The 60,948-nt window shown below is 36.4% G+C and overlaps 4 protein-coding genes and 1 pseudogene across 4 annotated transcripts in view; 2 read left to right on the top strand and 3 right to left on the bottom strand.

The window, feature by feature from the left end:
- Positions 1 to 246: 246 nt before the first annotated feature.
- LOC137712824 (ribonuclease TUDOR 2-like) lies at positions 247 to 6,140 on the bottom strand. The gene is made up of 17 exons (XM_068451996.1): positions 5,987 to 6,140; positions 5,337 to 5,523; positions 5,029 to 5,103; positions 4,814 to 4,927; positions 4,617 to 4,727; positions 4,277 to 4,483; positions 3,917 to 4,135; positions 3,735 to 3,842; positions 3,356 to 3,526; positions 3,067 to 3,264; positions 2,603 to 2,968; positions 2,273 to 2,503; positions 2,012 to 2,197; positions 1,850 to 1,930; positions 1,568 to 1,762; positions 1,003 to 1,380; positions 247 to 663 (listed from the first exon to the last, which is right to left on the bottom strand). Exons 2-17 carry the CDS (start codon positions 5,490 to 5,492, stop codon positions 475 to 477), a joined length of 2,985 nt encoding a protein of 994 aa, XP_068308097.1. The 5' UTR covers positions 5,493 to 5,523; positions 5,987 to 6,140; the 3' UTR covers positions 247 to 474.
- Positions 6,141 to 8,975: 2,835 nt separating this feature from the next.
- On the bottom strand, positions 8,976 to 17,872 carry LOC137712307 (uncharacterized; annotated as a pseudogene).
- A 6,120-nt stretch (positions 17,873 to 23,992) lies between these two features.
- Positions 23,993 to 26,412, top strand: LOC137713305 (inositol polyphosphate multikinase beta). Its single transcript, XM_068452590.1, has 2 exons — positions 23,993 to 24,124; positions 25,360 to 26,412. Exon 2 carries the CDS (start codon positions 25,363 to 25,365, stop codon positions 26,209 to 26,211), a length of 849 nt encoding a protein of 282 aa, XP_068308691.1. The 5' UTR covers positions 23,993 to 24,124; positions 25,360 to 25,362; the 3' UTR covers positions 26,212 to 26,412.
- Positions 26,413 to 27,285: 873 nt separating this feature from the next.
- Positions 27,286 to 28,069, top strand: LOC137712097 (germin-like protein subfamily 3 member 4). Its single transcript, XM_068451241.1, has one exon. The coding sequence runs from the start codon at positions 27,291 to 27,293 to the stop codon at positions 27,966 to 27,968; it is 678 nt and encodes a 225-aa protein (XP_068307342.1). The 5' UTR covers positions 27,286 to 27,290; the 3' UTR covers positions 27,969 to 28,069.
- Positions 28,070 to 59,549: 31,480 nt separating this feature from the next.
- LOC137711963 (probable aquaporin NIP5-1) overlaps positions 59,550 to 60,948 on the bottom strand; it is a 7,611-nt gene continuing 6,212 nt past the window's right edge. The window contains exon 4 of the mRNA XM_068451113.1: positions 59,550 to 59,748. Coding sequence (XP_068307214.1) covers positions 59,550 to 59,748 — 199 coding nt within the window. The remainder of the gene's footprint in view (positions 59,749 to 60,948) is intronic.

The raw sequence follows: 60,948 nt of genomic DNA, 5'->3' as shown, positions 1-60,948 counted from the left end.
ACACTCCTTAACCTTCATTGTCGTAAACTTAACACACGTCGATCAATAATAAACAACCAATAATAAAGGCCACACACAAACAGCTCGAAACAGTTAATGTTTGCTGCAGGAAAGCTTTTTCGAAATGTATCGTTGTATACCCAAAAAAATTTATAAATACAAGACACTAATTAAAGGTTAAGCTTTTGGTGGACAGACAAAATTGTCTATGCTGGCCTCAAACGAGAGACTGAACAACACATGGGGTAGAGTTTTACCTTATTCGAATTTTGCAAAAAAATTGTTCCCTCTCATCCAAAAAAACAGACAATCCGCAGACCGGAAACAAAACTTAACTGCAACAACATAACGTTCCTTTTTTCTTCTTTCTTTTCCTCTCTTACTCTGAAAAGCATATGATATATGCTATAAATTAAACTCGTCTTACGTCGGAGTTGTTTTTGTAACTTATCTTCCGTCACTATTACTGTATATTCATCGCTTGCCAGCAGCGGCCTTCCTAACCGGAGGAACGTCCTCATCATCGGACTGGATGTCTCCATAGCGCCACATCCCCCGCCTATCGGACCTTGCTTCTTCCTGGAACTTTTCCAAATTCTCGATTGCCGTCTTCCTCTCCTTGGTTTCACGTTTCTTCATTTTCTCTAGCCTTGCAAGTCCTTCCTGAAAATTTCACAAATTTAAACAGATGACATTCAGAAAGACATTACGAAAAAAAAAGTTTAAAAAGATTCAGACAAGCATTACATATTTATATAACATGATGAGGGTTCTGTTTGACAGAAGCATGAATTCATCGATGTTTTATTGTATACTTGATCACAAATTAAACATTACTTATAAGTTCACAACAGATTGTTTCCGAGTAAAACTGATTATAGATGTCCTCGAGGGACAACATATATACGCAGATTTGGTGTGGGTAGGATTTGTGAAGGGCAGCAGGAAAGAATTTAAAAGATGAGATTCAAAATAAATAGAAAAAAGAGCTATAACTCAAACCTGAAGCATGGCGGCATTCAAGCTGATCTCAGCATCCACAGCGACAAGAGTCACAAGAAGCACTGGCCCGGTCCCCTGACCCTTAACTTTCCCCCCTGAAAGATCCCTTTCCTCAATCATGGCCCTAAATTCTTTGGCACTGTTTAATGCGTGCTCACTTAAATACTCTGCTGCTTCTTGACCAAAGTCCTCCTCCAAGCCCGGGACTTTAACGTATGCAAGGCTGCATAATTGAGCAAGACCAGGTGCGGAGGAAACCAAAGGGTCAAGAGGCCGTATCTGACTGTAAGGGACAACCTCTTGGTTACCATAATCTATGTAGAGAACTTCAAACTTGTCTTTAGGGGATTCCACAGCTCCTCGAGGTGCATTGACAATCTTTGCATGAAGAAATACACAAATTAAATAATTTGAAATTATGAAGACTCAGTGTACAAGTCACATAATCAGACTTGCCTTTTATGAAAATCGGGAAAAAATGTATGCTTATGGACTAAAATAACTCAAGAATAAAAATATTTATTACAATTGGAATATAAAACTGACGATTCAGGTTGAAACTCACCATTGCGCGGTTCCAAGAGTTATCAGCACTAAACTGAGCAAGGACAATGTCACCCTTCTTAGGATTATAAGCACCAATTACGGGAGCTTCTTGAAGATTCAAAGATGCAAGCTGTTGCTGAATAGAGGCAATTTTCTGATCCCCAACTGTCTGAACATAAAATTTACCGCTTCCCAAAATCTCTGTTACCACTACCTGAAAGTAAGGAACATGATAGATATTACTTAACATTTTATAACACGTAGAATGGGAAATAATAAAATGCAATTGCATTCCAAGTACCTTTAGCACTTCTTTCTGTTTGGTGTTGTCAACAGCTGAACCGTTGGGAACCTCCTCTCCTTCAACATAGTTCTCCCAGATCTGCGAAAGAAAAAAAGAATGTAAATTAGCATAGTTACCAGGAAGACAGCTGTAATAATGTAGGTATGTTGCTTCACATACTTTCAGTTTCTTCTTTTTTGCAGATTCCTCCGCTTTTTCAAGAAGGTGCCCATCAGGGATTTCACCGCCAAAAGAATTTTGAAATTTTGCAAGGCCAGCTTCAACAAGGGCAACCGCCACATTGGTCTTTGACTCCCATAAAGATCCCAAGAAGGTCCCGGTTCTATCAACAGTCTCAACTTCAATCTGTAAATGACATAATTTTATCAAAGCTAGAACATAACCAAGTGGCAACGAGAATTTAATGTTAAATGAGATTACCTCAACATCTCTCTGCATAATTCTTCGCCTCATGAGCGCAATTGCTTCGTCTGAATATGGCTCCTCACGACCAGGACATCTGACACCAGAGAATGCGAAGGCAATGCTGCATGTTTCCTTGGGAATCAATAATTTAAAACGATGCCCACTGAGGACATATTCCACAACAGCAGGAATTTTCCTCCTTTTCTGTAAGAATGGAAAGAAGTCCCTGGCTTTCTTTGCTGATGCCTGTTAAAGACAACATCAATTAAGGAATGAGTGAAATTGTATACCGACAGTTAGACACATCAATTAAGTAAAGAATGACTGAATAATTTTATTGCTCACCACTGTCAAGTCTGTAATGTGCATGACTGGAGGTTCCTTGGTAGAATGTATTCCTTTCTTTCCAGCAGTAGCACGTGTTTCTGCTGTCATAAGGGCATCATAATAGTTTGATCTCTCCTCAAAATCTCGATGTCTAATAACAGTGCCAAAGCCACGTGAAACCACCAACTCAGCAACATTCACACCAGCCTGCTGACTGGCAGGCGCAGATGAAGCAGGTGCTGGGGCGTCATCACCCTCAGCTTTAGTAGGAGATGCAAGGAAAACTGTTCCAAAATCCATTACCCTCGAATCGGCAGGTCCAGAAGTAGGTGCAGCTCCCTCTCCAGGGACGACCTTCCTTGAATACTCCATTTGAACATTTACCTACAGAACATGAGAAATGGAAATATATTGAAATTATTTGAAATTAAAAGAGAGACTTCTATGATGAAGAAAATAGTGAATCAAAACTACTCTCATACTTGACGTCCAATAAGGCGTGTTCTCAGGAACTCTTTGGCTTCACGGGCATATGGAGCTGGCTTTTCTTCCCTACGAGGATTGCCCATTTTCGGACACCTAATACTTGAAAGATTAACTCGCCTCTCTGCTAGTGGACTGCCAAATGGAACAGAATCATCAGCAACAATCACGCAGTCCCCGCTTACAACCTCCACAACCTGGAAGAAAGAAAAATCAATTACATAAGTACATATTATAGGACAAATCATTATGTTGTGATAAACATACATAACTAACATTCCATACTACCTTTCCTGTGAAATTCTGGTTATGAATTGCCTTTGAATTTGTAGGTGGGGGTGTGTAGTTTGTCCAAATCCTCAACTTGCTTTTTTTCGCTTGAAGCTCTGCAGTCTTCAGCCGCCGCTTCACATCGTCTTCCAACGTGGTTGCACTCCATTCAACGTACTTTGCATAACCCTAAACAAAAGGTTTGAATATTGTCAGTATGCCCTAGATATGGGCCTGAGAGAGGGGATAAGAGATTTACAATCTGACAATAGAGCATGCAAGAAGCTGCATGGAAAGATTGAAAGCATGCCATAAAATATTTCAACAGTCAGGGATAGGAAAACATTAGTCATCAATAATGTTACATTTGAAATAACTACAGAGTTTAAGCTCTTACATTTTCAACAAGCTCAAGGGCCAAGTCTTTTGCCGAGTCCCCATCGGAGTAATATACTGACCCAATCAAATTACTGAACTTGTCATTGCCTTCCAGAACGATGCGGACCTACATATCGATCACAATATTGATAAGATTGTAATAACAATGTCCAAGATAACCTGCAATAGAAAGTTGCTTACATCTCTATGCAACACACGAATTTCTGTAAAATGTTTAGCTTCCAATGCAAATGGATCAGCAGAAACTTCAACAGACGATGCTGTTGAAGCTAAAATCCTTTGAGCAGAAGTTAGAGGGGCTCGAGGTTCAGATGAAACATCTCCATTTGTTTTATTGGAAGTTGTTTCTGGTTCAGCAACAATGTCTGATGCAACAGGTCTCCTTCCCACCGATGGGGCCTAATTGGAAGAGAGAAATTATGTTATATATATATATATATATATATATATATATATATACATGTTATTACTTTCTGAGTAAAAATCAGATAAGAACAAAATCTTATACGTATGTGTCCAGATTGAAGAAAGAATGCATACCTGAATTCCTGCAACGAATACTTGGACAAACTGAAAATCCGGAAGCAAGTAGGCCCTAACTGTGCTTCCATCACGAACCTGCTCGACAATACATTCCATTGACCTGCCTTTATTTTCAGCCAACAGACTCACAGCATCTAAGTTGCTGGCATTCCCAATAGCAGAGGGAGGTAGATTCCTTTTGGATGCTTCACCAGCACCAGGAACCTGTAATTATCAACAAAATAATCATGCTTCATGTCCTCAAATACAGAACGAGTTTGACGTCAACTTTCAACATACTGCAACATGTTAGATGTACAATATAAGAAAAAAGGAGGGAAAGAATTTAAGTGCAAACCTTGCTATGAAGACCAAGGCCCTCAGTCCTAGCTTGCTCTTGGAGACGTAGCAGCTCTGCAATGTAAGGACTCGCTTCTGCTTTCTGTGGACCTTGCTTACCCTCCTTGACCTGCACAAACAGGTTTCAGCTTACAGCCATTAGAAATAAACATTAAATAAAAAATCAGCAACCAATAGAAATGAAAAGATAACTACCTTTGCCCAGCCTTCAGCAACAACCAGCATGGCAAGATTCTTGTCACCAAGGAAAACCGAGCCGAATTCCCGCCCTATCTGTTGTACAACATAGTCCACTCTGAAAGCCACCTCCTGTTTGAAAAATATAATGAGGTGGATGCATCATGCACATTATTATCAAAGATGACTAGTATTGAGATAATAAAGCACAAGAACGTATATAAAATAAGCACCTTTCCTATGCAGAGTTTCCTCAGAAACTCCCTGCTGCCCCATGCAAATGGTTCATCCTGGCCATCTCTACGAGCCTAGCAATAAAAACATCACAATAGCAAAAAAAAAAAAAACATTAAAAAATGTCAGCGATCAATCTACTCCGTGATCAATAGCAAAAAATTAAGCTAAAACAGAACCAAAATCTGTTATTATAAATTTATAATTCTCAAATGCTGGAAAAGACCAAGAATTTACGACAATTCAATGCAAAGACCAAATAAAAATACATAGGTAGATGAAAGACAACGGATGTTATTCATTTTACCAGTTTCGGAGCCATAAGTGACGACAGAGTGATGGTTCTTTCGGGTGGAGGTCCGGCCTTGTTGGCTGTGAGGGCCATGACGACCAAGGAGTCCCCTGAAGGCACAGCCTTCACTCTCCCTCTGTACCATCCTGTGGAAGCTGTTGATGAAGCCATCTCAACAGCCTTCTAAAATTTTGATCGAGATCTACACCACCAAAATCCAAATAAACCCATCAACAAAAAACCCAATTAAATTACAAACAACACAACCCAATTAATCTTCAAAAAAGCCACAACCCAATTAAATTTAATCACCAAATCTCTGTTAACACTAAATATCTCTCCAACCCAACATGCAAAGCCACAATCTTTACAAACACCAACAATCAAATCCGAACCAGAACGTCAACATTCAGATCCAAATCCCACACCAACAATGACATGCATCAATACGACAACGACATATCGAATACGACATGACAAAAAACAGCAGAATTAACCATTCGAGTCACAAGATCTATCAATCAATCGCAGATTGCAAAACCAAACAGTTTTCCCTCGAATCTTCTTAATTCCGCGTAATGCAAACAATAACAATCCGATTAAATGATCCGAAGCAAAAATTTCAAGCCAGAGAGATCTGCGAATGCGATGGAAAGAGAGATTACCAAGCTGGATCGGATCAGGCTATTCGGATCTATCCGGACTGACGCGTTTTATCGGATCCTTGGGGTCGTCGAAACGGCGTCGTCGAGCGGCGGGATCAAGATGAAAGCGAAACAGAGAGAAGATATTTCGCAATGGCTTTCAGAAGCGTTGCATATATAGGGGAACGATGGCGAGCTCTGCATCCACCAATACGTTTATATTTATACCCCGCGTTTTGTGTCGAAATTACCCAACATGCCACGGCGGTTTAAATTTCTTACCCTTTCCATGTCGGATTATTACTAATTAGGTAATTAGTTATTTTGAGAGGGGAAATGTGGAATTACAGAATCTATCTGGATGTAAATTCTAATCCCAAAAGGTTCTGACACGGATTAGGACAAATTAAACGGCCCACTTTTCTTATGTCATATTTTTGGCATCCCTTGTCTTCCTCTCCTCGATGGAATTTAATTTTAACTCATTATTCAATAAAAGATGTCACAACTTTCGTATATATACTCAACAAACACTAACATAGTTAGTAAATTCATGTATTATACTCGTATGAACATATTTTTTTAAATTATTTTTGTTTTTCGTACACATTTGAAAGATTCATTAAGTTGCACGTTTTATAACTTCAAAGTACTATACATGTATTATATGCAAACGTAAGTATTAATACACGTTCATTTTGATATTTTTTTAATAAAACATATAAAAATCACAGATTCTATGCTTATTATAACATATTAATGAAAAAAATAAATAAATTGAAATTTTAAGAAAAATGACCGATTTTCAAAATTATTTTTTTAACGAAGTTATATAATACACATGTATTTTTCACATAATATACCCGTTTTATTTTACTAACTATGAACGCAAGCAAGTAATAAAACGTAACGTAAAGCCAAAAACTACAAAAGGAAAAAAGCAAAGCACTAATAAGCAATACAAGAATTTTATTTTGGTTACATCATATAGAAACAAACTTTTATCTAAGTGATTGGTAATCATGATTCGTCTAAGAAATAATTTTTGACACGTTATCTCACCTTTTATTGTTATGTAGGTTTTTCTAAAGATTCGAGGATTTCCTTTTCTTTTACGAGATAGCTATCTTTTGTGTATTAACTTTACATAGCTTAGCCTTTTATCATGTAACTGATTACTTTTTGTTACGTCATCTATCACACTGTAATTCTCTCTAACACAACCCCGAGAAGAGTTACTTTAATTGACCCAAGTCTCTCTCATTTTATATGATCAACAACATCATTTGTCCCACTTTAGTCCCCATTGTCACACTCTGAGAAGAGTGAATTCAATTGAGCTCGGTTTCGATAATCATTTCCCTCTCAATTTTCATAGTCAACAATGTCATTTGTCACACGTCCAACTTTTTACCTACCATAATCCTGATCCATTTAAGAAATAAATTCTGACACAGTATCTCGCTTTTTGTTGCTAGCTATGCGAATCCCAAAGATATGAGATTTCCCCTTTCCTTTTAAAATATAACAATTGCATTTGTATTAAATTTACAAAACTTAAGATGTCTTTATCCTATAATGGGTTGCTCTTAAATACGTTATGTGTCCTACTTCAATCTTTTTATGTCAAATTTCGAGAGTAGTTAATTCAAGGAAAAATGTTGACAAAATTATTAAAATGAGACACAACGTTTGGAGGACCAAATTAAACGACAAGTATAAAATCCGATTACTTGTCGTAATTAACCATAAAACCGTAGATAAAGGACTTGCACTTTTCTAAAGAGAGATGATTTCAGCATTCTTTTTCAGCTTTTGTCATACTCATGTTAATTTATCTCCTTTGAAACTGAGTTCTAAACAATTTTCTTCTTGTATTAAATTAAAAATCGTTGTTGTCCTTATAAGTAAAAATCTTTCATTCGAAAAATCCAAGAAAAAAAAGGGGTAAACCTACAAATATTTGCAAATGAAAGTTTTACTTATGTAAAAAATGGAAAACCCCGTTTTTACCATTTTAATGCTGCAGGGCTAACAGAATTGCATACCCATTTAAACCTGGAAAATCTGCCTTTTTATAGTCTTCGACGATGGGACACACTGACAGACACTCGAAGTACAACTTTCTTACCACTCTCGGTTCAAATCTAGCGAACTACTACTTTTTGCCGCGGTAAAAGACAATTGGCGACAGTGGGCTGCTGCACAACTGAGTTTCGTTTGCTTTAAGTAACAAATAGCAACACATGCAAATCTGGTACTTCTTCTCTGAGACCTTTAATTTCCATTTTTCTTTTTTTTTGCTTAATTTTGATTAGGGGTCCATTTCTAAAATTAGGAAGCTGTTAAATTTTTGATAAATTTTAAAAAGATACACTTCTGTTTTTGTGTGAGCAAAAAGCACTGTAAAACTTTCCATTATTATTATTATCTGTAATGTTACCCATAATTCAGAGCAGGGTGGGAGGAAAAGCAAAGGTACAATTTTCAGCTTTTTGGTATTTATTTTCGAGAAGTATGCAAAAATACAAAGGTTTTTATTATTATTATTATTTTTTTTTTAATTTATATAAAGAACCACATTTTTTTGTCCAAAAGTATTCTCAAACAAAATTTGTATGTATCAGGTCCACTGCAGTTGTTACATCACTTATTAAAGACAATATCGTGTAAAGATATTTTACACGTGATATTGTGTTAATAACCAACCTAGTTGCCCAAAGAGGTGCATCATACATGTAAGTCCTTCCCCTCAAATATTGGAGCACATTAATATAAAACTTATCTTTATGATAATTAACATTAATTTTACATTGTGAACATGAATTAATTTTATCATAATTTAAAAGAAATTCCATTAGTATAAATTCAGCTTAAACCAGGGATTGTTTCATCGAGTATAAGATTAGACACATCAACCCATACTTTATGGACCTTTTTTTCCCCATCATATGAGTTGTAAAGTAGGAATGAAGATAAACGTGATCAAAAAATATGCAACAGTGGGAGATCATGCAACTTTGGGTGGAATCGAAATCGAGTCATTTGGTCCAAGATCATCGATCGGAGATCATTTTTTATGGTGGTCCGTCACAGGTTGGTGTGCCATTGCCAATGCTAGAGCCTACACACGAAAATATGTTACAAATAATTAAGGGTTCATTTGGATGTGCTTTTAAAATAATTATAGGTTGTTTCTAAAAACATTCCATTTGAAAGTTGGGACCCCAAGATAACTGGAAACACTCACAATGTGATCCTGATGAGGGGGAGGTAAATGCCAGTGGTCATTGCTGTTTTTCGAAGACAGTTGCTACAAGGGGAATCGGATATACTGGTAAATCATGCTGGAACAACAATTACAGGCATCCCTACTAGGTTTCCCATACAAACTCTCTCCCAATCGGTTGCATCGCCAATGAAGGCATCAACAGAAAAACTGTCTATCACTTCCCGAATCAGTCTTCCCCTTGCCCTATGTGCCCAGAAACAATCATTCAGCATTATGCATCAGTTAATTATCTCAAATCTATAAAGTGCTCTTTGTGTATAGAAACAATCATTATGTGGCAGTTAAATATCCCAAATCAACAAAATAAGATTATAAACAGATTAATTAATCTAACGTTGTAATTAAGTTTAACGATTGGAATTACACTAGAATGACCTTAAGCACAAACAACTATATATAAGTCATGACATGTAGACAAAATACCTGAACATGGTCAACTGCTGGAAATATGCGGGCACGATGCAGTTCAGGAGGCCATTGGCTTTGAGATTCGCAATCATCATCCTTCCTGGACCGCTGCCACTCATCAAAGTGAGCCAACATATCCACGTCCATAGTAAAATTTACAATGCCTTGTACAGAGTCAACGATATAGTTGAGTTTAAAAGGGACCATATTAACGCCTTTCGATTCAAGAACATGAACAACCTAGGGACACAATCAAACAATTTTACACAATGATCAAGTTAAATGAGTTAATCAAAACATAATGATACAATTTACAATTGGACCACAAACCTCCATTTCAGCATCGTCAACATATCTGACAGTAAGCTTTGTTATGTCCACTAAGAAATGATCCTCAAGGAGGATGTCTCTTGATGAGAGGTCATTCGGGTCCTTTCCTCAAATAGCATCCAAAACAACAGCACAATCTGCAGCACTTCTACAGACAAGACCAAGCTTATCCTGATAAAACAAATCCAAAATCAGATCTTATTACTCGGTTAAGTCTGTAACCCGGCAAAAGACTAAGGTTTTGAATATATTATTACTTCAAAATTTCAAATTAAAGAAGAAAATCTTGGTCAAATGTTTTATTATTGTTGCAAACCAAGCTTTTGGATAAGCTTATGATGCCGGTTCGACCAACAAAACCAAATGTTAGATGCAAGGCTGCCACACCACAACAAGATGCAGGTAAAGTCATGGAACCAACTGTTTCGGATCCAATTGCAAACGACACCATACCTGTAAAAGGTTCTTGTTTGAAGCAACAGATATTCCAAAAAAGTTTATTCAAAACTCTCCCAACTTTGTCAGTTTATGATTATAAACAAGAGCACCCTTGGATGCTTCTAAAATAAGTTTAGATCATACAAAATAAAAATGCAGGGAACAAATGCAGGGAATGAAAAATCGGAGTAGCTTTCAATTTGAAACGCACCAGCTGAGGTGCAGGCAGCAGGACCGGATGATGAACCTATTGTGAATTCTTTAATATTCCATGGGTTCCTTGTCTTACCACCAAACCAGATGTCATCGTATGCTAGCAATCCAGTAACAAGCTTTGCGAAGAACTGCTCCAGCGGAGTTCAACCTATACAAATTTTTTTTCAGAAATAAAAAAGTACGTAGTAAAATGCCACTTAACAAACTTAATTCGTATGTGATTCATTAATGGTTTTGGCACCTCTTGTACACCCAGGTTTCGGTGTTAAGAACTTGATCTTTGAAAGTTGTAGAACCCCATGTTGTTTTATAGTGAGGAACTGAGATTATGTCTTTCAATCCATAAGGAATCCCGTGGAGAGGACCTAAAGAAGAAATCATTATGTAATTCTGGTTCACCACATTGCTGCACCGGAACTTTGAGATTACTCAAGATGATTTTTCTAAACTAAATACCAAATTTTGAAGGGTAGGAAACATGATAGTTTGCAATTAAAATATTCAGAACAACAATCATACCCAAATTGTAGAGCCAAAAATAATTAAGAGGCGACACGTAGATTTTTGGGTAAAAATGACAAAATTACCCTCGAGGCATACTAGGTTTCCTACGCACGAGCAGCGGGCAAGCATCCCTCAACCAAGCCAAAAGTGCCCAAAATAGGTAACAAATTCAAAATTATTTCATCCATCCTCATCTTATATTCCCTACAAGGTATTTACTCCATAACCTTAAAAACATTCCATAAAAATTGAGTTAATTGGCCAATTAATTGATTTATTACCTAATTAATCCATTAATTGACAAATAACTCACCCATTACACCCCAAAAAACACCCAAAGGCCAGCCACTCTCTCTCCCAAAGAGGGTCGGCCATGCTCTATAAATTGGACCCCATTTTCTCTAAAAAGCTAAGTTATACACTCTTACAAAACTCCCAGAAACTCTCTAAACAATTTTCTCTCTAAATTCTAACTTTGGCATCGGAGGTTCTTCGGCCAAAACCCCCTCCCCCCCCCCCCCCCCAAATTCATCATGGGTGCGTGAGGCTCTTGGCCTTGACCAAAGGTGTTGATTGTTTTGTAGGTGCAATTTTGTCAAAGAAGGAGAAAGCGAAAATTTGCATCTACAAATTAATGTTTTCATTGAGAGTTGAGTCCTACACAAGTAAAAGACTCTCGCATCCAAGGTTTTCTATTTTCTTGTCCATTTGTAGATTTATCGTACGTTCTTATTATTAGAATTCTTTATTTGCAAAAATTCTTTGATAAAACATAAAAGAGAAGTACAATGGTTAGAAAATTCAACAAATGAAAATTTCAACACCCAAGAGATGGGACCACGGTGATCCACGAGGCTAAATGTGACAATAGGTGGAGTGGCACCACCCCCACAAGTTTCCACCATATGAACCACCACGATGGCTACCATGGTAGCCACCCACGGCAAGGTCCATAGTGTCACCACCACGTCTCGAGCCGTGCCATCCAAGGTGGCTCACGGTACTAAGGCCACGGCCTAAGCCGTGTCACTCCACGCCTAACGCGTTGCCAAGCCGAGCCCAAGCCTCGCACCCCGCGTGTATCATACGCCAAGCGACCGACTCCAGTGGCCTAGCCTGCTTCCGCCGAGCAGCCCACTCTCGTGGCCCAGCCTGCTCCAGCAGCATTCCAAGCAGCCCAAATCAACCCAAGACTATCTCAACTAACCATAAAGCAGAGGGCATTTTCACCACGTTTCTCCGCAGATTTGACATTTCCCAATTCAAATCTCGTGCCGGAAGCCTACCACATTTCAATTGTTTAAGGAGGCATATTCCTTCCAAGCTCTTCCAATCCAAATGGCGAACAACACTTGTCTCAACAAGTCATAGAGTTGACGCGCGCCCTTGCATAACAGACAACCTTGGTGAATCAACTCTTGCAACGCACCGAGATCCAACGTGCCTCGGACCAGGTGTCTCGAAGAAGGACAAAGGCAGATGAACCTCTCCACCAGCATCTCGGCAAGCAGCCACTTAACTAGTCACGAACCGAGCATTCTAACGGAGTACACTCACGATTGGACCCCCGATATAGCGTATACTCCTGTCTTAGAGCGTGGAGCAGTGTGTACTCTCAGTTAGGACCACGGACAAACACACACTTATGGTTGGGGCCACTCCGATAATCAACATGAACAACCTTCCAGGCGAAGTGTTCATTCGTAGCAAGGCCCGCAAGGAGCATCATTTACCTCACATCGGAGTAGGCACCACATCAGACGGAAAGAAGCAGTTACTTAATTTGGCTCAAGTTCAACCAGCAGTCTGCGAGTTACCCGTTCGCTTGATATGAACATACCACACCCATTGCAGTCGTGGCATAGACAAGCCGAACACATGGAAGAGCAACCTAGACCAGCAGATCACGATTAGGGGCAGCCGAAAGCTCTGCCACCACAAACAAAGGTAAATTTAGGAAGAAGTAGAAAGGCTCTTGACCGAGCGATTGCGCAATTTCTCGCGCAATGAAGCTATTTACAAGGCGCTCCGATGAGACATAACCAACATAAGCGAGTCATATTTCAATGACAAGATCGAGGAGACAAGATAACCCTATATAGATTGCTGGATATAAAGACTACTTCTGTTCCGACAAATGTAGCAATTCAGCCTAATGGCACGACGGGGGCTGACGAGTACCAGAAGGACATACCAGCCCAATTACCAAGAATCGGGGGTAGGCTAAGGATTATTTTGGTTGTCCCAATAGTCCAATTTTCCTCAGCTGCACTCACGACAATGATTTCCATGCTCTCCAGTGCGAGAAGATAAACTAATTGCTCTCTAATGCGAGAGGATAAACTAATTGCTCTCCAGTGTGAGAGGGTAAACTAATTTCCCGACACCCAAAAAGGTTTGCTCTCCAGCGCGAAAGGATAAACTAATTACTCTCCACTGCGAAAGGGTAAACCAATTCCCCGACACCCAAAAAGGTTTGCTCTCCAGTGCGAGAAGATAAACTAATTGCTCTCCAGTGCGAAAGGGTAAACCAATTCCCCAACACCCAAAAGGGTTTGCTCTCCAGTGCGAGAGAATAAACTAATTGCTCTCCAGTGCGAGAGGGTAAACTAATTCCCCGACACCTATATGGGTTTGCTCTCCAATGTGAGAGGATAAACTAATTACTCTCCAGCGTGAGAGGGTAAACTAATTCCCCGACACCCATATGGGTCTGCTCTTCAGTGCGAGAGGATAAACTAATTGCTCTTCACTGCGAGAAGGTAAATTAATTGCTCTCCAGTGCGAGAGGGTAAACTAATTCCCCGACATTCATCTGGGTAAGCTCTCCAGTGCGAGAAAGCCACATGGCTTAAAGGATCGAATGCTTGAAGATCGAGTAGGAAGCAAAATGGTCAGGGGGTAGCAGCCACTTTTTGCACTCAACAATTGGCTCATCCAACACTTCATCTTCAGCAGCTCCGATCTTGGCAATTTCATCCTTGATTGCTCAATCTATGACAGCTGAGAAATCAAACTCAAGCAGTTTCCTCATTTCCGATAGGCAGCCCAAACCATAACCTATGCCACGCCATTTCCTCAGCCCATACTGAGCCAATCATTGTCTTCAATCAAGCCGAGCAGCACAAGCAATGACCTCTGCCACACTACCTTTTTGGCCTATGCCAAGCCGACTCCTGGCCCCTGCCAGTCGACGTGCCGCACCACCCCGACGACTGCACCATGATATCACTATCCAAGAAAGAAGACAAGGAAAATTAAATTTTTTACATCGGTGTGGCGTGGAAACGAAGCAAGCAACGAAAGACGATCTTTTGCACGGGCAAGATGTTGAAGATTGCTAGAGGAGGGGGAACAAATATCCTCTAAACTTTCTCTCTCTTGTAGGGTAGAATAAATCGCTCCCTAAAGTTGATTTAACAACCCATTTAAGGTGGACTTAAATAGACTTTGAGAGGAATTTATTTTTCCATTTCCTAGAAGTATCTAATTTCATATTAAAGAGGGAATCTACATTAAAATAGGAAGCAGTCCTAAGTTTCCTATAGCAAGATCTCTACACCTGCTGCCCTTTCCTACGAGCAGCCCAGCAGGTGTGGGGCCATTTGTAGAGCAAAAAATAATCAAGAGGCGACACGTGGATTTTTGGATGAAAATGACAAAATTACCCTCGAGGCACACCAGGTTTCCTACACGCTAGCAGCGGGTAAACATCCCTTAAGCAAGCCAAAAGTGCCCAAAATAGGTAACAAACTCAAAATTATTTCATCCATCCTCATCTTATATTCCCTACAAGGTATTTACTCCATAACCTTCAAAACATTCCATATAAATTGAGTTAATTGGCTAATTAATCGATTTATTACCTAATTAATCCATTAATTGCCAAATAACTTACCTATTACACCCCAAAAAACACCCAAAGGCCAGCCACTCTCTCTCCCAAAGAGGGCCGGCCATGCCCTATAAATTGGACCCCATTCTCTCTAAAACGTTAAGTTACACACTATTGCAAAACTCCCAAAAACTCTCTAAACAATTCTCTCTAAATTCTAACTTTGGCATCGGAGGTTCTTTGGTCAAAGCCCCCCCCCATTTATCGTGGGTGCGTGAGGCTCTTGGCCTTGACCAAAGATGTTGATTGTTTTGTAGGTGCAATTTTGTTAAAGAATGAGAAGGCAAAAATTTGCATCCACATAAATAAACTCCTCGGGCAAGCAATTTATCGGCACCTTTTGCTTGCTGGTTTGCTAATTCTTCAGTATAGGTAACCACAGCCTCAAGAATAGGATTGTACCTAGTGTTTTCCGTCCACAATGTATCAATGTACAAAGGCCTAGAATATTTCAACAAACATATGAAGCTAAGTCTTAAAGCTCAGTACTCTCATTACCTTTTCAATCTTTGTATAAAAATTCTGGTAAGCTCCACAGACGTAATTTGCTTCGACTTTATTAGCTCTCCTAATTTAAGAACCTGATAAATGCTCATTATTCAAGATATATATCTAGGGTTGTCTCTGAGATATTGGGGGCCCTGTGCGAAATTCATAAAAGGGGCCTTTCTTATAAGCCATCTTTTATATCTCAAATATGATCACAATAAAATTATAGTAAGTATGAACAATGAAACCTAATAGTCCGTATTGTGTGTGCGTTTAGCGATTTTTTGTGACTCCTTTTCTCTTAATTTTGCCCTAAAAAGTACAAAAAAAAAAAAAAATCATTATCGATGAGAAATATCCAAATCTTCAAATTTCAAGTCAATATACTTAAATTAGTAAATATCTTACTTTGATTGAAGTCTACATCACTCTGATCAGTTGAATTGTCTTCATGATTCAGAAGTTTCTTTTCAATTTCATAAATTTATAAATTAGGGTTTAATATTTTGTGGGGAATATAACAATGGGACGAATAGAGAATGGGAAGTAGATTGGGACATTGGCGACAGAGTCGGAATTTTAACTTTTGGTGCTTTGATAGTCTAGTGTGAAAGAAGGAAAAAAAGAAGAAGAAGGAAGCAACGATTAGACATTGGCATGAGAGAAGAAATCTGAATCTCTGAATTGTTTGCCTCGGTTAGTGGAGTTCTCCACTTTTAATTGATTAGCTTTGCCCTTTTTTTTTTTTTGGCTAGATTAGCTTTGCCCTTTGTTAATTATTATTTTATATAATTTGCGTACAAATCTAGGTAATAGTTTGATGGCTTTTAGGGCCCATCAGATTTTTATATATATATATTTTTTGATTTGATTAGTGTTTCTATGTATTATTTTTATATAATATTATTTTATATATTATTATATTCAATAAAACAATATTTTTGGGAGCCTCCAAAATTTTGGGGCCTATGCAATAGAACCGGTTGCACTCCCCAAAAACCGACTCTGTATATATCATGCACATTGTGTAAATGTGTGGGAAAGAGAGAGGGGCATAAGCAAAAAAGAACAACTTTTCAGATGTCGGGTCCTTGATCTCCTAAAAAGACAAGTGCAAAACAAAATAAACACAATCAAGAACACAAAATTTAGTATTCACACACAATGACACAACAATTTAATGTGGTTTAGTCCAATTCACAACAACAGCTACAAGTGAAAAATGATATGAATGCAATCATGAACACAAAACTAAACAATCACACACACACAAACTTGACATAAGGTAACAACAACTATTATTGCAAGACAATATAAACGTGATTGAGAACACAAAAGTTAACAGTTAACATAAACAAATACATGAGAATTTAATGTGGTTCACTTGATTTTCCTAATAACTACAAGTGCAAAACGATATAAACACAATCGAGAACACAATATAAACAATCAGACACAGCTGCTCCTAGAAAGAGTAAGTGCCAAAATATAAAAACACAAACATGATGGAGAACACAAAAGTAAACAATGACACACGCAACGAACAAGAATGTGAACTGATTTACTCAATTTCGTAACAACAGCTATGAAAAGTCAAACTTATAGTCATGAAGGCGATATCATCATCATTTTTTGGTCTATAAATGCCGGATAGAGAAGGATAATTGAACTTTGTGCTCAAGGGCTGTGATTTCTCATTGCCCTAATCCGGAACGAAAATCAAAGCAGAAGGGTCCTGTAATCCTCCATTGACAGAACCAACTAGCTTTCTATTGGCTCTGATTGTGGGGATATTGAACTTTTTTGCACACTTAACAATCTCCAGCATCTGAATTAAGCAGATAATAATACAGAATTAATAGTAAATAATAATTAATATTACTATTAATTAGGCATGTGAGCAACACCCAGATTAGGGATTTGCTAAAATACCTTTTCATCATTGAAGAAGTTGGAATCAAACAACTCAAAAACCCTTCGGATGGATGAAATATCACTGATCTTTTCAAGGGATTCATTCTTCTTCTTCTTCTTCTTCTCACTGTCCTGATCAAATAGCAGAATATTTATGCACTTTTTAAATTTTAACATAATTAAAAAATTAATGGACAAAACATTATTACCTGAACATAGGATTAGGGAAATGATCTTTAACTTTCTGACAGACAATTTTTCATGGGAATTGTTATTGGCACTTCAAAAATCTCATTCTACACTCCAAACTTTCTATATTTGAAAAGAAAAATACACTTGTGAGAGTGTAGAATAAAATTGTTGAAGTGCCAATAACATATGGACGGAGGGAGGTAAGGCCCAGTGGGGGCACATGCCCCATCTCATCCTATTTTGTTTGCATTACAAATTATTCAATTAATCATTCCCATATTTTTTTGCTTTACAAATTATTCAATTAATCATATTAAAATAATGAAAATCCTCTTTTAGTTTTTAAATGCCCTTTCTTCCTGTATATTTTTCTTATGCACTAATGTCTAAACCTTATTGAGTTGCATGTATTTGGTTAGTTAGTACAAATGAGCATTGGATTGTCAATACAACAATTAAAGACAAAATTAAACAATAGAGTAATAAAATAGGCATTTTGTAACTAATTTTTTTAGCATTTGTAGAAGAACTAGCTTTATTTGTCCAAAAAAGGAGTTCAAATTTTTTAAGGTGCCCCCTCTTAGTTAAATTTATAGCTTCGTCCCTGCAATAACACTTCCCTTTTTCATAATTTTTTATAAGTTCTCGCTTGTTTTTCCATGCAGTATTAGGCCTCGTTTGGTACACCGTATAACACACCGGATATGATTAATTATATGGTATCAGGTGTTTGGTGTCCCCATGTATTAAATAGTCAACCGACTAAATACTCCGCCCCAACCTATTCTATACGGCTGACACCCGCTTAACTATCCTTTCCAAAACCACGGTATCAGCTCTCTCACTCTCTCCAACTCCCAGGTTCTCCTTCTTTGTCTTCTCCTCCTTCTTCTTCTCTCATCTGAACCTAGGTTCTTCTTCTTCGTCTTTTTTCTCCTTCTTCTCTCTCATCTGAATCCCAGGTCCTCCTTCTTCTTCTCTCTGTTTCGCCCTTCACCTCCTATTTTTCTTCTTCTTCTCTCTATGTTCTGCCATCCTTTTATTTTTCTTCTTCAGATCCGAAAAAAAAAAAAAGTTGATCTGTATTTTGAAAATTGTAAAGATCCTAAATTGGGTATGTTGAAAATTCGAACCCAGTTGAAGAAATGGGTTGAGCGATTACATCTGGAATGAAGCTAGATGAATTCTTAATATCAATGCTTGTGCTGGTTTGGCTGCAGCAAGATCTGGATTTGATGTAATTTCACAGTATTGTTCAAAATTCATCATTCATCAATATAATAATATTTTTAAGTCTTTTTATCCGATAGAGTATCCAACCAAACACAGTATAAATAATATGATCATTAATCTGATACTGTATCAAACACCTGACTAATTTAGTCAGTACTATCCGGTGACTATTTATCCTATCCGACAGAAATAGTTAGTACAGTCCGAGCTACCAAATGAGGCATTAGGGTACAATTATGAATATTTAAAACGAAGTTTATTTTCCCTGGTCAAACGACTTCAATTCTTCACTTGCATAAACAGAGAGAGAGAGAGAGAGAGAGAGAGAGAGAGAGAGAGAGTTACCATATTTTTCGAGGAGAGAGAAAGAAAACATTAGTTATGGAATACATGAATTGGGCAAAGTGGAGTTTTTCCGAACTAAACAAATTATATTTGAATAACTGCCACGTACTACGTGTCCATCTCTTTAATGCATGAGAGCTGGACACTTGTACTTATGACTTCCTCTTTATGTGGTTCCCACGCCTATCTAACACCTTTTTGTTTCCCTTTCTTTTTTTTTTGTTTTTTAATTTTTTTTATAGGAAAACTAATGAAAATGTTTTGAAAATTTTGAGTTAACGATAATGACAAAATAAAGGGTAAAATAAATAGTACTAGGATTGAATTTTTAGTATAAAAATATGATTTTTCGTTAAAGTAAACAGTATCGGGAGCTTTTCGTTAAAGTTTCTATTTTTTTATTGTGTAAGAATGCCCCAAAACTGATTAATTAAAGAATAATGTTATTCATATCATGCTTTTATATCACATTTCTATATCACCTTAGGTGCCATCTAATGTGAACAGCCACATCATTTGAAAAATTTGCAAAACTCAAGGAAATGAAGGAGAAAAATTTCTCGTATACTACAATTATCATTTAATTAACTAGTTTTTCTTAATTATTAGTTTATTAAACAATGAACTAAATTTAAAATTTTGATTAATTCAAATGATGTGGCTGTACACATCAAATGCCACCTAAGATGGTATGAAAATGTGGTACAAAAACATGATATGAATATCATTACTTTTAATTAAAATCCCCAACTAATTAATCCATGGGCATATTTGGGGTGCATCCAGCTTACTTGATTTCAAATTCTCTACTTCTTATATTAGATAGGTAAAAAATCTCACAATGTTAAAGAATCAAATTAGTCCCTAACAATTACTTATTGTGCTTAATTGTGGTCATGAGAAATGTGAAATTCTTTTAGTCTCTTCAGACATGAAAGAAATAGATAATTGTGACTTAATACTAGCTGTTATTTTTTTTTTTTAAGGGAAAAAAATATATATTTACCTAGTTAGAAGAATACATGTTGTACCAAAAAAGACATGAATTGGGAACATTGGAAGCATGAAAATAAAATGAATAATACTTGCATTTTTTTAATGCTACTATGCCCACCTCTCAATGCTATCTTTTCACCTACCTTATATTATCACCCACCACAAAAAATTAAAAACACATAATACTCTCTTTACACCCACGATTATTCCTAAAATGTCCTTCATACATTTGTCCAACTATTTTCCAATAAAAAAAAAAAATTGAAATTCAAAACCACACCACCTGAGCCAATTCGCCAGCCAACTTTCTCTCTGGAAATTTGTAGGAAGAGAGGGCCTTGATGTGGCCCATTTCAATGGAAATGAGGAAAATGAGTGACATCCTTGGTCGAATCGATCGTCATTTGTGGACTGATAATGACGATTTGGGTTGGGGTTGAGTTTGTTTATTTGTGGGTTCAATTGAGATGAAGAAAGGAAAAGACCCAAAACAGTGGAGGATGGTTGCCGTTAGATTGGATGGGGTGGGCGTGGCTCTTCGTTTTCCTTCTTGTTTTCAATTTTTGTCTTGTTTTCTCTTCTAATTTTAACAAAGCAGCAACTAGACTTGAGAGCTAGTGTGTTGATTGCATCCCACCATTTTTTTCACAGCTTCTCATATCCTTCTCCTCAAATCTCTCATTGTTTTTTAGGACTTCTCCTCCAAATTAAAGATAACAGTGTTTAAAAAAAAAAAAAAATTGGAAACAAAATTTTGAATTTATGTTATTTTGGCCATAAAAAAAAAAGAAAAAAAGAAAAGAGTTTTAATGAAACACTTTCGGTACCATTCACTTTTAACGAAAAACCATATTTTTACCTTTTTTTGGTACTATTCACTACACCTTTATTTGTCATTTTTCCTTAAAACTAAAGTTTTTATGGACTTTTCATTAGTTTTTCTTAAAAAAATAATAATGATTAATTTTGTTAGAGTTTCAGAAGTCATTTCACAAAAGGTTAAATATGTCATTAAATTTTTTAACAAAAAGTAGATGGGAAAATAAGGTTGAGAAGTGGGTATATCATTACTTTATTTTATTTTATTGATACTTAAAAATTAACGTACCTTTATCGTAAGATGTATTAGTAACAAGTAAAAGGATACGCTCACTTCTCTAGAAAGAGAATACAACCATTATCCAAAAAATATATATGAATCAGATAAACTATTTTTTTAAAGATAATTTAATTCGACAATTTTTGATATCCTCTGTGCCATTTAGCAAGCGCAAAGAAAATCAGGAATTGTAACAAGTTTAATACTTGTGACAATCAATTTTGAATAAAAACTAAACATATACTAAAATTAAGAATCGTAACAAGATGATTGAGTTGATGGACTCTTGAGGACCTTTTGATTTTATTTTTTCTATTCTCCTTCTCATTATGTAATTGTAAAAGGCTCCAAACCCTTTATAGATAGGTCACTTCGCTATTAAAAGATGCATGCACATCCTCCATGCCTTCAGATTCATGTTTTTTTTATCTGTCAAATTCATGTTTAATAAGTTTTTTCCAACAACAAAAAAGAAAAAAAAAAAAAAAAGAGTTTATGATGTGCAACAAGGCTTATAAAAGGCTGAAGCTAACGTTTTGCATATAATCACATCGAAATGAGGCAACACTATATTAAATTTATGTAATTCTTCCATTTAAAAATAACATATATGCTACTTAGTACGACGGTCTACTGGTATTCTTGTTGCATCCCACATTGCCCAGGGAAGTGGATCTTGTAAGTCTTATATGTATATTCTCATCTCTACCTAGCACGACGCTTTTTGGGAACTCACTGGCTTCGAGTTCCATCGGCACTTCGAAGTTAAGCGAGTTCGCGCAAGAGCAATCTCATGATGGATGACCCACTTGGAAGTTCTCGTGGAGTTCTCAGAAACAAAACCGTTCAATTTATTAATCTTCATTTGAAGATCACTCCTATATAAATAAAAAAAAACTATTTGAATTATGGATCGTTTAATTATCCCAAACTTATGAAATAAACAGACGGTTCATCATGAATATGTTATTTGTTTTATACATTTGGCTAGAGTGTTGATAGCGAATGGTGAAGAGAAAGGAAAATTTAGAAAATTAACCAAAATTTGTGGCTGTGTATGTTTTCATTGATCTGTTTGTGTTTTTCTCTTGGTTTTGTATGCAATAAAATACATCAATGCCTTCACAGAAGCGCTCGTCACTAAAGCAGCTCAGCAATGATGAGGACCATCGCCACCACCAACGACAATGTTCTAAGCAATCTCGACCACAAGACAAACACCAACTCATGCAACAAGATAAAAACCAATTTTTAACGTCGATAGAAAACTGAAGCAAAACCAACCAGCAAAGCCCTCGCTCCTCAATTCTTAAAAACACATCATAAATGCAATAATTGGTTTATAATTATGTGCCGGAAACATAAAAAATATAAGGAAATACAAACAGAAAGCACACTATTCAAAACTTTTGAGTATATCAAGCAATTTGGAAAGGAAGTATTGATAACTTATGCAAACAACAGATAAATATAAGGGGAAAATAAATTAGGATCAAACATCTTTCAAGTAGATATGACATAAGAATATGAAAAGAACCACGAAAGCTTTCAGATGGCCTCCAAACCATGGAAAATATATAGTTTTGTAATATTTTAGTTAAGAAAGGGCGTTGTAGTATTATCATGTCAAGCTTTCATTAGAATTAAGAAAAATTATAATGATTGGTTAAAATTCTATTCTTGGTCTAAATTTTGGCTAATATTCCAAAATTTTCCTCTTCAAATAAAAGATTAAAATTTGAATGGTTACAAACTTACGATTATAAAAGAGAAAATTGCAGCACTAATATGCATTACTAGTAATTGCTAAGGTGCTTTATGAAGTATTAACCATTGGTTAACGCTCATCTCCAGCTCTGTTTCTAGCCTTTCATTTCATAAACAGCCTTTCTGCGTGGATTAGCAATCAAAGCAGAAACTGTGCGATTCCAGGTGCCGTCACTAAATTGAGATATGTAGAGTGGTGGGGACTTCGATGGTCTCTCGACTAAAAACTCATGATCATTAGTCTCTTAACTCATCAAAACGTACAACTACGGTCATTTTCGTTAACTCTGTCAGAATTTCGTGAAAATGAGTTATATTGGAATGACCATTACTACAATTGGGTTAAAGTTGAGGGACCATATCTCCAATTGGGTTAAAGTTGAGGGATAATTTCTCCAATTGGGTTAAAGTTGAGGGATCATTGCTACAATTTTTCTCATTTGGTTTTCCCTATTTGCCCCTCAATTCAGCCTCATGTGCGTGGCACGTGACTCACTTTGACGGAAGTTCTAACAAAATTAAAGAAAATGAACATAGCTGCACGTTTTAAAGAGTTAAGGGACCAATGATCATGAATTTTTAGTTGAGAGACCATTAGTTCAATTGAGTTAAAGTTGAGAGATAATTGTTACAATTTACTTATTATAAAATTTTGGTTAAGATAAGTTGAAGTCTAATAAGAATCTGGATCCTCGCCAAATCCTCTTTGTGAGGATTCTGAGAATCCATGACATATCAGTCGTACATCGTACGGTTAGAAATTATTTTAAATATTTTTATTTAAAATTAAATATAAATAGTACCGGACAATAAATTGATCGCACGATATAGAATAAACAGACACAACTTACGAATCTTCATAATCCTCATCAAAAGATCTGGGGAGGATCCTGTTGGGTCTAATAAAATAGGAATTCTTTTTTATTCCGTTGTTTAATATAGAAAGGTTTCTCTCTTTTGTGGCTACAATCGAAAGCGTGTGAAAGATACTAGGCTTTTCTCTCCCAACCTTTCATCGCCAGCAAGTGCAGCCAGATCCAGGTATATTTCTACTCTTGCTTTCTCTCTACCATTTTTCTGTCCCGATTTCTCTGAGAAAGTTAGGGTTTTGATTTGCATTCTTGGATTAGATTTGTAGATATTCCAATGCATCTCAATTTTCTCTGATTTAATAACAGAATATGGCTCTTGGTATTCTAACTTTGCTTTATTTGCATCAAGATTGCATTTTTCTTGGTTTTCTATATAATCCATCTGCAAATTTTTTAGAAATTGGATGTATTTTGTGTATATTTACATTTGGAATTCTTTGGTGTTGCTATTTTTGTGTGGTGTCAGAAGCTTAGGTTCCATCTGCTAGAAACTTGCATTACTGAATTACATTCGTAAGGGTTCTCATTAGGCCAGTTACCGTAGTTTACATTGTCCAATTCAAGCCTTTCTTTGACAATATTTTCGGGTTCTTTTGAAACGATGGCAATGTGAAACTGGGAAGCGCATTTTTGTTTGCTTAGTTGTACGATATTTGAGAGGCTGAATATTATACTATTCGCCCAACCGAAGAGGTTGTTGGAGGTTTTGATTTCTTGGAGAAAAACAAGGACTAAACCTGGGAGGACAAGTAATGGTCAGTAGATACGCCTTCTGAAATTTATGCATGATAGTGGACTCTAAATCAAAATGTAAAGGAAACTCGAATGTGTCCTGTTAACGGTTGTTTGGCTTTATGAGATTTTTGGGGTGGTCTTTGAAGAGTTGGTGCGATATGAGGTGACTCTTCGGTTGAAGTTTTCAGCATAAGCATTTTTTTTTTTTTTTTAGCATTTTAATTGGCTCTAGTATAAGTCTTATTATTATTCTGAATTTACATTTCTACAGGAACTAAGAAAGTATTAGTTATCCTTGAGTTGAGTGTGCTACGTTGGTAAGTATTAGCGTAATGAAAACTCATATATTGGCTGCGTTATTTATCTTAATGCGTTTAATGTTGAAGCTAGGCGTCTACTTAGACAACTTTGCTTGTTTTGATTTACTATATTAGGAAGTGTGGAAGTTTTGCCATCTTGCTTCATCTGATGAGAAGATTGTGATTGATTAGCTCTGGTTGTTTTTAATTGCCAATAAAGTTTTAATTCTTGGATTCATAAGGGCACTATATTGATTTTTCATGTTGTAGCGTCAACAAATTCTTAATTGTTAACTGAATATTGCCTGCAGAAAAACGAGGATTACTCTTTATCATTTGATTGTATCTGATAATTCTCTTTATTTTCTAGACTATGCTTAAGGTCCCAGACCATCAAGTTGCTGGCCACCAAGCTGGTGGTGGAAAGCTTGGCCCTCTTGTAGATGATTCAGGCCACTTTTACAAGCCTCTTCAGAGTGACGAGCGTGGTTCCCATGAGGTAGCATTCTATACAGCATTCTCTACTGACACTAGGATTCCAGACCACTTCCGCAAGTTCTTCCCTGTATTTCATGGCACTAAGCTTTTAGAGGCGTCTGATGGTTCTGGTCTGTATCCTCACCTGGCCTTGGAAGATATTGTCTCAGGCCGAACCAATCCTTGTATACTGGATGCTAAAATTGGTGCCAGAACATGGTACCCACAAGCTGCTGAAGATTATCTCCAAAAGTGTCTTAAGAAAGATAGAGAAACTGCGTGCCTGGAACTGGGGTTCAGGATATCTGGACTTCAAGTGTATGGAAACAAACTGACTGGACTTTGGAAGCCCGACAGGCACGTTATTCAGAGCAGTAGCGTTGAAGATTCTAAGTTAGCTCTTAGGAAATTTATATCTTCTAACCCATCTACCGATTCAGATATCAAACCAGATTGTTCTTTCGCATCGACTGTCTATGGTGGTCCTGATGGGATATTGGCACAGCTGTTGGTACTGAAGTCATGGTTTGAGGAGCAAACGTTTTACCATTTCTATTCTTGTTCAGTTCTGATGGTTTATGACAAGGAATCGATACTGCAGGGGAAGAATCGAGGTGCTCAAATTAAACTTGTTGATTTTGCGCATGTCATTGACGGGAGAGGTGTAATCGACCATAATTTTTTGGGCGGGCTCTGCTCCTTGATAAAGATGATCACAGATATTGTCACCAGTCCTAGTACTTGAACCGACGCATGTTGACAACTCTGAAAAAAAAGGAGAAATGAAGTACCCTGTGGGTAGCTTTCTTTCTTCCTTGGGGGATTTTGGATTCCAATTTCATGAATATTCAATTTCTTCCATTTAACGATCCTTTTCTTTTTTTTGTTACTGAAGTAATTGAAAATTGTTGATGGTATTTATTGAATTTTTTATTATTTAATCGTCTTCTTACAGTAGTCTTACCAATATCCTGGGGAAAGATCCTTGATTTTTGAAATCAGAATAATTCTCTGCTATATCCTCGGTTGTATACCGCCTTGTGTAATGTGGCCAGAAACAGATTCCCTCTGGGGTGTAATCGGGAGTATATCCCCTATTAGTATTTCTCGTTTTACATTCCATGTAATGAGGGAGATACTGATAGCGGATGTACAACTAGTTATAAGTTAAGAGTCTTTTAGGAGAGCGGTGATGGTATGCAATCAAAAGTGCTGCAAGGACAGATTCTAACATGTAAGTTGGTGTATATCCTTGTATTAGTAAATCTTCGTCGCGTAACACACGCCGAACGTGTCCCACCCGATGAGTCTTTGGCCGGACATTGATGTGTTCCGGCCTTCCGGACTGAAGAACTTCTCCAAATGTTCACACACAAGTCATTCTACAAATCATTGTTGGGGTCCCATCAAATGGAAACAGGGCTGGTAATAATTGACAGCATAGCTTTCTTTAAATTTTTTTCAACGTCACTGTCTAAAGCGCCAGTGCAGCCATTTCCGTTTCCTGTAATAGCAAGGAAGACCTGCAGATTCAGGAAACATCTAACATGGGATAATGTCTTGAATTTCTGTCTGAGTGGGGTCCCTGGAATGTTCTCTGCCGACCTAGGAGCTAAAAAGCAAAATCTCCGACCACTCAGTGAGAGCCAAAATATAATTGTCCTTTAAGCAAAAGCACTTCTTACAACATAATCCATTTCAAATCCAGCAGTGAACTCCAAGCTTGCAAACATATTTTACTTCCATTTCTTGCAACCTCAAAAACATTACTTATATAACTCACATGAAAATCAAACATAGATTACGGCGAAAACGTTACTCAAGATGAGTTCGTATTTTTCCTGCTGCATTGTTTTTCTATCTGTCATCTGTTTCTGCACCAAAATCTGTTCTGCAGACTCCGATAACCTCCAGGACACTTGCCCTACGTCCCCGCCAGGAAAGCAAACCATCTTCATCAATGGCTTCCCGTGCAAGAATCCAAACAGCATCGCTGCCCCCGACTTCAAAACCTCCAAGCTAACCGAACCTGGCAACACAGACAATTTCCTTGGCTCCGCAGTGACTCTAGTCACTGCTGCAGACTTTCCAGGCCTCAACACGCTTGGCCTCTCAATTGCGCGAACAGACTTGAGAGTAGATGGCATGGTGAGCCTCCACTCCCACCCTCGGGCATCCGAACTGTTCTTTGTGAGCAAAGGAATTGTGCTTGCTGGGTTTATTGACACCAAAAACCAGCCATTCCAACAGGTTCTTGCAGAAGGAGATGTGTTTGTTTTCCCAAAGGGTTTGCTTCATTTTTCTCTGAATTTTGGGTATGATTTCGCCACCGTTTTCTCAGTTTTCAACAGCCAGAATCCAGGGGTTGTGGAAATTTCTGGTGCCATATTTCAATCTGATCTGGATATGATTGACAGGATGACAGAGGGGTTTCTCACTCATCACATCGGAAATCTCACTCTTAACAAGCGGCAATTCAGAAAGTTAAATCCTATCATTTGAAGATAAATGGTTCTGAGTGTATGATCTAGTAGTTAAATACATAGGAGTGTTTGAAGTGTGGCACTAGTCTCATGAGTTTGTGGTTTGAGATTAAGAGTGATCATATTAAAGCTATTCTAATTTATGGGGTGGGGTTCAGACCTGAATGTAAGGGGATGGACACACTGTCTTGACCAACCGTCCCAATTCACGTCTACAAAAGTGTTTATAAAGTAAGACTGCCCTTGCTATATATAATGTAAAGCTTTATAGCCTATTTTATGGCAGAATCTAGTGCTTTTGTGTTTTCTATCTTCCACATGCTGTTACAGTAGTGTAAGCCTGAGAAATGTTTTGTTGATTGACGGTTTTTTATGGTATGCCGTCAAAATGTCAATCTAAAGCATTGACTTTTTCTCTTCTCGAAAACGAGGAGGAAGTAAAGAAAATTAATAACGAGCAAATCATGACCCAAAATTTTTAATTTTATTCTTAACGGAAACATGTATTAATGGAAGATCAGCGTTGCACCATATGTATCAAATATGATCAAGGAATATATGGTGCTTTTTTTTGGTGGTCTTTAGAAACATTACGATAGCTCATGATCATCTAGTCTCATTGACTGACAGTTTATGAGCAAGAAAGGAATAAAGAAGCACTTTGATAAATAGCACAAAGTGGAAAAGAGTTGCTTCAACAAACCAAAAGCCCCCAAGAAGTCACAAACCCAATAATTATGACAGCAAATCATACCAAACAAGGGCTAGGACGAAACGAAAAGCTAGGAAGAAAAGCTTTGACAGAATGGATCAAGCCGAAGATCAAACCCCAAAACAACCAAAGAAAACCAAGCACTCAGACCTCATGAAACCCCAAACTATGAGACACAATAAACCGTAAAAATGAGACCACGGGTGGACAAGGAGCGGCAAACCACTTCCACAGCAACAGAACGCCAATTGAAATGAAATGATTCTACTGTCTCTGCGCACTCCTCACAAATTTTTTTTGTTCTCTTTCTGCACATTGAAATTAGTAACAAGTGAGATGCACTGGGTTGTGTGATTCTGTGAAATGAACTGATTCATTTACTTGATATTTTGAAACATAACGAATAACATATACTGAATGGAAGAAGTTGGCTTGGTCTTGAACTTAGAGAGGAAGGCAAGTCAGAAGAGAATCTGGAAACCAGGAAGCGAAACGACGAACCAACAAAATCTTGAATGAAAAAAATAACTAAAAAGACATAAAAATGCTTATAAAGTAAGAATACCAAATGAACAAGACAACAAAAATGAATTAACCTCAAAAAGTTCAAATGAAGAAATACATACCTATTTCATTGGTTCCCCAAGTACAAGGGAAGGAACATGTTGGACTTTATAATATCCTCTCCTCCTTCATTAAGCCTACTACAGAATCGTTTAGGCATCCAATTGATAGTTAATTCTCGGAGGGTAGTGATATATCTCAGAACATCTGGAACTGTCTTCAATTTACTGCAGGAACCAATGTGCAATCGATCAAGACGAGGTATGGCTCCTTCCTCCACCTTCTACTCTTCTAGGTTTGGCAACAAGAAAGGGGAAAGAGATTCAAGACGAAGAAAACCTCCTTTGAGAACACCATTGTCGAACCCTGATTATAAGCGAATGCTGAGTTAAGGCGAAGAGATCTCAGGTTTGGTATCTTCTCTAGCATTGCCATTTGGTCGGCCATGAGGTCACTTAGAGACAACCATAACTTGGTGAAGTTGGGAAACTGCAGGAGGCCCGTTGGTAAGTCATCGATCGGTCCCCACAACATCAGCTTGTATACATTACGATAACTTAATGTAAGAATTACATAAGAATTAAGCTAATAATATTACCAACGCACTGTTAGGATTACCAACATGAACAAACAGATTAGTAACAACCAAATCATAACATTACATTAGTCGCAAGGATGACTTACCTGATGGAGTCGCCATTGAATGAATAACAGAACTAGTCTTCTACTTCTAGCACACAGCAACGATCTCTACTATTGAATAGGGTTTGGTTTAGAGAATCTAATTGTGTGGAAGCAGGGACTTCTTCAGCAGATATATATATATATATATATATATATATATATATATCTTCACATTATCATATTAGCGTTTCAGTCGAACTAGCCTATTATCAGTAAGAGTGATAATCTCTATCTCTTCAATAAGATTAAGTCCCATCGTGACTCTATATATCAGTATATACTTAATAAGAGTTTTAATTAGTTAGTTGCACAATTATTAAACTCCACGATTCTTATCACGTAAAGGATCTTAGACTCTTGAAGTCCCACCTAACTCGTACAACAAGTTACGTGTAACTCATCAAGCAGTCCAGTTGTTATCTCATTTCATTCAAATAAAGTTTTAGATTCTCCCACTTGAATGTCAATGATATACCTTAACATAATAAGACTCATGATGATCATTGAGTGTACAGAAGCTTGCAACTACTTTGCTTACACAAGTACAAATAACGGTTTGTGCGACGAAGCATAGTTCATCGTGCAAAATAAAAAAATGTCACTTGAAAATTAGCCCAACGAAAACTTCGTCACTCGAAAACAGTTACGCAAAGGTCGTGAAAGCAGGGTTTGCGCGACAAAGGCGTAAATTATGCCTGCAAAAGGTCTTTGCGCGACGACAATACTTGCGTTGTGCAAAAGATCTTTGCGCGACGACAATACCTGCGTCGCGCACCTATCTTTGTGCGACAACAATACCTGCGTTGCACAAAAGGTCTCACGTGACACATCTTCTCGTTGTTGCGCAAAGATAGGTGCGTGACGCAGGTATTGTCGTCGTTGCGCAAATCTTTTTTTTTTCCTTTCTTTTTTTCAAAATATTTTTTATTTAATTTTATTTATAAATAATTTAATTAAATTATAAACAATAATTAATATACCAAGAAAAAATATTTAATTATAAAATATATGAAAATGTACATACAAGCTGTCTGAACATAAAAGAAAAAACTACAAGTAGTCGTCTGGGTTTCGACAGGGTGAAGTGGTTGAGAGGTCAAAGGTGGAGCAAAATCAAGTGCTGGCATTGGGATTTGGAGGTTCGACATCTGTAAGGCTTGTAAGATCATGCTCATCTTCTCGTCCTGGGCTGAAAACTGGGCTGCAATCTGGGCTTCCCGAGCATCCCTAGCTGCCTCCTGGGCTGTAATATTATCTTTTAGGGTTTCCACTTCCTCCATCGGGATGATGACTTGTCCTGTGGTCAGTCTGGAAGAAAAGGCACACGTCTCACGAACCCGTGCCTTCCCCATACCTCGAACAACCTTGCCTTGACGACAACCGAGCTTCTAATCCAGGATCTCAGTCAAGATCTGAAGACCTGCATCCTTGGGTATACTGACTTCCTTGATTGAGGTCTCTGGGGAAGTTGTGATGCTGCTTCTTGGAGAACAACAGTGTCATTCTCCACCATAGCAGCCTGTAATAATAAAGGAAAAAACATTTAACATTTAATAAAAAAAATGTAATTAATATTTGAACGATTCATAAATATAAGAATAATAACAATTACATATACTTAATGGAGCTACTTAGTGGTTTAATCGCCTGGTCGAACATAAACGTCCTTGAACATGTTAACCTCTGGGAACTTAGAACCCTCCTGAAGAAAAAAACATTAAGAAAATTTTATTAATCAATAATAAAATATAAATTGTATAAAATTAAAAAATTAATATACTTTTACCTGACGTCGCGCCTCAACCCTATACGAGAATGGCATCCAACTGGAATGGTAGAGAAGTGTCTTTGACTCTTGAGCTTTCTTGCTAGTAACATATTTCTTTTGTTAAACACACAATATACATGTTAGGGCGACTATTTGAAAGAAATTATTAAAAAAGCTTAAAAAAATAATTAAAACAGTAATAAATTATTATGAAAATATTATGCACATACCACAAATTTTGTGTCCGCAAAATGTTTGCAGAGCCACTCCTAATCCTCCGGCCGCTTCAACAACTCGATTGGGCAACCTTCTAGGCGAGTAATCTCCGGATCATCCCATTTCTTAAAATGCGCGTGGAGTTCGCACTTCCAATTTTTGTACCAGGTTGCTAAGTTCTCCTCTAAGTAAGCGGTGGCCTCGGGGGATATGTCCTCAAGATTATAGATGACCTACAAATATGAAAATAGTAAAATAATAGTATGAAATTTAATGATATTAAGATAATATACTTTGGTTTATAATATTTGTAAACAAAATTAAAAAATTAAAAAGGCTAAAAATTAATATAATAACCGACAACTCATGCTGCACCAATTTCTTTGTCCTCTCGGGAATTTCTGCCCAAGACTCCTATTGCATAGGACAATGCCACCAAATAACAAAACCACAAGTGGTTGCGACACTACTATGCTACTGTGAGGTAGACGTTCCACGATGTCGCAAGTCATACGTAATCTTGATCTTTTCGTTGGACACACGTACGTTGTGTGCCAGCTTCAGCATTCGATTAGGCCCCTTGGTGTTTTTTTTAGCTACCCAAAATAACTTAAATGGTGAAAACCCTACTCTTAAATTTCTACAGAAAATTTGGCAAAACCTACCCTAATAGTATGTCATTTCCCAAAACCAAAAAACAGTAAAATAACAGTAATTCATACCCACAACACATTTTCACAATGCAGCAAATTTTCACAACCATAAAAATAGTAGTTTTAAAATGAAAAAAAATACAACGTAGTGAGAATTAGAAAAAACTACCTGGATGGGAGCCCCCACTCTCTACTATGGATGTTGAGGAAGTGTGATCAAAAGGCTCTGAATGATGGTGGTGTCGGTGAGGCCGCCGTGCACTGAGTGGCTGAACCGACACTGATGACACCAATGATGCGGGCACCTATGACGCCCTAGGAGTAACCTTAGTAAGGGGTGTAGGCTCCCTAATCAATGGAGCACTCACGGCTAAAAGCAGTAGGTGTTGAAAATGCGGGAGGCGCATTGGTTACACCTCGATGACGAGTGATCAACTGTGACATCTGTACAAATTTTGAACCATAAAAATATAACATTAGAAACTAATCCTTTCTTGCATTTAAATCTAATCAATTAGCAGCCAAAGTAATATCATATCCTTTCTTGCATTTGTTCACATATATATAAAGCAATATTGCAAAGGTAGAAACAATACTAATTCAAAAGTAAATACTAATGCAAAGGCAATATACAGATTAAGGGAACAAAGGCAATACCAAAGTTCATTACATTTAATAGTTCTCAAAGCAAATTGAAAGCTTAAGAAAACACTCTAGTATTCATGATTCATAAAGGAATTTGAAGTCCCCGTACAAGGTAAGCAACTAAGTTTAAATGAGCATACCAAATTCTACTACCCCATAAATTTTACATCAACCTATTTCTAGAAATTCATAATATCAAGAAAATAAATTAATATTTAAATTTTTTGTACTAAAAAAGATAACAAATAATAAAGGAAAAAGAATGAGAAAAAGGAAAATCAGCAAAAGTAAAGCTAGCTGAAGAAAGCCAAAAAGTACAGACCTTCCATAGTAGCAAGCACCATTGTCATCCATAGCTACCAAGATCAACCAAATACAAACCCACCTTTACCCACTTTCCCAAATCACAAAAATCACCCACTCTACCAAAATCAAAAGCCTAAGATCTCGCCAACAAAAAACAACCCACCAATTAAAAAAAAATCACAGATTTGCAGCCATTCCATTCGCTTTCTCTGCTACCCTTTTCGCCAAACTTCCCTCTTTGCTCCCTCTCCCTCTCTTCTCACTTTTTGGGCACTTTTATGATCTTTAGGTAAACAATTGTACTTTGGAAGCATCATCTTGATAACTCCCAAAAAGTAATCAAAACACTCGTTTGACATACAAAACTTGATCTTGCCATGCATCAACTCCACAATTGTTGTGATCACTGAAAAGTTCTTGCAACCCAGATATAATTCTTGCTTGGCATTTTTCAATAGTTTTTGAATGCCTCACTATCCATGGTTGGACGGACGTCATCTCCCCCTTTCTAATTGGTGTTGGTCGAGGCGTAATGATAAACGTCATTTAGAATATCCATAACTTGTTCATTAGGATCCACATTAGATTCAACAGTCTCCACTCATATCATGTATGAAGACGAAGCATGATCTAATTGTTCTCCATGATGATTCCAAGTAGTATAGGTCTCCATCATTCCATCTCTTAGTAAATGAAATTGAACATTTTCAAATGTCTCCCTCATTGAGTTGTTACACCTCCTACACGGACACCGGATATGAGTTGAATCTAGGTTGTATCTAGTTGCGAATTCAATGAACTCATTTATTCCATCCAAGTACTCAACATCACATCAATTCTGATTCTGTATCCACTGTCTATCCATTTTGTGTGCAATCACAATAAAAATACAAGAATTACAATAACTTCAACTATTGTCTTGTCACCTTATGCCTCCAGTAAGGGCCTTATCCAATTCAGGAATGCACAGTTATGTGCCGTAATTTACGATTTCATTGGATTAAATTTCGACGTGGGCAAATTTCGACAACATCTCTTTATAGTTCTTCAAGTGCATGTCGTAGATATATAATATATACCCTGTACTCGAAGAACATCAGGAAATGTTACCAAAATTTCCACTATCGAAACCTAATTTGTGAATTGCAAATTACAACACATAACTATGCATTCCCAAACTGTCCTAAAAATGGGACAATTCAAGAATTAATTGGATCGCATTCATACACGAAATCCAACTAATTCTCAAACGGGAAACTAAGCTTTTCTTGAAAAGAATGTATGAAGTTAAGTAGAATTAACTTCGTACAACACAAAACAATTTTGTACGTGATGTACAAAAATATGTGCATACAAATAAATAAAATCACAATAATTAATGAAACTAAATAAAATAGATAAAATTAATAAAGATTAATTTAGCGAAGAAAATACCTTCAAATTTGTTCTTCAATGATATTCGTATACAAAAATCCTATACAAAAAAAATTTAGTTGTTTAAGTTTGAATTCTCAATTCAAAGTTATATATACAAAATCAAATCGCTTACCGAATAGGGATAGATCGAGGAAGGGAGAGGAAATGGAGGAGAAGAGAGATGAAATATTTGTATGATGAATTTAAGAGCAAGGGAGGGATTGGAGAAGGTTTTGAAGAGAGATAGGGGAGGGAGGTAGCTGTTGCAATTGGGTTTGCAGTTTCTGCCTCCCAAATTGCTTTTGTGATGTGGAAAAACTCGTCTACTTCGCGCGATGAAGCATTCTGTCGCGCAAAACTGTTTAGTGCAAGGAAGGTGTACCTTCGTCGCACAATGTTAGGAAAAAAAGTGGTAAAAGCCTTGGTTTAGCGCCAGAAAATTGTGTGACAGACCACCCACGTCGCGCAAATAGTCTTTGCACAATGTTGAACCAAATCGTCACGCAAAGGCCATTCGTGTAACACGGTTGGTCCGTCGCGCAATTTTCTGGTGCCAAATCAAGGTTTTTACCACTTTTTTCCCAACTTGCACGACGAAGATATACCTTTGTTACGCTTAACAGTTTTGCTCGACGGAATGCTTCGTCGTTCAAAATCTCGTCATGCAAAACGATTTTGCATTACGGAATGCTTAGTCATGCAAAGTCCCATCGTGCAAAATGTTCTTACATGACGCTTAGTTGTCAACGTTTCGCAAAATGTCCTTGTGCAATGTAATTTGCTTCGTCTCGCAAGTGTGTTTTTGTACTAGTGTTAGTAACTTGTCATTCCAAGAAAAATGCAGAACCATGGAAAACAAAGCACGTCTAAATTGCACTTTGCACTCTATGATCACATGCACACTTGACTTGAAACACTATGTTACTACTAGAGTCACGATATTGAGAACTAACAAAACAAAACGATAGTTCATCAAACCAAAAGTAGTTCACAAAAGAACTCAATAACGTTGGTAAAAAAAATCCAATTTTTCTGTCAATTTAGAATATTATAAAAGAATAAGTAAAATACGACATACTGTTTACAAATCAAGACCTGTTATTAAAACTTATGAACAAAATTTACTCTTAAAGTATAGCCGCTAACACTTCAAATTTTCAATACAAAAGTTAATTTTTTACTCTCACTGATTAAAAGAGATCAAATATATGCACAAATTATTACTCCCACTGCTTAAGAGAGTAAAAAAAAAAACTTTATAAATGCTTAAAATGAAACATATACCTTGCAAATACTCCCACTAGCAAAGCATTAGTCATGGGATCTAGAACATAAAATTTGTGAGCTCTACATCTTTATTCTAGATATCTGTAGGGAAGTGATTCTTGTGATTGAAAAACTATACAAAATCATTTGGTCAGTTTTGTTCATCTAACATTGACAGAAATAGAAAACTTTAACTGAATGTTTTCTGACTACTTCTAGAGCATATAATTCCTGAATCATCTTTGGACAGAAACTGATTATATTAGGTTTGCATAGCTAAAACATAAAACACAAGGGCATTCATATAAAGCTTCAACACTTTTGGGCAGATGAAGTACATATAATCTTGTCAATTCCATGTTTCACTATGCATTGATTTATAGTTCGATTAAATAAGAAAACACTTTTGAACAGATTAATTATCTATCAATAACATATAAATAACAAGTTCAATTTCTTGAACAATAAACAAGAATTAATAAGTAAAACACTTTTGAGCAGAAGTATTCACCATATAAATTAGAATTCTGATTTTTCAAAATAATTATTTAGAACTGTATTAAAAAATCCATTTTGTTGGATATTCAATGATTCTCAAATAATTAAATCAAACACAAGAATATGTCGTTATTGACATTAAACAGTAGAGTTCTTGAAAGAGGAAACATGGTTATTCAGTTATTTGATAGGGACCAAAATGATCAATTAGTAAATTGATGATCAAATAAAACATTGGTTTAAGCAAAATAAACCAATACATCTTTAAATCAAAATTTAATCAGTGTTGAGAATTTGCATAAAACAAGAACAAATTGGAACAATAAACTTATCAAATAATCACTACCATTAGATGTGCACAAATCAATGAAAATAATATTTCAGAACACAACTAGTTGTTTGAAGTCCCAAAATTCAGCAGTACTAACTTATTTTGCAAATTCACTAAAACCTCAAATCCTGTTAGATTGTCATGAAAATTTTCAGGTATGAACTAGACATATATGGCTACTATTTCAATTTTTTTTATGTTTTTTTTAAATTTTATAAGGAAGTAAGTGCTAAGAAATTGTAGAAAATGTACAATATAGACTTGCACAATCTCTGGATTTTTGCAGGTCTTTCTACTATTACGGCTATTTGGAAGGCTCGAAATAAGTTTATTTTTGAAGGTCGACCACTAAGTTTATTCCTGGTTACCCTTAGGGTTTTGACACTTGAATCATCTATTCGATGAGGATCCAACCTATCTCTCGGAAGGCGCCTACTATTCTTCTTGTCCTTTGGTCTCCTCCTTGGTTTTCTTGGATTAAACTTAATACAAATGGTTTATCTAAAGGAAATCCTGGTCATGTTGCTTGTGGAGGAATTTTCAGGAATTGCCATGATCATTTTCTTGGTGGTTTCTGCCAATAGATTGGTTATTGCAATTTTTTGTTTTTTTTTTTTTTGCAGAATTATTTGCAATTATTATCTGTGTAGAGTTTGCACATCGGATGGGTTCGCATTTTCTTTGGTTAGAAAGTGACAGCTCTAGTGTTATTTCTGCTCTTCAATTGTCAGATTTTGATCATCCATGGCCTTTTCATACGCAATGGTTTATTTGTTTGGACTGCATTCGGAAAATGACTTTCTACTCATCTCACATATATCAGGAAGCAAATTTTGTTGTGGACAATTTTACTAACATGGGCTTGTCTTCTCCAACTTTAACTTGACATGATTCTCATCTGCCAGTGGCTCATGCTGCATTGTTTTGGACTATGTTGGCTTGCATGGTTACCGCTTCTCAAATTAATGTGCATCTTGGCTAGGGGTGGGCACTTGGAACCGAAAACCAAAATCAAAACACGAATTGAATCGGACCGCATTGAACGGTTTAATTTTGCGGTTTTGAAATAGTTGCGGTTTCGAAACCAAATCGCGGCAAAGAAAATGGTTTGGTTTCGATTTTAGGTTTTCAAAACTGCACTAAAACCGAAATCAAAATCGAAATTGAAACTGCACTATATATTGAATGTTTTTGCTGCAGTTTTGCTGCATTGTTGTCGTTGTTTTTGCTGCAGTTATGGGATTCTGGACAAGTCGTTATGTCATGAGAGTGAAAATTGCTTTGGCAGAGAAGGGAGTCAATTAACTCTATTTGGAAGAAAAACATCTTCTCCAAAAAAACAAGAGCCATTTGCTTCTCAAAGTCAACCCAGTGCATTAGAAAGTTCATGTCCTCATTCATAACGATATTGGCGTGACTCAATCAGATTCAGGAGACCAACCACAACATACGTTCCTACGTACATGCAGATGTAGCAGTAAGCAGTAATCAATCTTCTTCTTTGAGTGGAACCAGGCCATCATCACAGTAACCATTTCAATAAAGTAATTATATATACGCAAAACACTATATTTTTCCTGCATGCTGCATCAAATATATGTAGAATTATTTAGCAAATGAAGAAAACAAAGAAGTTGAAGAGAACTGATTGCTGAGGAAGATATATATATTGATAATGATGATGACGAAATTGAGGGCACAGGGTGTAGTGAAAGCAATGAGAAGAAAATTGGGGATGTCATGGATCAATATTTAAGGAAGGAAGAGAGAGAGAGAGTGTGACAGAAGCATATTGCAGTTGCAAGGTGTTGGTGGTGCATTAAAAACCCGCAAATAGGTATATATTTTAAATTGTACATTTTTTTCTCAAAAATCGAACTGAAACTGATTGAAACCGCACCGAATCGAACCAAACGGTTTGGTTTCATTTCAGTTTTGACTTCAAAACCACACCTCAAAAAGTTTCGGTTTCGGTTACGGTTTCACTCGAAACTGCACCGAACCGCATCGCGCCCACCCCTAATCTTGACATCCAGGTTTGTCTCACTTTCTTTTCTTTTTTTCCCTAACTTTGTGGTGTTACTTGTTTTGTAGGTTTAGACCTTTAGGTTTGGTTTTAGAGGGGTTAGGTTTCATGTCCCCCCCCCCCCCCCTTTTGTTCGTATCTCTCTTATTTTCATTTCTAGAAGGGTACGGTTTATGTCCCCCCCTTCTTTTTCGTGTATTATTTTTGTTATTTTTGTTTTATGAGAGGTAATGTTTATGTCCCCCCCTGAGTATGTGTAACTTCTTTTTTCGTTATCAATAAAATTTCCCTCGCACCGCTGAAGTTTCTCAAAAAAGAAAAAAAAAAAAAAAAAGACCTGAGATTAAAAATTCACTAAATACTCATCTTTCATTCAATGTGCATGAAAATTTTTAGACATAAAGTAGACATACAAATCTGCTATTTCCTAAAATTTCATAATTTTTCTTTTTTAGGTTTGACAAGTATAGGAGAAGCAAATTCGAAATGGGATATATTGCAGAAACTGCAGAAAGTTTGCAAAACATACCCGAGACTAAATAATTCACTAAAATTTCAATTTTCCTCTAATGTGCACGAAAATTTCCTGAAATAAAGTAGGCATACAAAGTTACTCTCACCCAAAATTCCATAATTGTTTCGATTTTACAAGTGGGCTAAAAATATAATTGAAATGGAATGTGCTACAGAAACTTCAGAAATTCTGCAATACAGTCCCGAGATTAAAATTCACCAATAATTTATGTTGAAGCCAATGCTCGTGACAATTTTAGAGTTGCTATAAAAATTTCAATACTTGTCATACTAAATTTCATGAATTTAGGAGTTACATAGGTTTATCAAAATAATATCACAAACAGATTATGTTGTAGAAGCCTACAGAATTCCAGCAACATAGTATCACCTTTAACATTTTACCATAAATTCATTTCTTGTCCAAAGAAAAAAAAAAGTGAGAATATTTCTGTGTAGACAACCCATTATATAAAATAGCATGAAAAAATTTCATCAAAATTGAAGTTAGGAAAATTTATCAAATTATTGTTCTGGAGCAGTGAGTGAAATTTACAAAATCTTCTAATCACATCACAATAAAATGAGATAAATATGCATTGAGAATTTGGCTAAACATTGAACATTCACCATATATTTGCTACACATAATGCAAATAGGTAGACCTGGCATTCGTGTCGTGTTTCTCGTGTTCGTGTCGTTTTCGTGTCATACCCGATAGCTTAACGGGTCGTGTCGTGTAATACCCGTTAAAGTAAACGGGTAATATGACCCGACCCGAAATCAACCCGTTAATATTTTCAGGTAATATGACCCGACCCGTTACCCGTTAAGAAAAATATATTTTAAATCAATAAAAATGAAAATGAAAAACATAATTTGACCCAAAAAAATGTAAAACATAATACTAAATCAGTATATGCATACTAAATTTCAGAGTTGACCCCTTCATGAAAGTTGTAAAGCTTTTTATTACGAGTGATTACATTTTTCACACTTCTACAATAATTATTATTAATTTTATTAATTTTTCACTAAAATAAATAACATTGTTCATGAGATTTGGAGGGTTTTAAAAATCTAAACGACCATGTAACCTTGCCAATGGAACTCAAAGCTTACATGTTATTCCTTTTACAAAATCCTCAATTTTCATAGATCATCATGACATAAGATTTTGTGGTATATATCCACTTCTGTAAATATTTTAAATTGACGATCAAATTAGTTCATTGTATTCATATAGGATCAAGGAGTGTAGCTGTAAAAAAATCATCAAAATCAGAGTTAAAATAACCGTTAAATGGTGATTTTTCGTTTATAACCGTCGAAACATTTTGTCTCGTTACTTGATCTCTGAATGTTTGTTTTTTGTAATTTCTGGCGTATGCGATCTCGAAGCATATATAAACACGTTTGATGGTTGGATCATTGAAATTAGTTTCATATGATGCGTATCCCATCAAAACGATACATTAACTAACACTTAGAGTTTATTTATATTTTCATTAAGTATAACATAAGATTTCGTGGTATCCACTAATGTAAATATTTTAAATTGAAGATCGAATTCATTCATTGTATTCATATAGGGTCAAGGAGTGTAGCTATAAAAAAATCATCAAAATCGGAGTTAAAATAACCGTTAAATCGTGATTTTTCATTTATAACCGTCGAAAAGTTTTGTCTCATTACTTGATCTCTGAATATTTGTTTTTTGCAATTTTTGGCGTATGCGATCTCGAAGCATATATAAATAAGTTTGACGGTTGGATCGTTGAAATTAGTTTTGTAGGATGCGTATCCCATCAAAACGATAAATTCACTAACATTTAAGAGTTTATTTATACTTTCATCAAGTATAACATAAGATTTTGTGGTATCCACTAGTGTAAATATTTCAAATTGAAGATCGAATTTATTCATTGTATTCATATAGGGTTAAGAAGTGTAGCTGTAAAAAATCATCAAAATCGAAGTTAAAATAACCGTTAAATCGTGATTTTTCGTTTATAACCGTTGAAAAGTTTTGTCTCTTTACTTGATCTCTGAATGTTTGTTTTTTGCAATTTTTGGCGTATGCGATCTCGAAGTATATATAAATAAGTTTGACGGTTGGATCGTTGAAATTAGTTTCGTAGGATGCGTATCCCATCAAAACAATAGATTCACTAACACTTAAGAGTTTATTTATACTTTCATCAAGTATAACATAAGATTTTGTGGTATCCACTAGTGTAAATATTTTAAATTGAAGATCGAATTCATTCATTGTATTCATATAGGGTCAAGGAGTGTAGCTATAAAAAATCATCAAAATCGGAGTTAAAATAACCGTTAAATCGTGATTTTTCATTTATAACCGTCGAAAAGTTTTGTCTCATTACTTGATCTCTGAATGTTTGTTTTTTTCAATTTTTGGTGTATGCGATCTTGAAGCATATATAAACAAGTTTAACGGTTGGATCGTTGACATTAGTTTCGTAGGAAGCGTATCCCATCAAAACGATAGATTCACTAACACTTGAGAGTTTATTTATATTTTCATCAAGTATAACATAAGATTTTGTGGTATCCACTAGTGTAAATATTTTAAATTGAAGATCGAATTCATTCATTGTATTCATATAGGGTCAAGGAGTGTAGCTGTAAAAAATCATCAAAATTAGAGTTAAAATAACCGTTAAATCATGATTTTTCGTTTATAACCGTTGAAAAGTTTTGTCTCATTACTTGATCTCTAAATGTTTGTTTTTTGCAATTTTTGGCGTATGCAATCTCGAAGCATATATAAACAAGTTTGACGGTTAGATCGTTGAAATTAGTTTCGTAGGATGCGTATCCCATCAAAACGATAGATTCACTAACACTTAAGAGTTTATTTATACTTTCATTAAGTATAACATAGTATAAATATTTTAAATTGAAGATCGAATTCATTCATTGTATTCATATAGGGTCAAGGAGTGTAGCTGTAAAAAATCATCAAAATCGGAGTTAAAATAACCGTTAAATCGTGATTTTTCGTTTATAACCGTCAAAATTTTTTGTCTCATTACTTGATCTCTAAATGTTTGTTTTTTGCAATTTTTGGTGTATGCGATATCGAAGCATATATAAACAAGTTTGACGGTTGGATCGTTGAAATTAGTTTTGTAAGATGCGTATCCCATCAAAATGATAAATTCACTAACACTTGAGAGTTTATTTATATTTTTATCAAGTATAACATAAGATTTTGTGGTATCCACCAATGTAAATATTTTAAATTGAAGATCGAATTCATTCATTATATTCATATAGGGTCAAAGAGTATAGCTGTAAAAAAATCATCAAAATCAGAGTTAAAACAACCGTTAAATCGTGATTTTTCGTTTGTAACCATTGAAAAGTTTTGTCTCGTTTCTTGATCTCTGAATTTTTTTTTTTTGCAAATTTTGGCGTATGCGATCTCGAAGCATATATAAACAAGTTTGACAGTTGGATCATTGAAATTTGTTTCATAGGATGCGTATCCCATCAAAACGATACATTAACTAACACTTAGAGTTTCTTTGGGTTCAATATTAGGCGGGAAATGGATGGATATAGGCTGCAAAATTTCCCAAACATTAGGCGGGAAATGGATGAAACTCTTGAAATATTAGGCGGGAAATTAATTATTATAATTTTTTATGTGTTTGGTATTTTTATATTACTTGATATTTTTATTTTTAATGTGTTTTATGATTTTTAATCTCAATCTTTGCCTATAATATACTATAAAAATAAATAAATAAATAAAACTTAAAATTTAAAGTTTATATAGAATAATAATTAATAAACAATATATACATATTCATTATATCTATTGCATTTTATAGTAAGTTTTTTTTAGTAGTTTAAAAAATTAAAATCATCAAAATAGCATTTTTCTTATCGTGTCGAAACAGGTTACCCGTGTGTCACTTTCGTGTAAACCTGTTAAGGACCCGTTATTAACGGGTTATTATCGTGTGACCCGATAATGACCCGATTAGTTATCGTGTTGACCCGAAACCCGTTATTTTCGTGTCGTTTACGTGTCGTGTTAACGGGTCGTGTAAGAAATTGCCAGGTCTACAAATAGGTAACAAAAATTTCATTATTTTGGTGATTACAACAAGCAAGGCATCCCTTTTCACCATAAAAGAAAAGGATTTAATCATTTAGACAACTTCACTATTGCTTAAAGTCTACATTATCAAACTATTCAAATTTATAAACCATATCAAATTTCAATACAAAAGCCTCACTACTATTGTGACATCCCACATCGTCCAGGGGAGTGATCCTTATATGTATATTCCCATCCCTACCTAGCACGAGACCTTTTGGGAGCTCACTGGCTTCGGGTTCCGTAGGAACTCCGAAGTTAAGCGAGAAGGGGGCTAGAGCAATCCCATGATGGGTGACCTACTGGGAAGTTGCTCGTGAGTTCCCAAAAACAAAACCGTGAGGGAATGGTAAGCCCAAAGCGGACAATATCGTGCTACGGTGGTGGAGCGGGCCCGGGAAGTGATCTGCCCTGGGCCGGGATGTGACAATTTGGTATCAGAGCCTAACCCTGGTTGTGGTGTGCCGATGAGGACGTCGGGTCCCTAAGGGGGGTGGATTGTGACATACCACATCGCCCAGAGGAGTGATCCTTATATGTATATTCTCATCCCTACCTAGCACAAGGCCTTTTGGGAGCTCATTGTCTTCGGGTTCCGTAGGAACTCCGAAGTTAAGCGAGAAGGGGGCTAGAGCAATCCCATGATGGGTGACCTACTGGGAAGTTGCTCGTGAGTTCTCAAAAACAAAACCGTGAGGGAATGGTAAGCCCAAAGCAGACAATATCGTGCTACGGTGGTGGAGCGGGCCCGGGAAGTGATTCGCCCCAAGCCGGGATGTGACAATTATCCTTTTAATTTATTATTCCAAAAAATAATGGACCGAACTACAATATTTAATCATGCAATAAATAAGCCAATGTAGTTAAAATATAAGTTAATATTGGGAAAAATCGCAATACACTGCCATTGCAATTCTTCTCTTCAATACAAAGGTTATAATTCATGAATAATAATAGAATAAGAGTAAGCGAAAGCATGAAATATGTAAACAAGATATATATAACTCTAGCTTCTCAAGATCGAGAGATTTGGGAGTTGAAATTTTTTCTAAACCTTTTAATGGATTTTTATGGAGTTGAACTGATTTGTAGAGATTCTATGTAAAATTTTGATTTAATTCTCTCGAAATTTCATGGGGAGATGTGAGATTTGTGGATGCTTAAAATACACTACAAAATCTCTCCAATTTCGTCTAATTCTTCAACTTTTCTAAATTCGTTAAATTCAAATTCTAATTGAATACACCTGGAATGTTATAAACTTCTTTAAAATTCTAATTGAATACACCCGGATTTTTAAGAATTTTAATAAACTATCTTAAAATCTTGATTGAATACACATTGAATTTCAATGAATCACTTAAATTCCTGATTGAATACCCCTAGATTCATTAAAAGAATTAAAATCCCTCAAAATCTCAATTGAATACACCCCCTCTCTCGGCGGAAATCTCTACAAATTAGTTAAACTCCATAAAAATCCATGGATTTAAAAATGCATTAAAATCTCTCAAATTCTCAATTGAATACATCCCCTATACTTCTGACAACTACTGTTGACCCTAAAAACTGCCAAGTCTACGTGGCGCGCAGGCCGAGTAATTAATAAGCTAACTACGTCATTCAGTTGATGCAGGGCGTGCCAACTCGTCGGCCGAGCTCGATCGAGGAGTAAAATGTGTTGATGTTGCTTCGAGCACACTGCTGACTTCTTGATCTTGTGACTGCGGCCGAGGAAGGAACATGTCTCGGCCTTCGGGCTCTAGAGCCTGAAAACAAGGCTGCTAGTCTTGCGAAGTTCAACGCCGGGTTCGGTTATGGTGATTATATTCGTAAGAGTATAAGCACGTCGAACCGGTACCAAATTGTATGGACACTAGTACTAAAAAAAGATATATGTCTTGATGGTAAACATGGTTTGGCCGTCAGAATGCCGAACTCTAAAACTTACTTGTGAGTATCCAATCATAAAGCAACTCGACGTTCAATGCGCCGAGCCAAGTAATCTGTAACACCTCACTTCGCTGAAAAGGCTAATGAGATGACCTTTGCCAACAAGAACTCGAAGATCCTTCTTGGCTAAGACTTGGATAAATAACTAGTCGAATTTGACTCAGTATTATTTATCCAAACTGAGGGTCGGTTGATTCTACGGCAACAGTGCTGTTTATCCAAACTGAAGATGTGTTGGCGGAAAAAGAAAATAAAAATCTCAAGGTTGTTGAGAGGTTTCGCGTAGAGCGAGAGTTTGCGTAAGGCAATTTGTGTGTTGAATTAAGGGGGCTTTGCATGTTGCACATCGTCTTATATTTATAGCAGTGATATCTTTTGCTTGGCACGACCAGATACTTTTGTAGAGTCCAACTGCAACTCTAACTCGCCAAACTGAAATATTGATATGTGGCATAGGCTAAAGCCTATCTTGCAGATGACTACCTGTGACTTTCTGACAAAATAAAGGCCTATCCAACCGTAAGTATTCTTATCTCACCATCATAGCCTAGCCTACCTAGTCTTCTTACCTCATCATCATAAATTCCATCACCTTTAAACCCATACATGCATGCATCCTAATCCCCGTTAACTTTTTACTAATTATCACCATAATTTAAATGGATAATAATTAATTCAAAATCCAACCCCATTTAATAGCTTTCAAGTGACGTAATAATATCATCTTGTCAAACACCAGTAGCTTGAGATAACGCCTCGGCCGGCTCCATTCCACTAACTTGAGATAGTGTTCAGTCAAACACCAGTAGTCTAGCCGAGTCAAACTAGTTCGACGCACAAATAAAACTACACCACTTTGTTCGGTCGTCTTAAAAACTATTGGATACCTTCGAACAAATCGTCGAACTCGACGTACAGTGCAGCCAAGCTCAGAAAATAATTAAGCAACATATACTGGGTAGCTCAGCTTGCGATCAGTTATCGGCCATTACTTCGATGAATACAACTAATCATTGACGAATGAACATGGTGATTGCTGGTTGGCTTTCCAAATTTTCTCGGTCGAAAGGGTGAGACAAAAGTGAAGACAAAGTGAGGTCAAACATGGCGGAACTGATAGACCAATGAATAGGTCAAGAAAACTAAAGAGAGCACCATGCAATCGTGGATAAACTCCAGGCCTTTCGTTGAAGAAATGAGCCGAATCTTATCATGGACGATAGTCAAAGCAACATCTTGTAACTCGGTGAAGTTAGGGTTAACATTCCACCAATGGTATTTTGACATAACTTGGAACTGATCATGATTCCCCACCTACAACCACATGTCCTAGGCCGAAGCCTACTACCTTTCTTGTCCAGATATAATCATCATAATCACATCACATCATAATCTTACAATTTCTCTTTTATCCCATGCATGGATTAATTGCATGAAATTAATCCAGTAGTAGCTACACTGTCGCATTAGTCTACCAACACTGTGGCCTTCTTCGGCTACCACAATTCTATACATAGCTCAACAACTTTGCTAGAAAAACCCCACAACCAGTCGGTCGAAAGACTCAAAACTTGCTTTAAGGGCCGAGAAAAACCTGATTCTTGGTAGCTCGGCCTGCCACCAATCATGAATACTCTGATCATTTCTCGGTAATGGCATCCTGAAGCAAGCTATATATATATATAACCCCATGACCGGCTAGTGTGTGTGTGTGTGTGTATATATATATGGCATCTTGATGTAAGCTAGCTTTATATATATATATATATATATAATAAACTCCGTGTTGAAACTCAACTGAGTGTGTTCTGCCAACATGCATCTTTGATAGTCCTCCCAACTGAGCCATGCATATATAATGTTGAATTTGCATGCATTCCTACCGTCGAGAAAAATTAGGCCGAGGTCGAGAAAAAGTAAGGCGAGGTCAAGAAACATTGGGTCGAGAAAATTCATTCTTGGCAGCTTGGCCTGCCCACCAATCCTGAATGTGATATATTAAACCCAATGTCAACAATGCAGCAAATAAACCTAACCCGCCGACTACTAATGTTGCCCTCTTATTTTCTCATGCATCGGCCTAAAAGGCCGAATGGTTAAGAAAATAATTTATTCATCCTTTTCTTTTTTAAGCAAAAGAAAAAGAAAATGGCTAAATCATAATCAGGATGAGGCCAATGATGCTGTATTTCAAGCCAAGATCTTTTTACATCAAAATTTTCACTTTGAGTTTTTCCAAGGCCGAATAAAAGATTATCTCCAAATATGTTTGGCTTGACGAAAGATTTTTTTTATCATCGACGGCCGAATGTATTAAATAATTATTATGCCCCCCAGGCATAATTACTTTGTTAATTTCGGCTTTTAACTCAAATAACTTAGCCAAACGTGATTTCTCTATATTGGCTTTATCACCAATAATCATATCAATTGGCGTAGTTTCGGCGTCTAAGACCATGTCTCCAATTACCATATCAATTGATGTGGTTTCATGGCCTGGAGCCGTGTATCGATCTTGTTCATCATTGGAACAATCCTCTGACGAATCATTTTTTGAGTTGATTTCTGACTTAAAAACTTGAACTTTTTCTTCTAGGCCTACCACATTTTCAGTCTCTATCGAAAAAATAAGTGGCCTAGGTTTTTCTTCGGCTGTCTTTACAATTTTTTTAGGCCGAATTTTGATTGTGGCTGGAGAGAAAAATTGCCCCCCCCCCCCCCCCCCCGGTCTTTTCAACAGACCATTCTTCAAATGAAATTGATTTGTAGTTGAAAACGTAAGGAAAATGTTCTCTATCTAGCCAGGCATTAAATCGAGCTCCATCTTCTTTTAACCATTGATCTTGTAAGCTGTGATGAACCTTCACCTTTATCATTTGAGAGAAAGATTTTTGCCTTTCTTCACATGCTTCAAGGATTCGGTTATGTCGAACTAGGAATGCATCCAATCGGCTGAACGAAGTCGGATTGACATCTTGATATATCATATGAACTTCATAACTTTAGCACTGAGTCCCACTGGGCGTGCCAAAATGTTGACCCTAAAAACTACCAAGCCTACGTGGCGCGCATGCTGAGTAATTAATGAGCTAACTATGTCATTCAGTTGATGCAAGGTGTGCCAACTCATTGGCCGAGCTCGGCCGAAGAGTAAAATGTGTTGATGTTGCGTCGAGCGCGCTGCTGACTTCTTGATCTTACGACTGCGGCCGAGGAAGGAACACATCTTAGCCTTCAGGTTTTAGAGCCTGAAGACAAGGCTGCTAGTCTTGCAAAGTTCACGGATCTTCGGCGCTGGGTTCAGTTACGGTGATTATATTCGTAAGAGTATAAGCACGCCGAACCGATACCAAACTGTATGGACACAAGTACTTAAAAAAGATATATGTCTTGATGGTAAACGTGGTTCGGCCGTCAGAATGCCGAACTCTAAAACTTACTTGTGAGTATCCAATCATAAAACAACTCGGCGTTCAATGTGCCAAACCCAATAATCTGTAACACCTCAATTTGGATAGATAACCAATCAGCCTCGATGCAGTGCTGTTTATCCAAACTAAAGGTGTTTCGGGGTCGGCTGACTCTACGGCAACAGTGCTGTTTATCCAAACTGAAGATGTCACCGGTTGCCTTTATAGTGCTATTTATCCAAACTGAAGATGTGTTGGCGAAATAAGAAAATAAAAATCTCAAGGTTGTTGAAAGGTTTCGCGTAGAGCGAGAGTTTGCATAGGGCAGATGTGTGTTGAATTGAGGGGGGGGGGAGGCTTTGCATGTTGCACATCAACTTATATTTATAGTAGTGATATCTTCTGCTTGGCACTGCCAGATACTTTTGTAGAGTCCAACTGCAACTCTAACTCGCCAAACTGAAATATTGATTTGTGGCATAGGCTAAAGCCTATCTTCCAAATGGCTACCCGTGACTTTCTGAAAAAATAAAAGCCTATCGAACCAAAAGTCTTCTTATCTCATCATCATAGCCTAGCCTACCTAGGCTTCTTATCTCATCATCATAAATTCCATCACCTTTAAACCCATCCATGCATGCATCCTAATCCCCGTTAACTTTTTACTTATTTAGATGGATAATAATTAATTCAAAATCCAACTCCATTTAGCAGCTTCCAAGTGACGTAATAATATCGTCTTGTCCTGCATGCTTCCTTATCTGATGCCATGTATATCCAGGATTTAGAGTAATATTAGGTTCAAATAATTTAATATATTACGAAGAGATAATATCATGATTAAAATCATAATATTATTTCTCAATAATATATAAAAAAATCATTTCAACCACTTTGTCGTTCAACGGTCTAAAATCCTGCTCATTTAACGGCCTTGATTACTTGGGCCGATAATGTAAAATCAGGTCCAAACAACTACTAAGAAAGAATTGCATGTACATGATGAATTAGAGGAGAATAATTTTTTGTTGCATAAATACAAGGAACGAAACATAGTAGATTTTGAAGCATGTCACCTATTCATTGTAAGTGTAACATAATTTTGACTTGAATTTGTTTGTCTTGTGGCTAATCCCTGTTTTTTCACTTATAAGATTTGGTTTAAGAAGAATGATAATGTAAGAATTAGGGTAAACTGTGAGAATTGATGCCTTTTTCTGCTATATGGAGGTAGGCTACATAACTTTCATACATCCCAAATAAAAACCCTTGTGATAAAGCATGAATGTTCAAGGGGTGAAAAGGTTTACTGGTTGAATTCAAGGTTTTTAGGTTCTAAGTATTCTAAGAAATTAATGATAGATCTAGACTGGTCAATTGAGGCATTCAAAGCTACAGTAAAGAGGAACTACGGACAAGAAGTCTCAACCTAACAAATATACAAAGCAAGGCAAAGGGCTGAGAAGGTTAACAAAGGAAGTTGGGTAGAGCAATACAATAAGCTAGGCCAATATGTGGAAGTGTTGAAGGAAACTAACCTGGGTAGTACTGTTGTTCTCAAGACTCAAATGAAAGGGAATGTATATAGGTTTCAAAGAATCTACATTTGTTTTGATGCATGCAAGAAAGGGTTTAATGAGGGATATAGATCAATGATTGGGTTAGATGGATGCTTTGTTAAAGGCCAACATCCTGGACAAATATTAGCGGCAGTTGGGATTTATGCAAATAATGGGATGTTTCCTGTAACATATGCAATTGTGGAGATAGAAAACCAGAGCACTTGGGAATGGTTTATTGAAATCTTGAGCTCTTGGCAATGCTATTCAATCTCTAATGTCAAATGCAGAGCATAAGCACTGTGTGAGACATTTGTATAATAATTTTAAGAAGAAACACATTGGCTTAGCATTGAAACATACCTTATAGAATGCAACAAGATCAATATCAGTCCCTTGGTGGCAAGCAATAATGGAGAAGCTTAAAAATGAAGATTTGGAGGCATATAAGTGGTTAAATACCAAACCTGCCAACAATTGGAGTAGGTCACACTTTAAAGAGGAATTTAAGTGTGACATTCTACTAAATAATTTGTGGGAGGCTTTCAGGGAGCTATTGCTAAGGCTAGGGACAAGCCTATATTGCTCAAAATGATAATGAAAGATTTGATGGTTAGGATGGCAAACAAAAGAGTGGTGACATTGAAGTGGAAATGACAAGTTGGTCCAAAAATTTAGAAGATTATTGACAAGTTAAAACAGAATGGTGGGTATTGCATTGCAACTCTTACTGCGAATATGAAGTACCAAGTTGGAACCATGAGCAAAAAGAAGTTTGATGTGGACTTAGCTACCAGGAAATGCACTTGCAAAAAATGGGATTTGTGTGGAATCCCATGTGCACATGCAATAGCTTGTATTCTTAGAAAACAAAACCCATATATGTACATGGATGATTGCTACAAGCAAGCAGCATATCTAAGGGCTTACTCCCATGTCATAACCCCAATGCCTACCCCAGATCAATGGCCCAATCATGTAATCCAACCCATTCCAATTAATCCTCTAGTGCACAAGAAGCAAACTCGAAGGCCCAAGAAAAAAAAGGTCAAGGAGCATGGTGAAGTCCCTCCCCTAGTGGCAAGTAATGAAAGGACCAAATCTTAGTAGATGGGTCTACACCAAACCATTTACTTGTACCAGATGTGGAAAAGAGGGCCATACTAAGAGGATTTGTGGAAATGAGCCAAAAGAAGGATAAATTAGTCAACCAAAAGCGAAGAAAGTATGATCGCATTATCCTTTGTTTTATATCCTTAAAAATTTGTTCACATGTGAACGTTTTTGTAAGCAATCAGGTTATATCAAGTTTTTGATATGTTGTTGAATGTGTAGCCCAAAAGGAAAGAGCAAGCAACAAGTACTTCACAACCCCAAGTTCAATTAATCACTACTTGTCCACATAACTCACAAACAATGGAAAAGGTTTGTCAACATCCTTGCTTATAATTTCTTTAAGGGTAAAATAAGTGTACTATTTGAATCTAAGATAGAGTGGTTGACTTAAAATAGGTAGTTACATCAACAAGCAATTCACCAGGAAGCAAGAAAAGGGTTAAGTCACCTCCCAAGAGAGGAAGGCCATGGAGGTTTTGAGAGTCTACAAATATGTGAGGAGCACATTGGGAAACTTTGTTGTCATATGGTTTAATTTTGAATTTTAGATGGATATTGTGCAAAATTGAGTTATGTTTAACATGTTTACTTTTTGCTAGTGGATTTGACGTATTTTGTAAGTGCCCAATGTGTATCTTGGATGGGTATTTTGTTGTTGATATAAACTTGAAGATATTTGTCAATTATGTAACTAAGATTAATTTGGAAATGTTAAATTGATTTTGTTTCACTAGTATTTTTTTTAGCTCAAGTATGTTGGTTTTTTGCATAGTTTTTTACATTATTACAGATTCATTGTATCTGATAGCTTTGCTCAAAACGAAAGCATCGCTTCCACATTCTCAATTGTATTTGATAGCTCTATGGACAGAACAATTGTTACACTATCATTTATTACTTTCAGTTTTTCACATTCAGGATTTTCTGGTTTGTTTGCGAAGTGTTGGCAATCAACTTTTGCCTATGGGTGTCCCATGTTTGTTATGTTGGAAAAGCTTAAAGCCCTTAAGCGTTGTCTTCGAGATTGGAACTCTAATGTTTTTGGCGATGTCCACAAAAATGTCACTATTGATAAGGAAAAACTTCATAATATCCAAAATATTATTTCTTCTAATGGGAATTCTAAAGAGAGGTTTAATGAGGAAGTTGTGGCTAAGACGGATGTCCTCGATGCTCTTCGTATGCAAGAAGTTTTCTAGCATGATCATGTCTGAGCTAAATGGCTTACTGAGGGTGATCGTAATACTGCTTTTTTTCCATGCTTATGCTTGAGGTAGGCATTCTTCTTCCAGGATTGTTACTCTTTTCAATGATGATAATGTGCTTGCTTCTTATACTGCTATTGTTCATCATGTGGTAAAATTTTATCAATCTTTATATAATTCTCCGTCCGCACCAACTAGAATTGAGGATGTTTGTGGTGTAATTACACCTATGGTTAGTGAAGAGGAAATTTTTTCTCTTTCTTGTTTACCTTCAGCTGAAGAAATTAGAAGTGTTGTTTTTTCTATGAATCCTTCCAGTGCTCCGAGACCTGATGGTTTTTCTGGTTCCTTTTATCAATCATACTAGGATATTATTGGTTTGGATGTTATTGCTTTTGTACAAGATTTTTTTAAGCGTGGATGGCATTATCCGAATGCTAATTGCAACTTTGTGGTGCTTATGCCTAAAGTTGATGGGGCTGCCACTTTTACTTAGTATCGGCCTATTGCTCTTGCTAACTTTCTATTCAAAATTATTCCAAATATTCTTGCTAATCGCCTCAACCCAATTGCCACTCGCATTATTTCTCCTCAACAAACGGCATTTTTAAAAGGTAGATGTACTTCTGATTGTATCAGGGCGTTTCAGAAAGGTTCAATTTTATGGACAAAAAGGCTTTTGGTGGTAACATAGTCATAAAAGTTGACAACGCTAAAGCTTTTGATACTTTGAAATGGAAGTTTTTTCTCCTTGTGCTTTCTACCTTATGTTTTTCACACATCTTTGTAGATTGGGTACATGTTTTATTACAATGAACTCGTCTTTCAATTTTGGTAAATGGCACACCACATAGGTTTTTCTCTTACTCCTAGAGGGTACATCAGGGTGATCATCTTTCTCTACTTCTTTTTTATCTAGTGGAGGAAACTCTAAGCACAGGTTTATCTTTACTTTTCTTTACTGGACGGATTACTACTATTTTAGCCCCACGAGGCTGTTGCCCTCCTACTCATGTGTTATATGTTGATGATTTTTTAATTTTTTTGTTGTGGGAATGTTCGAACTCTTCGTTCTCTTCGAAATTTCTTGGATAAGTATGGTTGTGCATCAGGGCAACTTGTTAATGCAACTAAGAGTACTTTTTATCATGGTTCCTCCTCTGTTCATCGTAGAGTGCATGTCTCAAGACACCTTGGCTTTCGTTTAGGTGTTGTTCCTTTCACTTATCTTGTGGTACCCATTCTTTGTGGTAAGCCAAGGAGAATTCACTTTCAAGCTTTGGTTGACAAAGGCTAAAGCCCTCCTCTCAAGTTGGAAAGGAAACTTCTCTTAATGGCTGAACGATTTCAATTAGTGTAGTTTGTTTATCAAAGCTTGTTCCTCCATAGTTTCTCAGTTTATCAATTACCATCTTGCCTTTTAAAACATCTTTTTGCTTGCGCAAGGAATTTTATTTGGTCAGGGGATTTAGCTTCCTGGAAGTTGGTAACTGTTGATTGGAGTATGGTGTGTGGACCTAAAAATGAAGGTGGGCTTAGTCTTCGTGATTTAGCTTCTTTGAACTTGACAACTTTGCTTAGTTTTGGATAAGATGCTTTACAATCCTCTTCTCTGTGGGGTTTTTTTGCTCGTCAGCGTTTTCTTCTTTTGCCTTCCAAAAAACAAAATATTTATTTACGGTCTTCTGTATGGCATGGTCTGAAGCGTGCTTTGCCCATTCTGAATAATAATAGTCGTTGGATTATTGGTGATGGGAGGTCCGTTTCCTTTTGGTTTAACAAATGATTGGATGAACCTATTATTAGCCCTTGTTTATCTTTAGTCATTTCACCTAAGGTTCTTTCTCGGGTTTCAGATGTTATTGAAGCACAAAGGTGGTCTTTCCCAGATTATTTTATAAATTTATTCCCTTCTGTGGTGCAACAAATTTTATATCTACCTTTACCCTTAAATGTTGAGGATGATAAATTGATTTGGGAGCCCTCACCTACTAGGAAGTTTTCCTTTTCTTTTGGTTATCAGCTTATTGGAAGGAAACGTAGTGATTGTACTTGGGCTAAGGTTATTTGGCGAAATTTTATTCCGCCACGGCTATCTATTTTGGCTTGGCGGCTTTTTCATGATAAACTTCTTACCGAGGGTGCGCTTCAACGACGTGGTATGTCTTTGTCATCCATTTGTTGTTTATGTTGTAATTCTAAAGAATCTACTGCTCTTCTTTTCTTCGGGTGTCGGATATCTAGGCAGCTTTGAAGGTGGTTAGCGTGCTATTTTGTACCTCTTTGCCTCTTTTAGATTCTTTGGATGTTTTTTGGGATATCTATGTGCGTAAGCCCTTTTTCCAACAGTTACACAATCTCTGGATTTTTGCAGGTCTTTCTACTATTGCGGCTATTCGGAAGGCTCGAAATAAGTTTATTTTTGAAGGCCGACCAATATGTTTTCATCGTCTCTACATGTCTATCAATTTTTGCGATTGTTCATGGTGCAAGGTTTATTCCTGGTTACTCTCAGAGTTTGACACTTGAATTATCTCTTCGATGGGGATCCGACCTATCTCTCGCAAGGCGTCTACTATTCTTCTTGTCCTTTGGTCTCCTCCTTGGTTTCCTTGTATTAAACTTAATATAGATGGTTTATCTAAAGGAAATCCCGATCCTGCTGCTTGTGGAGGAGTTTTCAGGAATTGCCATAGTCATTTTCTTGGTGGTTTCTGCCAATGGATTGGTTATCGCAATTCTTTTTTTTGTAGAATTATCTGCAATTATTATTGGTGTAGAGTTTGCATATCAACTGGGTTGGTATTGTCTTTAGTTGAAAAGTGACAGCTTTAGTGGTATTTATGCTCTTCAATCATCTGATTTTGATCCTCCATAACCTTTTCATACGCAATGGTCTATTTGTTTGGATCGCATTCGGAAAATGACTTTCTACTCATCTCACATATATTAGGAAGGAAATTTTGTTGCGAACAATTTTGCTAACATGGTCTTCTCCAACTTTAACTTGGCATGATTTTCCTCAGCCAGTGGTTCATGCTGCATTGTTTTCAGACTATGTTGGCTTGCCTAACTATTGCTTCTCAAATTAATGTGCATCTTGGCATCCAGGTTTGTCTCACTTTTTTTTTCTTTTTCCCTAGCTTTGTGGTGTTGCTCAACTTGTTTTGTAGGTTTTGACCTTTAGGTTTGGTTTTAGAAGGGTTAGGTTTCATGTCCCCGCCCCCTCTTTTCTTTGTATCTCTCTTGTTTTCGTTTCTAGAAGGGTACGGTTTATGTCCCCCCCTTCTTTTTCGTATATTGTTTTTGTTATCCTTGTTTTATGAGGGGTAAGGTTTATGTCCCCCTGACAAGGTGTAACTTCTTTTTTCGTTATCAATAAAATTTTCCTCGTAATGTTAAGGTTTCCAAAAAAAAAAAAAAAAAAAAAAAAAGAATAATTTGGTAGGTGCCCAATTTCTTCTAGGATAATGAAAGAATGACATTAAAGCTGTAGCTTTAATTTCTGCTGGAAATGATGAGTTCATATGTTGATTATTTTATTCTTTTAGTTTTTTGTAGAATTCTTTTTACGTGATATTAAAAAAAATTGAAATTTCCCACCTTTTTTTGTTTTTATTTTAGGTTTAGCGCCAAATCCATGAAAAAAAAATGGAGAGAAAAGTGAAGACCGAGAAAGGAAAAGAGAGGTAGTAAGTCAAATTATAAGTAACAGGGTTATTTTGGTCATTTTACCATGAAAAATTGGTTGTGTGACCGTTTTTAAAGTTAATTTGGACGGAACATTGACGGAAGGACAACATTGATTCATTGGGTTAATATTCAGGAACTACATTGATCGATTTTCAATTTTAGGGACCATCATGATTGATGAGGTCAATTTCAAAGACCATTTATGATAAAAACCCTAAAAAAAAAAAAAGTTATTCAAATAACTTGTTCAGAATCATCTACCAGAAAAAGCAAAGTAAGATGAGTCATGAGATTCATCACTAATGTTGCTTGTTCCAAAAGATTTCACGCTAGCAACCATCTCTCCGTCCTGTTCCTTTCTATATTGTCCACTATCCTTATACCATGTGCAATCTACTAGCATTGAAACAAACTTTTTAGGGATGAAGTTCAGTTTTTAGTACTGGTGAATCACGATGGTGGTCACAGGGAGACTAAAATGCCTATGTGAGTCTTCTTGGCCCCCAGAAGGGTGAATTACCGTGAGGAAGCCACCAGCTAATACTTTTTTTTTTTTTTTAGGAAAAGAAAAAAAACACCAAAACTTTTTAGGGGGATTCTTGCCATTCCCAATGTACTGAAATTCAAAAGACAAAATTCTAGCATATATTGTGGAGAATTTGTGATGAAAACCCAATTTTAGTATTATATTTAAAATCCAACATTTGGATCATACGACGGTGTATTTGGTGTTTTTTGGGGGTAATTTGACACCTCTAACATTTGTAAGAGGAATATAACTACATCAAGAGTTATGTAGTATGCATATATCGAGCTAGGTTGTACAAGTATAACAAAAGCGTGCTTGGATGAATTAGTTTTGTTGACATAACTAGATCTCGAGTGAGGTTGTACATGATTATGAGATTGGTTTGTTGAAGGTAACTTGTTATTGATGTTCATTAAAGTGAGGATTCTCGTCGGATTCTCTTTGGGAGGATTCCGAGAATCCTCAAATTACATTCGTTTATCGTATATCGTGCGGTCATAAATCATTGTAAATTTTTTTATTTAAAATTGAATATAAACAGTACTTGACGAAAACTAGCCGCACGATGTACAATGAACAAATGTGATTAGAGGATCCCTGGGATCCTCACAAAGGGGATACGGTGAGGATCCTCTCTCATTCATTAAGTTTACTGTTAAAATTTAAAAATGTTCTAAGTAATACGGGTTTTTCTTAAATTAAAAAAATAATTAGTGTATGTCAATTTGAAAATTTTGACTTTTGCTTAAATTGCAATTTAACCCAACATTTGGTGAACAATTGGCCGCTGCCGCCACCATGTCATATGACCACCATCCCCAAACCAAAATGAGGATTCTCTCTGGATCCACTTTGTGAGGATCCTTGAGATTCTTTAATCGTGTATGTTCATCGTACATCATGTGGTCAGTTTTTGTCAAGTATTGTTTGTGTTCAATTTTAAATAAAAAAATTTAAAATGATTTTTGACTGCATGATGTACGATGAACGTGTACGATTAAAGGATATTCGGGATCCTCACAAAGAAGATCCTGATTCCCCAACCTAAGGATCCTCACAAAGAGGATCCTAATTCCCCAACCCATCACTTTATCACTAGCAACTCCGACCACCTTTAATTAAGGGCCTTAACACATTTACTATGGTGGTGCTATTAATACACTTAATTAAGGACCTTAAATTTTGTCATTTGATATTCTTTAATTCATTTGATCTGAAGATCAGAAATTAAGAAAGGTGTGTGAGAAATAAAAAATAGGTGTTTGAATAACTTGTTACCCAGAATAGTTCGCAAACTTTAACTAGAATATTACATCAAATCATTTTTTAATTCTCTTTTAGAAAAATAATTTTGGAATTTTAGAAACCTTACATCAAAGAAATAAGGAACTTTGCATGTGTTTATAAGTAATTGAACTACTTCTCATATTGCCAATAAGTTTTATGGTGAAACCTTAATTTTCTTCATAGTATGAGAGCATGTTATCTTATGTGTGAAGCACGATGACTACACGTGCTCCATATCATCTAATATGTGTTGTTTACGTATTAAGCTTGAAAACTTGTTACACGTGAAGGGATGTGTTGAGCATATGAATCTCACATCAAGGAAAGAATTGACGTTACATGCGACTAATCTCCATATTGTCAATTGATTTTATACTAGAAGCTCAGCTTCTTCAACTAATACTACACTTGGAATATTAAACTTCCTAAACCGGGTAACTGAAATGATATTAGCTACGTCCCTCTTCGTCTGCACGTACCTGATTTAGTTCTTTCTTCATCATAGTATAATTGATATGGTCGGCAGATCAAACCATCAACCATACATCCATGCATCACAGTGCATTTAATTTATTTATCGATAATTAATATACCAAATCAAATAATGCATCAGAGTGCATTATATTACACACATTAAGTTTTTATTCATCAAACCATGCATCATACATAGTGCAGTTTTTTACATAAAGTCACTTTGCAAACCCAGAAAAATAAAGCAAACAAACAGAGCCAATCCAAAGTCTTCTCACAGGAGCATCCGATCAGACAATGACCCTCTGAGAGTTGATGGCCAATACCAACCAAGCACACACTACTGTACAGTGAAAAGCCAATGGGCCAGGGCGCGAAGACTTTCCGTCACATCTTACATATATCTCCCGCCCTTCCCTTTATTCCTTATAAAACTTTGTCTGAAGCTTTCACATCACATCATATCATACAAATCATGAAAAGGACTAAGCATTACTAGGGTAATATTCTTCTGTCATTCCCTTCACATGTTACATTACCATACTGTTATTTTTATATTATAAATATGAACAGCTGAGTAACGTAACACGAAAGACTATTTGACAAGAGATTATTGTTCTAAATATGCTTGCCTTTGTTTTGCACTAGCGACGGAAGCTCCTGGCCATGCGCACAGGTGCATCCACCTCATCTTGTCGAAGCTTCACAGCTGTATAGGTACCTGCCCCGGCGAGAGCTCCTAGGGTAGGAGCCACGAGGTATATCCACAACTTGGTGTAGTTTCCGGCAGCGACAGCAGGGCCGAGAGTACGCACCGGGTTCATTGAACCACCACTTGATGGCCTGCCAACGCCAAAACACAACCATAATTTTCAGTACTACATTCCGCTTGGAATCTTTTATCTTTTGAAACTTTTTGAGTGTAGGAGCTAAATGCCAAGATGATAACAAAAACAACATACACTACCCTTTTTTTTTCCTTTTAAATATGAGACGTTATGCCAAAATGAGGATGATGAATGAGTCATGCAACTCTTGATTTCTATGGGAACTACCAACTTGCCCACCCTCCAACCCAAAGATATGCTAAATGAAGGGAGTTGCATTTCAAAACCTTGCACGTTTTTTACAATAAAACCCTTCAATTTTCATCAATCGCCAAGGGAAATGGTATTGGAACTTTGGCATGATATATTGTCTTCAAGGGTTACATTGACGATGTTTTCACTAAGGTTTTCCATAATCCATAAACTATAGATCTAAATTTAACCGTTGATTGTCGTTTATATTTTGTTCTCGCCAAAAAAAAAAATTTCTTCGGATTTTCTTTTTTAAAAACATGATCTCTTAGAGGATGCAGGAAGATGAACGGTTCATATCGTTGATATTACGTTCAGAGTTTTACCATTAGTGAAAATATAGCTCGAAGTTTATAAAGTCTCTAGAAACTATATAACATCAACTCATATGTTAACTATAAATATCGGAATGTCATATCAACGATCTAAACCGTTCAGTTTTCTATATCCGCTAAATATCACTTTTCAAAAAAGAAAATCTAAAAAATGAAATTCGGTGAGTAGAATAAAGTGTACACGTCAATGGACGGTTAGATTTAAATCTAAGGTTTATGGATTATGGTGTCAAATTTCGGAGTTGACTCTTTCATGAAAGTTGTAAAGCTTGTCATTACAAGTGATTGTATATATATTTTTTTTTTACATTTGTCACACTTCTACAAAAATTATTATTAATTTTGTCAATTTTGCACTCAAATAAAAAAACAATATTCATGAGATTTGGAGGGTTTTAAAAATCTAAACGATCATGTAACCATCACCTAAGCGTAGAGGATGCAATCACGAGTATTTATATATGCTTTCACATTTTTCAGACTTATACATTAATGATTATGAATTTTATTTATTTTGAACTCCTATAAAAATACTATTCATGAGGGTTTGTATGGTTTTAAAAATTCAAACTACGATGTACCCATCCTCAAAGCGTAGAGAATGTGATTATGAGCATTTGCATATTTTT

Source organism: Pyrus communis, chromosome 13 (genome assembly GCF_963583255.1).
Source record: "Pyrus communis chromosome 13, drPyrComm1.1, whole genome shotgun sequence".
In the NCBI taxonomy this organism is placed as follows: Eukaryota; Viridiplantae; Streptophyta; class Magnoliopsida; order Rosales; family Rosaceae; genus Pyrus; species Pyrus communis.
The sequence above is the reverse complement of the archived record's forward strand: the minus strand, read 5'-3'. Positions and strand labels throughout refer to the sequence as shown.

Bases quoted from the DNA above. Each gene is read 5' to 3' on its own strand.
- LOC137712824 (XM_068451996.1), bottom strand. From the start codon at position 5,492: ATGGCTTCATCAACAGCTTCCACAGGATGGTACAGAGGGAGAGTGAAG. The intron at 5,104-5,336 runs GTAAAATGAATA...TTTTATTGCTAG, and splicing joins CACTTATGGCTCCGAAACTG to GCTCGTAGAGATGGCCAGGA. The intron at 664-1,002 runs GTTTGAGTTATA...TGAAATTTTCAG, and splicing joins TGAATGCCGCCATGCTTCAG to GAAGGACTTGCAAGGCTAGA.
- LOC137713305 (XM_068452590.1), top strand. From the start codon at position 25,363: ATGCTTAAGGTCCCAGACCATCAAGTTGCTGGCCACCAAGCTGGTGGT.
- LOC137712097 (XM_068451241.1), top strand. From the start codon at position 27,291: ATGAGTTCGTATTTTTCCTGCTGCATTGTTTTTCTATCTGTCATCTGT.